The following is a 72,089-nucleotide window of genomic DNA, read 5'->3' on the forward strand; positions in this document are numbered from 1 at the left end:
GGTTACCCCTCGCACCCAGGTCGGGCATGGCCTTATGTAGGAAAATGTTGAATTCATTGCCGGAGTTGAGGTATCCGAAGGGAGTCCGGGTCCATGTGTACTGCTGGCCCCCAAAGGTGAAAGCCAGTTTGTATTGGTCCTCCCTACTGACAGGCACGGTCCAGTACCCATTGGTCAGGTCTACTGCAGTGAATACCTGTGACCCCTGGATCTGGGCCAGCCCTTGGTCAATGTAGGGCAGTGGCCATCGGGAAGTATGGACCCGTTTGTTGAGCTCCCTAAGGTCAGCACAGAGTCTCCACTGGCCGTTTGGCTTCAATATTCCCAGCACCGGATTATTGAAGGTGCTGTGGACTGGACGGATTATTCCCCGGGACTCAAGGTTCTTAATTATTTCAGTAAGGGACTCCATTGATGCGAGAGGCAAACGATATTGCTTCACAAATACAGGAGTCATGCCAGGGTCCGTGGGGATTGTTGTTGTGTGGATGTCAGTGCGACCACAGTCATATGAGTCTACCGCAAAGAGATCTTGGAAATCCAAGAAAACTTGTTTCAACTTTTGCTTCTGTTCCAGAGTCACACAGGCATCAGCTAGGTTGACTCTCTCTTCCACCATCTGCCTGAAGCCTGGAAAGACTTCTGGTTTGGCTATCTCAGCGGCCTCCTCCAGCTGGGTGGAGAAGTCCCTGGTCAGAGTGCTGATTTGGACTGGAGGCTTCAGGTGGGAAAGGCAGCCCTCATGGACCTGGAAAATCACCTCATCCCTCCTGAAGTCACAAGTCACATCTTCCTTACCATAGGGGCAGGAAGTGTACACCAGGAAGTTCCCCCCATGCCGGGTAAAAATCCTGTCTGGTGTTGTATTGTCATCACTGTCACTGTCAAAACAGTCCTTGGGGATTGGTCCTAACAGTTCATTTACTAAGTCGATGGAAAAATGTCGGTCATCAACCGCCATTCCAATAATGGTGCCTGCGGCTAGGGTAATACTCTTTAAGTCGCTGTTATCCACCTCTATTAGAATGGTGTCATGTTCTATGTTGACTAATGGAGTTGGGTTTACCCCCAACCCTTGCTGTTGGAGAGAAGCGTTTAGATGTATGTAAGCATCAGGGTTTTTCAAATGTTGTCATCTTTTAACTTTCACTTCCAGGGAGAATTGTCGGGTCCTTTCTGGGATGGTGACCTCCTCTTTAATCTGGATTTTAACTGCATAAGGTAGCAATTGAGCTGACCTAAATGCTTTTTCTGGATCATCAAAGCCCATGGGATTATCCGCTAATTGGGACCAAGCTTTGAAGTTTATTCGGTCCAAACTAATGGCAAAGCGATTGAGAATGTCACTGCCTAAGTAAAAGGCGGCAGGGACGTCTCGCACGACCCAACAATTGTGGACTATGCTCTTGTTGCCAATGGAGATTTTGAGCATACACCTGCTTGGCAGGAGATGTTTGGAATTAGGTGCTTCCAGGTCCATTTCCCATTTGTCTATCAGTTTGAATGTGGGAATGGCTGGATCTTTTGGGAGTTGGCGGAACATGGCTTCGCTGATGAAGCTCTTATCGTTGTTCACACACACTCGAGCGAGAACAGAGTCTTTCCCATCATTTAACTGAACAGGGATGAACAACTGCTCTCCAATTTGCTGAATATCAGCCAGGCTCTGAGCTGATTTCAGATCTTTCTGGACTATTGGAGTGGGAGTTTCTGATTGTGGATTAGTATAGAATCTCAGAGTGTTTCCTTCCAGCGTGGAATACCACTTTAGACTGGAAGGCAGGTTGATTTTCAGAAAAAGAGAGGACCCCCCATCACCAGTCTGTTGTCCTACTGCTATTACTGTCACGTCTGGAATTTGGCTATTCTGGAAGTGAAATTCTACTTGGTCAGATTTTTGTTCAACCATGTGGCAGGTGCCGTTTAAACTAACATGGTTGACACTCCGTTTTAATTTTATTGGTCGGCTAGTCTGGGTCTAGAGGACCTTGTTTACGCAATCTATTAGGGGTGACAACCTTCTCAGGAGGTCATTCCCTAGTAAACAAGGGGTGCCCTCTGGAGTCACAACTATGACTGGGTGTTTCAACTTGTGTCGCCCAATTTTAATGTCCAAATCTGCAGTCCCCTCAACGGGAATTTCCTTCCCGTCAAAGTTCTGGAGTTGTCCAGGAAGTGAGGTGAGAGGAATTTGGTAATTCTCTCCCCTTCCTGCATTCAGTTCGTCAAAGGCCCTTCTGGACAGAAGGGTAGCTTGAGATCCAGTGTCCACCAGTGCCAAAATTGTACCCTGCCCCTGTACTTGTACCGGGGCATAGTATCTTCCCTCCTTCTCCTCAAGGGGGCACAGATAATGTACATTTTTGGACAACTGGTGGGCTAACTTTCTGGTTTTGGACATCGCTAGCGAAGAGATTTGGGCAGAATTCTGTGGAGAGCCTTGGGAATCTGAAAGAAAAATTTGGCAACTGGAGATCAGAGCCATTGTGGGTTCCCCTGGCTCCGGTTCTGGGCCGCCCCCCCCTTTTTGGAGGCAGTCACCAGGATGGGTTTGAACCAGGGGATTTTCTTGCGGTTGGTTCTGGGATGAGATGGTGGGCGGCGGTAGCTCAGTCTCCACATCTCCCCAGTATGGATTTGCATCCCTAGGGACCCATTTTTCTTTGGGAGGAGTTCCCCCCTCTCTGAAGGAGAAGATCCTTTTCCCAGGATCCTCTGAGGATCCCTCTCCCTCAAATTGGAAGATCTGTACCTCCTCCTCAAACTGAGTCTGTTTGGGTCTTTTGTTTCTCCTACCACCCCTCTGCTCCTTAGGAGGCAGACTTTCAGGGGCAAGAGATTTTGTTTCCGGTTCCTGGGTTTCCAGGGGCTGTTTACAAGTGAGGAAGGAAGCTTCCTCCAAGGCTTTACACCCCCCTTCCCTTTGTGCCTCCTCCCTGGGAACTGGTGAGTTATCGGGGTGCTGCCCCCGTCATTGTTCTGGGGCACCAGGTCCAGAGTTGGGTGCGTTCTGCGCCGGCATGCCGATCTGAGGGTTCTGCTGAGCCCTCAGTATGTGACCCAGATCCCGCGCCATGTTTTGAACCTGGCGCTCTAACTGGGAAACCCGCTCAGGCTGATACGAGGCCCTGTTTTCTCCCATGGGCTGATCCCGGGAAGGGTAGCTATCCCTTCTTTGGTAGTACCCCTGGTTGGGAAGATTTGGGTACCCCTCCACCCTTGGCCTCCCCTCTCCCGGATTAGGTTGTCTGGGCTCAGGGAATTGGGGAAAGAAGGATGGATGATTTTGGGGTTGGAAGTTGGGTGGATACCTGGGGAAAAAGTTCTGCCCAGGATTCGGAGAATTTCTGCCCTCCGGTGGGAAGTTAGGAGGAAAGTTCCCTGGGTTAGGTTCTTGGCTGGATCTCCCCCCTTGGGCTGGAGGAGTCCACACATAACCCAGGATGGGTCTGTTTCCCTTGTAACGGGGGCTTACATAATCAGGAGAGCGAGGGACCACATTTGTGGGGCTGCCTCCCTGGCTCCCTGTCTGTGACTGGCCCGAGGACCTTCTGGGCCTAGCATTATTAGGTGCAGGTAGGTTTTTAGGCCCCCCCATCTCCAACTCTAAAACGGGGGTGACCTTTACCTCTGCCACCTTGGCAGCAGCAGGGGTGCTGTTGGCTTTGGGGTTTTTCTGAGCATTATTTTTGCTATCTACCGGTTGCTGCACCTCATAGATCCGGGTAGCCTGTTCAAGGACCCAGTCTAAAGATCTTTTCTCGTGAAAATCCCTCACGAGCTGGGTCATTATGTATTTGGGCAAGGCATGAAAAAATGTATTAATGAATTCTCTACTGTCTGTGCGCACCCTTCTGGTGGTCTGCGCAAAAGCACGTTTCAGTTCTTGCACAAATTCTTGTGGGGCCTGATCCTCCCCACATTGCAAATTGTAGGCTGCCTTGCGAGCCTCTTGAGGATTTCTATGAATGGAAAAATGTTTCAAGATGGCCGCCTTATAGGTGGACCATCTTAAATGATTTTGGTCCTCCAGCCCCGCAAAGAAACTGGAGTATTCCGGGGAGAATGTCCACTTTACATATTGGATACAGCTTTGGCTGTCCTTCAAATGGAAAGTCTCCATCATTTGCTCAAACAACTCTAAGTGCTCCCAAACAGAATACTTAGCGTTCTTATGGTAAGGCGTGATGACGCTCCTGATCGCCTTAATCTGCTTTAAGGGGTCCTTAAGCAAGGCCCTTTTTGCCTTAATGGCCTTTTTGGTTCGGGTAACCCTTGTCCATTCATCCTCTGAATCAGAGGCACTGCTCCCAGAGGTTCCTGTCTGTTCTTCCAGGTTTTCCCGGATTCTGCGAGCCTGGGAATGGCTGGCAGAATGTGGGGACCTGGTCTCCTGTTTCCTGTGGTGCTCAGAGGATTCCTCAGATCCCTCCTTGCTGCCAGGATTTGCTGGGTACCCCCCCACTGACCTAACTGGGCAGAGGTTTTCAGGATGCCCTTAAGGGGCCTACTCTCCTGGGGTTCCCCAGTAAATTGCACTGCGCTTGGGTGCCCATACCCGGATGCCCGCCCCTCCATACCTGGGTGGTACTGGCCTATGAGCCCCATACTTCTGGCTGGATAGTAATCTGCCATCCCTGTGGCCCTGTGCTCATGTGCGCCAGGGGACATGGGGTGGCAGAGTCCAGGGACCGAGAGAGATAAAGGCCTCTGGTACTAGGGCTCCTGGGGTTATGCTCAGGAGTTTCTCTTTCCCAGCGAACCTCATCTCTATCCGCCCCTGCTCCCTGTTGCAATGCAAGAGCCTGCGCCTTCAGTTCCTCAGTTAAGGCCTTACTAGACTCTATCAGTCTCTCCTGCATCGCTACCTGTTGTTGGAGTCTATCATTGCGCTGGCAGAGAGCCTCATTCTCTCTCTGTGTTTCCTGATTGGTCCTGGAGCACTGGGCCAGTCTTTGCTGCAGGAGGGTTACCTCCTGAGCTGTGTCCCTATTGGCCTGCTCCTTTCTTGCTAGAGCATCCTCCACCCTCCTGGTGTGCTCTAACAAGTTCTGGTGTTCTTTTTGGAGGTCACCCAGTCCCTGGTGGGCCAGGTGATTTTCTTCCATTTTTCTTTTTAAATGGCAGACTTCCTGGCCTAAGGCGTCTCTTTCCTGACTAAGAGCCTGCATTTGTGCCGCCAGGTCGTCCCTCTGCCTTTGAAAGGCACCAGCTTTCTGGCGTTCTTCATCAAACTCTGCCTGGGTATCCAGGTCTTTCGAAATCAGCTTGTTGCTCTCTACCTTCACTCTATCTAGATGACTTTGCAGGGTGGCTACCTGCTCCGTGCATGCCCTGTTAAAGTCTAATTGTTGCTCCAGCTTTTTCTGGCTCTGCAGTAAGGAGTCCAAACTGTCTCGGTGCTCCTTCTGCAGGGCCAGAAATCTAGTATCCTGGTCAGCCTTTTCCTGTTGCAGTATATCCATGTCCTCTTTTATTTTAATGATATACTGCCTACTGTCATTTTCTGACTCCTGGCTCCTGAGCAGCCTCTGCTCAGAAGAGTCCAGCTCAGATTGGGCCTTCTGTAATGCCAGCAGTTGCCTACTCGCCAGATCTTGGCCTTCAGCACATTTGTCCTGCATGGCTCCCATATGTAAATATAAATATGCCGCTACCCTGGCAATCTTGTTGTGCTCATCCTTGGCCTTAGAGGACATATATAGTTCACTCAGGGCCACATGTAAGGGACCCTGGTCTCTCCATGTATCTGACCCTGTTTCCGTGATTTGGGGTGTGATGGCCTGCAACCAGACTGTTTGGTCCTGGTGAGTCCACTCACCTCTCAGTTCATGCGTTCTGGATGACTACCCCTATATAACACCCCTCTCTTTGAATAACCCTGACCCCACTGAGCCAAGAAGTAGTTCTGTTTTGCAAGTTAAAAGGTTTAATTGATAATTTAAACAATATATATATATCACGCTTTATAATAAATTAATAATTGAATAGCACACTTAATCTGATATGATAAAGATTAACAATGGAGAATCTGGCACTAGCACACTTCTTTATAATCACTAAGGAGTTGACATGAAATGGATAAGATAGCAACAATACTTTTATGGTTTCAAATGAATGCAATGTGGAATGAAATGCAGTACAGAAAATAACTTGATAGGATTTCAGCAAAAGACAATGTAATCACTTTCTTGGACAATTCACCCCCCCTTTTTATGCAATGCAAGGAAATGGAGGGAAGCACACAGTTCTCAGAAATGCAATCAAATGTGATTCAGTTCACCCCAGCAACTTAGACTACGGAAGTTGAAAACACAGGCAAAATGCTTTGATATGTGCTGGCAATGGAGTGAAAATATGTTAAAATGCTTTTAATTCCCTCTAGAGGTTCAGGGTGAGTGGTATCAAGTTAATATTAACTCAGGCTCACACTAGCAATGATGCAGGGATGGTTTTTATGAGGCAAACGAATTTCTTTCAGAGGAAAGCAAAAGCAGCTATCTTTTTGCAAGTGGAGAAATTTGCAAATCGCGGCAAAATGTCAAATCGCGGCTAAATTTGCGAATGCGCCGAGCGCGATTACAGAGGAACTACAAGGACTATCACTATCGTTTTGGGGTCCTAAGACAGCCTAGGATCTCAGCTCTTCCAGGTGAAAGTTACTGCAAGTCTCTAGCACAAACGGTCACGGAGATATGAGCAATTAAATAAAGGTCGTTTTTCAGATTTTAAATTTTAAAGTTCAAAAAGACAAGTGCAGCTTGCAACTAGAAAATGACAAGTGACAGCTTTACAAATGACAGGTGACAGTTAAGAGACAGTTCTACTTAGATTAAAATAGGATTGAATTATATTATTTTAACTAAGAGATTGGTTCTGCACAGTTTTCTAGGTACTCACACTATATTCTTGAATGAAATGGGCCACGCCACGGATCTGGTCAGGTTTTAGACTCGCCTCTGGTCTCTGCACTTCACAGTGATCTGGGTCAGCTCTCTCTGGTTCTGCTAACAGGTCAGCTCTACTCTGCTGGTCTGGTCTGGGTCTCTGGTTCTGGATAGATTGAAGTCTCTAGTTTGGCTCTCTGGAGGTTTGATGGAGGCAAGGTATGGATTTTCCCGGCAGAGCTTCCAGCTGCAAATGGATTTGAAGGTCCCTATCTGTCCTGTCTCTCTGCTTTTATGTGTTTTGAAAATGGGTGTGTGTGAGCAGCATCACTAGCCAGCCCCTCTCCACTTGTCATTGGCCACTTCATCCGCTTCCACTTGATTGGGGGAATGAAATGAAGTGTCATCATGATGAGGTCTGTTTATGATACAGAGAACCCACCCCTGTCAACTTTACACACAATCTATATTTGCTCAAAAAAACATATTTGCACAGGTACACATTTGTTTAAAATTACATGCACCCTTCACATATCACAGGAGGTATACCCTGTCCAAATCTGCTCTTCCTGGGGGCTTGCATTCAAAAATGGCACATATTTCACTTTTTAACTGGTTTCGCAATTTCGGACATTAACCCAAATGTACACACATGTGCGCAAGGAGTATGGACATTAGTTGATGAAGTGTCAGATTTTTCACATGCACACATTTTGAGTAATATCCTCTTTTCCGCTAAAACCCCCCTGAACATGCCACCGGTTCTAAAAACCTCTTAAAATGTGGGCAGAAAAATCACAAGAATTATGGTGTCATTTATACAATTTTCACATGTCCGCTCTATGAGTTATTCATCTTTTTAGAGTTATGTTCTGGCCCCAAAGGGGTGTGGTTTTCCTCCAGCACAAGGTTGAATTTCTGGTTTTTCCAGTTCTGCCAAGCCAGCTTGCTCTCACAGGCAATGCCCCTCCCCTGTGCTTCCAGGAGAAATCTCCATTTACGACTCCCGCCATAAAACATTTGCCTGAGTCAAGACAGGGCTTTGTTCAATTTCCTGCAGAGCCCAGGTAATTCAATCAGGGAAGTGTCATATCCCTTTTGGTGTGAGCAGCAAAAGGGCAGCTAGGCCTGGGAACACAGCTGTGACTCAAGTTTCACTCCTGATGGGGGTAGTTGCCAGGCAAATTGGAATCTCTTTAAGCCAGTTTTTAGCTACATGTCATTTCTGTTCCCCAGTTTCTGCATTCAAATAAAACTAAACATTTTCACATATGCAGCTAGAAGGCTGATTCTAAGTTTAAAACTATGACATTTAAACAATTGCAACCTATGTGACACTCAAAAGTAGGTCACTCAGTCAATTTAAACATTTAGATTTTTTTAGTGTCTTTCAGTCCAAATTTACTCAAACTGCTGAAATCCACAGCTCAGCCAGTCTTGTTATAAACCTTCAAGTCACTTCAGAATATAACCTTACATTGGATCCACCTCTTAAAATGTCTTTCTTTGGCATGTTTTGGGTTCATTTATTCAGTTTTGCAAAAAGTAAAACGCCGGCTTTTGGATAGTGGTGAGTACTGGTACTGCACCCCTTTTTGGGATTTAAGAAAATTAATTCCCAACAGTTATGGGTTTGCTTTTGGCAATCAGCATTGCCATTCCCAATGGTTTCAGACTACTGTGTGGGTAGTCCAATGGTGGTTTTAGGCAGTGTCCTTCTGTGCCCATAACATCGGCAAAAATGGGTGGCAGCCTATTCTTCATGCATTTCCCTGTGCATTTTCTGGGAAGCTCTGGCCATCATGATGTTTTCATGTCAGTACTGCACAGTTTTGAGGTAGGGCTCGGATGCATGGGTAAATACATCCCACACTCCGGACGGGCTGGGTCCAGTTGTGAATCCCATCTCAAATATTGTGGGCGAAGAGCCAGAAGACTTTCCTGTGAGAGAGGCTCTCAATCCGGAGGATCATCCCATCATCCTGACCTTCAATGCTTGTTATCTGAAGGGGGACCCTCCCGGGCAGACTTCTGTAAGGGACAGCGAGAGTGCCACTCTCTCGAGGGTCTGAGGAAACAGGCCCTGTCCCAGGCACAAGGAGAAGTGCCTAGGACATTTTGGATTTATTGGGAGGGTGAGCTCCTTGTTAGTGATCCCACTAAGCCTGAACCTGGTGCCCTCATGAGGTTGGTGGTACCCCAGGTTTACCGGCCCTTCCTACTGCAGTTGGCGCATGAGGTGCCCTTGGCTGCTCATCTTGGTACCAGGAAGGCTAAGCAGAGGCTCTCTGTCCATTTCTACTGGCCACGGATGGGAGTAGAAGTGGAGTCCCACTGCAGGACCTCCCCAACTTGTCAGTTGTCTGGTAAGACTGGAGGCAGTGTCATTGCCCCACTGCAACCATTGCCAGTGGTTGGCACACTGTTTGAGAGGGTGGGCATTTACATTGTCGGTCCCCTTGAACCTCCCACGTCAGGTGGACATCGGTTCATCCTGGTCTTGGTAGATCATGCCACCAGGTACCCTGAGGCTATACCCCTTCAGACGGTTACGGCCAAGGTGGTTGCCAGGGTTCTCCTGGGCATTTTCACACATGTTGGATTCCCTAAGGAGGTTGTCTCTGATAGAAGATCCAACTTCATGTTGAGTTACATGAATACCACGTGGAAAGAGTGTGGAGTAACTTACAAGTTCTCCACTTCTTGCCACCCCCAGACCAATGGTCTGGTTGAGAGATTTAGCAAAACTCTCAAAGGCATGCTAGGAGCTTTGGAAGAGCCCCTAAGGAAGAAGTGGGATCTTCTCCTGCCATGCCTGCTGTTTGCTTACAGAGAGGTACCTCAAGAGGGTGTAAGTTTCAGCCCCTTTGAGTTACTCTTTGGACATCCCGTGAGGGGGGCCCTTGCCTTGATCAGAGAAGGTTGGGGTGCCACCCATCCAGGTCCCGCCAAGCAAGTGGGGGACTATATGTTAGGCCTCAGACGAGGGTATGACACAGATGATGGGTCAGGAAACAGTGCATCTTAAGGCCAGATAGGAATTGAATAAGTACTGGCATGACCTGAAAGCATCGCAAGTGGATTGGACTCCAGGACAGGAGGTCCTCGTGATGGAGCCTACCAAGTCTAGGGCTTTGGCAGATAAATGGACTGGACACTTCATGATCATCTCCAAGATGGGCAAAGTCAATTATCTAGTTAACATGGGAATCCCCGGGGTAGCCCCTCAGGTATACCACGTTAACAGGCTCAAGCCTTTCCACAGGCGAGCCAAAGTCTCATGTCTCTTGCTAGCTTCAGAGCAAGAAGAGGATGAAAGTGAGCCACTTCCCGATTTGCTGCATAGCAACCCTCAGGATGGCTCAGTGGAGGGAGTACATCTCTCTCCAGATCTGACAGCAGAGCAGCAGAGGGCCTGCAGGGCTTTGCTCCGGCAGTATGCCTCTCTGTTTCCACTGGCGCCAGGCCTTACCCTGTGCTGTAGGCACGAGATTGACACTGGTGACAATGTGCCTGTCAAAAGCAGGTGCTACCGTATGTCAGATACCGTTAATAATTAATAATAATAATAATAATTAGGCTTTTATATAGCGCTACAAACCCTCAGGTATCTGAGCGCTGCTTATTATTACCCACGGTGTGTGGTGCTCATTTATCGACCTCGGAAGGATGAAAGGCTGAGTTTGGCCCCGCCGGGATTCGAACCTGCGTTAACAGGCTCTGCACGGCTGTCAAAGCGGGCGCTCTACTCGCTGTGCCACTTGACCGGCTAAGAACCACATCCAGGCTGAGGTCGCCAAGATGTTGGATCTGGGTGTTATTGAACCCTCATCCAGCTCCTGGTCCAGTCCCGTGGTCCTTGTCCCCAAGGTAAGTTCCCAGGCAGGTACCAAGGATTGGAGGTTCTGCGTGGACTACCGAGGAGTCAATGCCGTCACCAAAACTCACGCACACCCATTGCCCAGGGCTGATGAGCTTGTGGACACCATAGGTGCTGCCAAATTTGTGTGCACCTTCGACCTTAACTCAGGCTATTGGCGTTCTCAACACCAGAGGGAATCTACCAGTTTAGGGTCATGCCTTTTGGGTTGAATAATGCCCCTGCCACTTTCCAGAGATTGGTCAACCATGCACTCAGTGGGCTGGAAGCCTTTTGTGTGGCTTACCTAGACATTGCCGTCTACAGTTCCACCTGGGAAGAGCATTTGACACATCTGGATAAAGTGTTGCAGGCCTTGAAAAGGGCTAACCCCACTATCAAGGCCACCAAATGCCAGATAGCTCAAGGGAAAGTCACGTATCTTGGTCATGAGGTAGGAGGGGGTCAAATCCAACCTCTCCCCAGTAAGGTACAGGATGTACATGACTGGGAGACTCCCACTACTCAAACCTAGGTGAGAGCCTTTTTGGGCCTCACTGGGTACTATCGCAATTTCATGGCAGACTATGGAACCATAGCTGCACCACTAACAGCTCTGACTTCACCCAAACAACCTAGGAAGGTTAATTGGACTGAAGACTGTCAGAGGGCCTTTGATAGCTTGAAAGAAAGTCTGTGTAGGGCACCTGTGTTGTTAACCTGACTACAGCTGACCCTTTATTGTCCAGACGGATGCCTGTGACACCGGAATTGAAGCTGTCTTGTCCCAGTTAGATGACAAAGGGAGGGAACATCCTATCATATTCATGAGTAGACAACTCAAGGGTTAAGAACTTAGGTGGGCTACTGTTGAAAAGGAATGCTTTAGTATAGTTTGGAGCCTTTGGCGTTTTAGACCCTACCTTACCGGGTCTGCCATCAAGGTCGAAACAGATCATAAGTCCCTGAAGAGGCTTATGCAGATGAAGGGTGAAAACCGGAAACTGCTCAGGTGGTCCATTAGCCTGCAAGGGCTAGACTTCACCATAGAGCACAGACCAGGGAAGAGTCACGATAATGCAGATGGCCTTTTCCAGAAGGTATGTTGACCATCTCGATGAGGGTGTCTATCTTGTGGGAGATTAGGCACCCTAACCTCAGTCTGGGGGGGGTGACTGTGATGCTGGAAATGCATCGGAGGGACAGGGCCTCCATATCTTTGTCCTTTACTGCCTTTTATTGTGTGTTCTGTCGTGTTTTCTGCGCAGGAGTTCATGTGGGACTCCTGGCGGTGCAGCTCTCTCTTTTGGTTTGGTGAACAGACCCATGGGATACCCTTATGGCACCCATGGGTTGGGGTACAATCCTGTGCCCCTAGTATATGTTTTTGGGCACCTGTGTGTGGCCCACAGAGCAGGGTATGGGCTGGTGACAGCTCCATGCTGAATTTGCCAGGTGCTCTGAGTATCCTCCATTTTGGGATGCCCAGGCCCTGCCATTGGAATCAGTGGATTCCTGATAGGAAATAAGATGGCCCCCGTGGCCTTCTGCTTTCTTTTGCCTGTTACCTTGTTTTCCCAAAGTCCCGGGAAGCCCTGACTCTGTCCCTTCCCCCTGACCGGCTGTTGCGTCGAAGTTCCATATATGGTGTTGTTGTGAAGTTCTGACCAGACTGGCTGGAGCCTTTCCAATGACTCTATGTTGTGGTTACACCTGTGGGTGGGACCTGGGTGAATGGAGTGTGTGACAAATACTCATTCTATGTTGTGAGTGTCTAGTATCTGGTGTTTGACACAATGACTGAGACAGACCTGCCCTAAACCAGTATGAATGCAGTATGGAGTGTTGAATGGCTCGGGACTTGTCCCAATACACATAACTTGTTGTAAGTGTCTGGAGAGAAGTGAATGGCGTGAATGCACCGTGTGCCTGATTGACTGCCTGCCTCCATGAATGCCCTTAGTTGTGATTGGATTCTTGAGTATGACCCAGCGGAATGAATGGGAGATGAACAGTGTATCTGGGGACCTCTCACTGCTAGGAATCGTTTTCAGAAGCTGAAGTCCACAACGACGAGTAACTGGAGTAACTGAAGCTTGACCTTGAAGCCCTGCTCGACGAGAAAAATTGCTGTTGCTCTCCTTCACAATCTGAAAGCTGCTGTGCCTCCAAGGACTGACTCAGAGAGGACCTGGTAAGAGGCCCTCTTTGCGAGCTACGATGGACCATTGTGCACCAGCTGATCTTTGCCTAAACTCCCTGGTAGACAGACCTGTGACAGGCTGCCGACCCGATACAGGGACTGCTGCGGAACTTCAAGGAGAAGCGCCCGGACTGTTGTCCACCACTTTCGACGACCGCCGTCGCTGACCGGAACTGCCGTGCTCCCGTTTTGCCAAAGAACTTTCGAATCGAAGGACGCTCTCGTCCGCATCGTCACTGCTGTATCCTACTGGAGAAGGCCTGACGCGCCGAGGAGCATCCACCGGTGGGTTTCCCACCACCCAAAGACCACTGAGACGCCGAAGACTGGGTGCCCCCTTGCTTGGCCACAGTTCGTCAAACTCTTTGTGGTCCAGAACCATCGACGCCGAGGTGCCCCACACGCCTCTTTCTTGCAGGACGTTTATGCTTCCCCGTCAACGAGCACTGCTAGGAACGACATGGCCACTTCACCGTCGTAGCTCGACCTGTTCTCCGTCAGATGTTTGATGACCCGTGACTCCTACCTTAAAGGGAGGGCACTCAAGAAGGGCCGTCGATTCCCCGACGAGGAACGCTACAACGCCAGGTACGTTGGGGTTGGAGAACTATTGGGAAGGCTAGTGTGAACAATATATGGACTGGGCTTGTATCTTTATTCTACAGGTTGCCCAAGTGGGGGGATCTCCACACAGAACTGTGTTTAACGGTAGTGACCAGTATTCTGCCAGTTGTTCAACCATCTTGCTTTCCTTCCTCTCTCTACTGCTGGTTTCCTCTTTATTTGATCTTTGTGTCATTCTGACCATATGCACGTTAATGAGATCTGATAACGTTTGTGGTACCACTTTAGAACTCTACATATTTACCTTTGTTGATAGTATACATAACCTGGAAAATTAATTATATAGAGACTGTGTTTTAACCAATACAGTGTGTGGACATTCCTTTGTGGGGGCTTGGGGACTACACTGTACTTAAGAACCAGCCTACATCACCTCCTGAGAAGCTAGACCTTGATTGCTCCTCCATTGATACCACAATAGAGAATCTTGGCTGGGGTCCTCTGTGCATCTCCTCTACGATATAGAGAGCAGAGTATAGACACCCCCCTCCAGCGTCTTTAGATGCCCTCACTCTAGATGTGTATGAAGTCCTTTCCCTATCTCTCTTGCTCTGGAGCGAGTAATCCTAGCTTGACCTCTGCTGATGTGTGATTCTTTGAGGCAGTTGTTTTCTTCTTCTGCTTGTGGATCATTGGATTTTTGTTGTTGGTGCTAGAAGAGGCCACCATTATGCAGGGCTTGATGTCCCCAAGGTAGTACCAAGTCTTTTTCCCTTCTAATTTTGCTGCTCGATCAGTTACCAGTTCCCCTGTGTAAGGTCCTGTAAAACGTGGCTTCAACCCCTGTCTTGTAAAATCGCCTCAGCAAAACTGTATCCCCCAGATACAAATGTGGTGATATCAAAAGGTCCTTATCTGCTTCAGGATCATTGGTATCTCTTCTTGCTTCAGGCCTCTCCTCTTGTCTCTGAAGTTGACGAGAAATAAAAGAGGCACTAGCCATCAAGGAAGCAGTCTACTTGTACATTTCCTGACCCAATATATCAGACATTTTTTCTGCATCTTTCATTGCCCTAGAAGGAGGAGCCAGGGGAAGTCTTATGCTCCATCCTGTCATCACCTCACGTGGGCCTGGTTTATTCTGCAATGTGAAAAATGCTAATGAAAGACAGTGCCGCCAACTCTTATTGAGGGTCTCTTTAATTTTGGCGATACCTTCTTTGAACAGCCCATTGAGGAGCTCACACACACTCCGTTTGCTTGTGGGTGATAGGCACAAGAGAATTTGTGTTGTATTCTCAACAAGGTTTGTAATGTGTTGGAATATCTCATTGGCGAAGTGAGTACAATTGTCAGACCATAGGACCTCACAAACGCCCCATTTTGGGAAGATTTCTTGAACCAGGAATTTTGCCGCTCTAAGGGCATTAGGATGGAAACAAGAACCGGCTTCGATGCATCAAGAAAACAGGCTCACAAACACTACCATGTAGCGGTAGCCCTAGCTTACTTAGAGCATGTCAACATAGTCGACGTGCAGGTGCCATAATGGACCCATTGGGCAAGGTATGGGTCCTCTCACAACCCTTAATGTATGACCTGCTGTAAATTGTTTACAAACTAGACAATTAGCAATGAATTCTGTGAAGTGTTCCACCAAATTGGGACAGAACCAATCCTCTCCAATATGAGCAACAAGCACCTCCTTCCCTATATAGGTAGGATGGTATAGTTGTGTCAGTGCAGTGTGCAATAATGAAAAAGGCATTACCAGGTTTCTTGTGTTATTTTGCCGCTATAAGGCATCTTTCGGAGACACGTACATCCCCTCTTTATCCACAACTCCTTTTCTTCCCTGTGTGTAGCTCCCTGCAATTACATAATCTGTGTCACTGGTAATGTGTTATGTCCTTCCTTTAGTATGATTGTTCATGCATAATTACATATGGGATCAAGCATCCACTTCTAAAATGTCTCCTAATTAGGTGTCACGTTTTGCTTCCACGTCTGCTGCCTTGTTGCACCTAGAGATGGGGTCCTCCCCTCTCATGTTTGCTTGGCCCTTTGCCACTGCCATGTGCAGTGGGTATTGGAGTGCCTCTATCAGTCTGCCCAGTAGGAGGGTGTGCTGGATCGGTGACCCATCAGCACACTTGAAGCCCCTCCTCAGCCAACGTAACAGCCCACAATTCACTGTGGATGTCATGTAGGCTGAATCTTAATATACTGTTACTTCCTTAAAGCTACTAATTCTCTTGCTTGTGCTGATAATTGTGACGGTAGACGTGCACTTGTCATCACCTCGCTCGTCCGCCCTCTCTTAATCTAACTACTGCCGTCCCAGTATGTCTTTCCCAAGTTATTTGGTCAATTGTTGATGACCATCAATATAAAGCAAATCTCCCCCCTCAAATGCATTCTCCTGTACCTTTTGAGTGTCACTGAATTCTTCTATGTTGGCTGTAAAGTTGTGCACATAGTCGCCCTCCTTTATAGTTTCGGCAATGGAAGTCGCCGGATTGACAAGTCGGCATCTCAATTTCTTGACAGCTCAGTTTGTCAGTAACACCTTGTATGTACCCTGAAGTTCTTTGTGTTATCAATGTACTTTTGGGCCTTTGCAATATTGCGAAGAGAGCAATCTCCACATAAAGAGTGGTGTTGCATCCCATGGTAATACTCGCTGATTTGTCTAATAAGAATGAGGCAGCAGCCAATGCCTGTTCACATTCATATTTTCCTCTCATTACTCAGCCTAATTACCCACTGTACGATGCTAGAGGTTTGTGCCCCATGCTTGTCTTTTGTGTCAGTACTGCAGTCATTACCACTCCATTGGATAGTGAAAATAAGAAAAATTCACTTTGATAGTCTGGGATCCCTAACACTGGAGATGTGCATATTGCTTCTTTCAGCTAGTTAAATACCTGAGTCATTTATTCAGTCCATTGTAATGTACCCTGCCATCTTTGTGCTTCCTTTAGTGCACTCAATAAGGGCCTAGTGTAAGTGTTGTACTCAAATACACATGCTCTACAGTAATTTCATAGCCCTAGAAACTGCTGCATTTGTCTCATGGTTGTGGGCTGTCTTGAGAATTGCCTCTGCTCTTTCTGGTGTCACTTTTCGCTCGTCTTTGGATATCAGTTGTCATATTTGTGCTACACAAATTTGTCACTGGATTCGAAACAAAAGGAAATTCTGCTTCTACAATATGGTTCAGAGGATGCACGTCCTGTATAAAATGCCATGACCCCCTTTGCCTTTTTTGACAGGGTACACCACCATGTTGCATTTTGATTCTGATGATATTAGGATGCCCTGCTTAATTAGTGCTGTGATTGTTTCATAGATACCCTTGTCTGCCTCCCTGGACAGGGAATATTCCTTAGCTCATGGTAAAAGAGCTCAGGGCTTCAGTTTCTTTTTCACTGCTCCTATCCCTTTCAGAAGCCTCACATTATAGTGACTTTTAGTTCAAAGATGCTGGGGACCTTTGCCAAGACTTTCTCAAGAAATGATGGCGGTGCTTGTAGCATCATCGCTATTTTCTGTGGTAAAACTCTGTAATGTATTTTTACCCAGTATGATACACTAATTTCAAACACTACCTGGTGATCTCATTGATTGTCTTTGAATAATTCTTCAACTGTAACTCTAGTCAATCTGTACCCTTCTGCCATGGCAATTACTGATCGCCATGGTCACCCAGTGTCTTCTGTCCCATGTACCGTTATCGAGTTGTCCCCCACTGTACTGCCTCTAATTGTGGTGCCACCATCATCCCTCCCTTCTTGTGTAATGGTAATTCTGGCCTGAACATGTAGTCATTTGGGATCCCTGGGAGCCATGCTTTTATTTTTTCAGTCCTATACCAAACAGTTCTTCATCTGCTGGCATTCCCCTCTGTACCTTATGTCCAGAATAAGCTTGAATAATTTCCCTCACATTTAGCAAGTGTTTCCCAGGTTTAGAGCAAACTATCCCCGTGTCAGTGAATGAGATGGTCATGTTAAGTTTGCTCATGATGTCTCTCCCCATTATGTTTCCTGGTGTCTGTCTAGAATACAGTAAGGGTAGAGCTAGGTTGTGCTCTCCTATAGAAGGTGCAATATCATCTGCAAATTGAACCAATTCCGTTGCCCCCAAGAATCCTTGAGCATTCATGGCATCTCCTGACTTTCCATACTTCCCTTCCCGCATACAGGATCTAGTCGCCTCTGTGTCTACAAGAAAGGAGAACGTTTTGTCACCTATCGTCAACCCTATGCATGGTTCCTCTGCTGGGTTTGGTGTAATGGATAGGATGGAACACATCAGGTACGTCTGTGGGCTGTCCTATTGAGGGTATAATGACATTCCTTTTACTGAGAATGGGTTCCCCAACTACAGTACTCTGCCCTAGTTTTCTAATGGGAGTTGTTGCCATGGAGTGTGTGTATGCCAGTGTCCCGCTGTTTGGCTCTGCTGTGTATGATGGCTGCACGATATTCTGCATGTGTGGTATCTGCGGTGCCTGTGAATACTGTTATAATCGTGCCTGCATTTGTGGTGTCTGTGTCATGGGCTGTTGAGTATGCAGGTATGTGTTTGGTGCCTGTCCTTGTTGATGTGTCTAGTCCTGGGCATAATACTTTTGCTGTTCCCCTGGATATGCTGGCTTCTATTGCATTGCAACATTCTGTGGAATTCCTCTCTGCTTCAACATATGCTAGAGAAGTGCCCTATCTGTTCACACACCTAGCACTGGTGTGGTTCTCTTATTAAACTCTGATACCCTCCAGAGAAACCTTCTGGACCCCGCTGCATTGGTTGCCCGTACCCATGATACCTTCCCAAACAATCCCCCTTGGCTTTGTTGCATTTGATGCCCATACCCCGGTACCCTTGATGGCTCTCCTCTTCCTTGGAACCCATGCTGCGCATCCCCCAACCCCATGAACCCTTCTCCTGTGGGCAGCGGTGCGTACTGTGTCTGTTGTGTGCTCTGTCCTGCCACACTTGTTAACAATGTCCCTTCCATGGCATATTTAGACAGTTTCTTCTGCACTTACTTTGCCTCCTCCTGCTTTCTTTCCTCACACTTTTTCCTCACACTTTCTTGCATTAACCTGCAGTAGTGTACTATTGTAAGCTGTATTTCTGACCACTGTTTTGCATCCATCCCCACCAACTTCTTTAGTTGCCTTTGCACCTGCTCTGGTAACCCATGACATGGTATATGATAGAATAATGCCACTGCTTTGTTTCACCGTTCTCGCGTTTCAAGGTGCCATAAGTCTTGAAAAGCCTGAATATATTGTAGGGGGTCTTCATCTTCCCCCATTCTCTATGCCATAATCACACTAATTTTGGACATGTCTGGGTGCTGCATCCGTAGAGCTTGCCATATTGTCACCTTGCAGTTAGCAAACGGCGAACCATTGTCTGCTGTATTCTGGGTTGTTACTCCTGGGTAACCCCGCCCTTCACCATACGTCATTGGCAGCTTTTCCCAAGGTCGCCACTAGTTAACCTCTATGGCCCCCACAGCTAACTTTTGCCCTGCTGTCATTCTATCCATTTGGTATATCCATTTCTACGCACCCGCAGTCAACAAAGGTAGCCTACACCTCAAATTTTCCTTGTCAATGTTTCCAGGGTATGTATTTAGGTCCCCTGCCCCCTCCCTTTTCCATTAAGGGGAACTGTTTCAGCCCAGCTTCCCCATCCTGTCTCCCGGTGTCTCTGGTGGCGGTGCATCAGCCTTCTAGCTGCATATGTGAAAATGTTTAGTTTTATTTGAATGCAGAAACTGGGGAACAGAAATGACATGTAGCTAAAAACTGGCTTAAAGAGATTCCAATTTGCCTGGCAACTACCCCCATCAGGAGTGAAACTTGAGTCACAGCTGTGTTCCCAGGCCTAGCTGCCCTTTTGCTGCTCACACCAAAAGGGATATGACACTTCCCTGATTGAATTACCTGGGCCCTTTCTTGCAGGACGTTTATGCTTCCCCGTCAACGAGCACTGCTAGGAACGACATGGCCACTTCACCGTCGTAGCTCGACCTGTTCTCCGTCAGATGTTTGATGACCCGTGACTCCTACCTTAAAGGGAGGGCACTCAAGAAGGGCCGTCGATTCCCCGACGAGGAACGCTACAACGCCAGGTACGTTGGGGTTGGAGAACTATTGGGAAGGCTAGTGTGAACAATATATGGACTGGGCTTGTATCTTTATTCTACAGGTTGCCCAAGTGGGGGGATCTCCACACAGAACTGTGTTTAACGGTAGTGACCAGTATTCTGCCAGTTGTTCAACCATCTTGCTTTCCTTCCTCTCTCTACTGCTGGTTTCCTCTTTATTTGATCTGTGTGTCATTCTGACCATATGCACGTTAATGAGATCTGATAACGTTTGTGGTACCACTTTAGAACTCTACATATTTACCTTTGTTGATAGTATACATAACCTGGAAAATTAATTATATAGAGACTGTGTTTTAACCAATACAGTGTGTGGACATTCCTTTGTGGGGGCTTGGGGACTACACTGTACTTAAGAACCAGCCTACATCACCTCCTGAGAAGCTAGACCTTGATTGCTCGTCCATTGATACCACAATAGAGAATCTTGGCTGGGGTCCTCTGTGCATCTCCTCTACGATATAGAGAGCAGAGTATAGACACCCCCCTCCAGCGTCTTTAGATGCCCTCACTCTAGATGTGTATGAAGTCCTTTCCCTATCTCTCTTGCTCTGGAGCGAGTAATCCTAGCTTGACCTCTGCTGATGTGTGATTCTTTGAGGCAGTTGTTTTCTTCTTCTGCTTGTGGATCATTGGATTTTTGTTGTTGGTGCTAGAAGAGGCCACCATTATGCAGGGCTTGATGTCCCCAAGGTAGTACCAAGTCTTTTTCCCTTCTAATTTTGCTGCTCGATCAGTTACCAGTTCCCCTGTGTAAGGTCCTGTAAAACGTGGCTTCAACCCCTGTCTTGTAAAATCGCCTCAGCAAAACTGTATCCCCCAGATACAAATGTGGTGATGTCAAAAGGTCCTTATCTGCTTCAGGATCATTGGTATCTCTTCTTGCTTCAGGCCTCTCCTCTTGTCTCTGAAGTTGACGAGAAATAAAAGAGGCACTAGCCATCAAGGAAGCAGTCTACTTGTACATTTCCTGACCCAATATATCAGACATTTTTTCTGCATCTTTCATTGCCCTAGAAGGAGGAGCCAGGGGAAGTCTTATGCTCCATCCTGTCATCACCTCACGTGGGCCTGGTTTATTCTGCAATGTGAAAAATGCTAATGAAAGACAGTGCCGCCAACTCTTATTGAGGGTCTCTTTAATTTTGGCGATACCTTCTTTGAACAGCCCATTGAGGAGCTCACACACACTCCGTTTGCTTGTGGGTGATAGGCACAAGAGAATTTGTGTTGTATTCTCAACAAGGTTTGTAATGTGTTGGAATATCTCATTGGCGAAGTGAGTACAATTGTCAGACCATAGGACCTCACAAACGCCCCATTTTGGGAAGATTTCTTGAACCAGGAATTTTGCCGCTCTAAGGGCATTAGGATGGAAACAAGAACCGGCTTCGATGCATCAAGAAAACAGGCTCACAAACACTACCATGTAGCGGTAGCCCTAGCTTACTTAGAGCATGTCAACATAGTCGACGTGCAGGTGCCATAATGGACCCATTGGGCAAGGTATGGGTCCTCTCACAACCCTTAATGTATGACCTGCTGTAAATTGTTTACAAACTAGACAATTAGCAATGAATTCTGTGAAGTGTTCCACCAAATTGGGACAGAACCAATCCTCTCCAATATGAGCAACAAGCACCTCCTTCCCTATATAGGTAGGATGGTATAGTTGTGTCAGTGCAGTGTGCAATAATGAAAAAGGCATTACCAGGTTTCTTGTGTTATTTTGCCGCTATAAGGCATCTTTCGGAGACACGTACATCCCCTCTTTATCCACAACTCCTTTTCTTCCCTGTGTGTAGCTCCCTGCAATTACATAATCTGTGTCACTGGTAATGTGTTATGTCCTTCCTTTAGTATGATTGTTCATGCATAATTACATATGGGATCAAGCATCCACTTCTAAAATGTCTCCTAATTAGGTGTCACGTTTTGCTTCCACGTCTGCTGCCTTGTTGCACCTAGAGATGGGGTCCTCCCCTCTCATGTTTGCTTGGCCCTTTGCCACTGCCATGTGCAGTGGGTATTGGAGTGCCTCTATCAGTCTGCCCAGTAGGAGGGTGTGCTGGATCGGTGACCCATCAGCACACTTGAAGCCCCTCCTCAGCCAACGTAACAGCCCACAATTCACTGTGGATGTCATGTAGGCTGAATCTTAATATACTGTTACTTCCTTAAAGCTACTAATTCTCTTGCTTGTGCTGATAATTGTGACGGTAGACGTGCACTTGTCATCACCTCGCTCGTCCGCCCTCTCTTAATCTAACTACTGCCGTCCCAGTATGTCTTTCCCAAGTTATTTGGTCAATTGTTGATGACCATCAATATAAAGCAAATCTCCCCCCTCAAATGCATTCTCCTGTACCTTTTGAGTGTCACTGAATTCTTCTATGTTGGCTGTAAAGTTGTGCACATAGTCGCCCTCCTTTATAGTTTCGGCAATGGAAGTCGCCGGATTGACAAGTCGGCATCTCAATTTCTTGACAGCTCAGTTTGTCAGTAACACCTTGTATGTACCCTGAAGTTCTTTGTGTTATCAATGTACTTTTGGGCCTTTGCAATATTGCGAAGAGAGCAATCTCCACATAAAGAGTGGTGTTGCATCCCATGGTAATACTCGCTGATTTGTCTAATAAGAATGAGGCAGCAGCCAATGCCTGTTCACATTCATATTTTCCTCTCATTACTCAGCCTAATTACCCACTGTACGATGCTAGAGGTTTGTGCCCCATGCTTGTCTTTTGTGTCAGTACTGCAGTCATTACCACTCCATTGGATAGTGAAAATAAGAAAAATTCACTTTGATAGTCTGGGATCCCTAACACTGGAGATGTGCATATTGCTTCTTTCAGCTAGTCAAATACCTGAGTCATTTATTCAGTCCATTGTAATGTACCCTGCCATCTTTGTGCTTCCTTTAGTGCACTCAATAAGGGCCTAGTGTAAGTGTTGTACTCAAATACACATGCTCTACAGTAATTTCATAGCCCTAGAAACTGCTGCATTTGTCTCATGGTTGTGGGCTGTCTTGAGAATTGCCTCTGCTCTTTCTGGTGTCACTTTTCGCTCGTCTTTGGATATCAGTTGTCATATTTGTGCTACACAAATTTGTCACTGGATTCGAAACAAAAGGAAATTCTGCTTCTACAATATGGTTCAGAGGATGCACGTCCTGTATAAAATGCCATGACCCCCTTTGCCTTTTTTGACAGGGTACACCACCATGTTGCATTTTGATTCTGATGATATTAGGATGCCCTGCTTAATTAGTGCTGTGATTGTTTCATAGATACCCTTGTCTGCCTCCCTGGACAGGGAATATTCCTTAGCTCATGGTAAAAGAGCTCAGGGCTTCAGTTTCTTTTTCACTGCTCCTATCCCTTTCAGAAGCCTCACATTATAGTGACTTTTAGTTCAAAGATGCTGGGGACCTTTGCCAAGACTTTCTCAAGAAATGATGGCGGTGCTTGTAGCATCATCGCTATTTTCTGTGGTAAAACTCTGTAATGTATTTTTACCCAGTATGATACACTAATTTCAAACACTACCTGGTGATCTCATTGATTGTCTTTGAATAATTCTTCAACTGTAACTCTAGTCAATCTGTACCCTTCTGCCATGGCAATTACTGATTGCCATGGTCACCCAGTGTCTTCTGTCCCATGTACCGCTATCGAGTTGTCCCCCACTGTACTGCCTCTAATTGTGGTGCCACCATCATCCCTCCCTTCTTGTGTAATGGTAATTCTGGCCTGAACATGTAGTCATTTGGGATCCCTGGGAGCCATGCTTTTATTTTTTCAGTCCTATACCAAACAGTTCTTCATCTGCTGGCATTCCCCTCTGTACCTTATGTCCAGAATAAGCTTGAATAATTTCCCTCACATTTAGCAAGTGTTTCCCAGGTTTAGAGCAAACTATCCCCGTGTCAGTGAATGAGATGGTCATGTTAAGTTTGCTCATGATGTCTCTCCCCATTATGTTTCCTGGTGTCTGTCTAGAATACAGTAAGGGTAGAGCTAGGTTGTGCTCTCCTATAGAAGGTGCAATATCATCTGCAAATTGAACCAATTCCGTTGCCCCCAAGAATCCTTGAGCATTCATGGCATCTCCTGACTTTCCATACTTCCCTTCCCGCATACAGGATCTAGTCGCCTCTGTGTCTACAAGAAAGGAGAACGTTTTGTCACCTATCGTCAACCCTATGCATGGTTCCTCTGCTGGGTTTGGTGTAATGGATAGGATGGAACACATCAGGTACGTCTGTGGGCTGTCCTATTGAGGGTATAATGACATTCCTTTTACTGAGAATGGGTTCCCCAACTACAGTACTCTGCCCTAGTTTTCTAATGGGAGTTGTTGCCATGGAGTGTGTGTATGCCAGTGTCCCGCTGTTTGGCTCTGCTGTGTATGATGGCTGCACGATATTCTGCATGTGTGGTATCTGCGGTGCCTGTGAATACTGTTATAATCGTGCCTGCATTTGTGGTGTCTGTGTCATGGGCTGTTGAGTATGCAGGTATGTGTTTGGTGCCTGTCCTTGTTGATGTGTCTAGTCCTGGGCATAATACTTTTGCTGTTCCCCTGGATATGCTGGCTTCTATTGCATTGCAACATTCTGTGGAATTCCTCTCTGCTTCAACATATGCTAGAGAAGTGCCCTATCTGTTCACACACCTAGCACTGGTGTGGTTCTCTTATTAAACTCTGATACCCTCCAGAGAAACCTTCTGGACCCCGCTGCATTGGTTGCCCGTACCCATGATACCTTCCCAAACAATCCCCCTTGGCTTTGTTGCATTTGATGCCCATACCCCGGTACCCTTGATGGCTCTCCTCTTCCTTGGAACCCATGCTGCGCATCCCCCAACCCCATGAACCCTTCTCCTGTGGGCAGCGGTGCGTACTGTGTCTGTTGTGTGCTCTGTCCTGCCACACTTGTTAACAATGTCCCTTCCATGGCATATTTAGACAGTTTCTTCTGCACTTACTTTGCCTCCTCCTGCTTTCTTTCCTCACACTTTTTCCTCACACTTTCTTGCATTAACCTGCAGTAGTGTACTATTGTAAGCTGTATTTCTGACCACTGTTTTGCATCCATCCCCACCAACTTCTTTAGTTGCCTTTGCACCTGCTCTGGTAACCCATGACATGGTATATGATAGAATAATGCCACTGCTTTGTTTCACCGTTCTCGCGTTTCAAGGTGCCATAAGTCTTGAAAAGCCTGAATATATTGTAGGGGGTCTTCATCTTCCCCCATTCTCTATGCCATAATCACACTAATTTTGGACATGTCTGGGTGCTGCATCCGTAGAGCTTGCCATATTGTCACCTTGCAGTTAGCAAACGGCGAACCATTGTCTGCTGTATTCTGGGTTGTTACTCCTGGGTAACCCCGCCCTTCACCATACGTCATTGGCAGCTTTTCCCAAGGTCGCCACTAGTTAACCTCTATGGCCCCCACAGCTAACTTTTGCCCTGCTGTCATTCTATCCATTTGGTATATCCATTTCTACGCACCCGCAGTCAACAAAGGTAGCCTACACCTCAAATTTTCCTTGTCAATGTTTCCAGGGTATGTATTTAGGTCCCCTGCCCCCTCCCTTTTCCATTAAGGGGAACTGTTTCAGCCCAGCTTCCCCATCCTGTCTCCCGGTGTCTCTGGTGGCGGTGCATGCCCTTGCCACTTCTTTCCTCCTTCATGCTCAAAGGTCTCTAAGTGCATGTGGGGTTATGTCATCTATGCTGCACGATGTAGACCTGGACTGTCATGGTCTCTCGTCCTTGTCATCCCGCAATCCCGCTGTATCTTTGTCTCCTCCCCATGTGAAGATCCGTTTGGTGCGTTTCCCTTCCGATCAATGGCCATGTCATCCTACTCCCTCGTCCTCACTCTCTACTAAGTAATCTTCTGACTCGGAGTCCTCCAAGTCACTGCTGAAATCGTCATTGAAGCTCAGTCTCCTTAGTACCTTGGCTCCCTGTGGTTCCCCTTCTAGGTCAATCAAGTTCTCACAGTCCCCCCTCATGGAGGACCCTCTGTTGTTTTTTTCTGGCAGCATAGCTGCCCTATCGTATTACTTGCTGTGCTTTTGCTCCGCTTCCCTAGCCCTTCCTTTGTTGTTGTCAAAAGTGATCAATCCCAATCTTAGTCTTATGTCTCTCACTGCACACTACTCTTCCACCTTGTGTTTGCGCTCTCTTGTGAGCTGCTCTATTTCCCCCTTCCTCCTTTCCCTCTTTAATAAAACTTGCCTTTACTTCTCGTCTTCCTCTCTTCTCCTCCCTATCTCTTTGAGCTCTGTCTTTCTCCTCATCTCCCGATGCTCCAGCTCTTTCCCTTCTGCCTTTTGCCTTTCTCTTTGCACTTTCTTGCGTTCCTCCTCTTCCTCTTTTTCTAGCCTCTCCACCTCTTCCATGATCTCTGCCCACTGTCATGTTTCACTATTCTCCTTACATCCAGCTACTTCCTTACTCACCCTGCCTGTTTCTACTACTGTCTTCCCTTATGATTTCAAGAGTAGTTGTCCTCCCACCAACTGTGCACCCCTGTTCCACCTCCAGCTGGTGCAACCCCTCTCTGCCCCTTCTCTTTGGTATACGGTGGAGGTGCAAACGTTAGATTTGCGTACCACTCTGCTGTTTTCAATTCTCGTATAGGTACAATCCCAGTGCCCCTGCTGAAGCCCCTTTGCTCTCATGGTCAGGAGGAGGTGGGAAAGCGGGGATGAGGGCTTTTGGCTCGGGGTCTCCTTTTGGCTCAGCATCTATTGATGCCTCACCACACCCCCCGTCATCCTGAAACATTTTACTGAACTCAAATATCGCCATACAATTGTTCAATTTTTCCCATGAATAACGTATTGTAAATGTGTGTTTAACGGTTGCTGCACATATTTGGAGAAGCTTCCGCCCTTTGGCCATGGCTTAGACAATTTACTTTCTGTGCTCTTCATACATTCCGTGCTATATTTACAAATTGTTTCCTTACATCATGGAAGGGCCTTGCATAGGTGCTATAGAGGCAGGTCCATGCACCTTTAACACAATACATTGCTTTTTAATACTTACTTGTACTCAAGTTCAGCTATTCGTCACTTCTGTTGTTATTCAGACAAACATACATAGGGCCTCATTACGAGTTTGGAGGCAGCCATGACCTTAACAAGGGCATGACTGGCTCCAAACTCGGGTCCAGGTTCCTTGAATGAGGAATTACCGGGCCATTCCAACCTTGGAGAACCCAGTAATTCCTCATTCAATATACCCAACCCCATTCCCATTTGAGCCCCATAGGGCTCAATGGGAATGGGGAGGGAGCTAATAACGGGCCCGTTAATAATGGGCCGGATGTTAGCACCCTGGTCCCCTCGCGGGACCCGCAAAGGACGTCTGGTCTGACCAGACATCCATAGCGGGTCCCACAAGAGGACCACATAATAGGGCAGAATGGGTTTACCGGCACCTTTAAACACATTCCGCCTGGGTCGTAATGAAGCCCATAATCTTGTTTTTCATGCACTTTACAGATACCAGTTCCTAACAAATATCACAAGCCCCTCTGGCTCCCACCCAACTTTTCAGGCATGTTCCATGCACCACCCTTCTTCAACCTCTCTGCCTCCTCAGGCACACCCATCAATCTTGCACATGAGCCTTCCGCACACCGCCACAGAATAGCTTACTCCATCAATTTTTTTATTGCCAAACCTAAATTCTGCACCTCATCGTGCTCTCTTAGTCCTAGACACAGACCTCACTAACAGATCTCACAACGATATTGTCCCATTACACAGATATTTTCAAAAACACAACATATACCCATGGCTGTCGTCCTGCCTCCTAAAAGGAGATACCAATATTTCACATGCTGAATCTTTACCTACAGTGTCGTCTTGCAGATAAAACACCTCTGCAAGACTTGACCAGAAGAACACCTTCTGCAATTTAAGCTAGCTGCATTTGCTAAACCCTATACACGGGAATACCATCATCCATGACCCAAGCTAAAATGCCCAATCCACAGGTAATCCAATATTTACATAATGTCTGTCATCCGTACCCTTAAGTCAATAGTCTAAACTAACAGCCTGAACCTTTTACCTCAAGTCCAAATGTTCCCCAACCACAAATAAATGACATCTACCTCTGCTCCTTTCTCCACTATACTTCACAATGCTCAACAATACTTCACCAATATTCAACAATACTCATCACCACCCACTCCCAACATTTCTTCACAACCCCCCTCAATTACTATGCTGAGTCAATACTTACAATCCTTGATCCACTGACGCTGCTCGCTTGCCGGGTCTCCCCAAAACTGCCCCACCTCCCTTCTGGTCTGCTGGGCTCCTCACAGACCATGGGCAGGATATTTCCCAAGACAACTCCTCACAGCCACTGCATGGGGTGCACTCCTGTGTGGTCTCACATTCCATGGGGTCCGTCACAGCCCTCCAGGCACTGCGACGGAAGAGGAGGCTCTATGCTGAACGGTGTAGTGACCTATTTCTCTGTTACCAATTGTTTAGGTATACCAGAGAGGCCGGGGTTCACACTACACATTCACCATTCAGAGCACCCAGGACCCAGCAAACCCTCCCCCTGTATACAGATAGAGGACTCAGGCAAGGGCAAGTTATAACTGTCCTTTATTTTTCATAACAGACAGGGATCATACAGGAAATGGTATGATCTCCAGCAATCACAGCTCCTTTGTCAGTGTCTGGGACTTTTGTTGCAATCTGACCTCACAAGTCAGGGCTCTTCCCCACAAACCTAAGAGCATGCATGATTGGTGGTTCGGATGGTATTGCCTATAGCCGGTACCCATAGATGTTAGCTAACTGGCCCTCTCATGTCAGGTGGCTTTGCCTGAGCCTTCCCCAGAAACGATCTATTACATGCTGCATGGTCGCAGGATTGCAAATGGCCCTTGCCCTTTGCCATCCATCCCTTGAATTGCGATCCCTGATTGGCTGGAGCAGACCTCCTCAGGCCTGGGACCCAGCTCTGTTCTCAGCCTTCTGTGAACCGATTCAATTTGATGAGAATGACTATAGGCCTCATAACGAGTCCGGCGGTAAACCTGTAGGTGGACCGGGAAGCTAGGTGCCGGTAACATGTTAGTCTCTATTCCTGGACTCCATGGGAATGGGTTCACGAAAGCACCGGCATCATCACTAACGGTGCCGGCAGTTCTGTGATGAGTCTGCCTACCAGTCCCGCTGTGCCAGGCAGGGTCAGACCTGTCGGGTTCAGCGGCCCCAGCAGGCAGACTCTTAGTGTGGCAGTCCAGAAACAAGGTTTCCAGTAAGCTTACCGCCACACTTGTATTAAGGCCCTATGTGTCCCCATTGTTGCTACTGGTATAACCACTTTGACTTAGAGAGAGCCTGCAGGTTGCAACGTTGTAAAACAACACATGTATAATTTTGTGTCTACTTCGCTGGGAACAGCTCCTCTTCCCACCGTGTGTGAATGGCCATTGGTTGTGGATGAAGACTGCAAAATTGAGCTTTCTGGTCTGCTATTAGTGAGGATTTTTTCTGCTATTTTTCTCTCGGCTCCTTGTCTCTGGGGCTTCGGAATATTCTGCTTGTCTCTGACCTTGGCCGCAAGCATCAGCCCTGGACAGTGCGCTGCAAGATCTGTTTTTCTTCATCCCTTTTCTGAGGCCTGTGGCTTCATGTAATACTGCTATTAAGCCAGCATAGCTAGATATTTGTCATTAGTCGATCAGGTCCTTTGAGGCACCAGCATCCATAACCATTGTTGAGGCACCTGTATTCAGGAAGACATCAGCTGGATATGGTTTGAATTGTTGTCTGAGAGAATATCTGTTAGCATATTTAGATATCACTGGCCCTCCAGGGGGCTGGCCAAACAGTGACTGGCATCATGCATTTCTGGCTATTTGGGATTACAGAAGGGCATTCCAGGGGCCCTCTCTCCAGTGTGTGTGTGTGTGTGTGTAACTGTTTGAGTGCAATGGGTGCGGGTTGTATGCATATTTATTGAGAACCGATTTGTCATGCATATGCCTATTCAGAGTGTATGATCTTGACTCACATACATTCCAAGCATAGTGTATGTGCATACTGTGCATTTATGTTTCCAAACTGTGAGCATAGCATCTATGCTTAAATAAATTCTGTGAGTATGATACTTTATGTCTGTCTTGTGCTTTCTTTTAATCCAAGAATATTGTCTGTGCCTGATTTTTTCGAAGTATAATGTATGTAATTGTCATATGTGTGTTGAAAGCATATTTAGCTGTGTATATAAGTGTGTGTGTGGGGGGAGATTTATGTAGGGTGTCTGTGGAGGCATACTCATACATTGCATACTGTATGTGTGTATTGATATTCTGAGTGCAGTGTGTGTCCATACTTACATTCAACGTGTGCATAATGAACTTACTTGCATTCCAAGCATTCCGTACGTGTACATGCATATTCTAAGGGACTCTGTATTTGTTTGTGTGCGGGAGTAGGATGTAGTGTGTTTGTTTGTGTATCTATACACATGTCCATGTAGATGACAGGAGCTCTTACACAACATTCTACAACCCTAAACCCAGCGCACACAATAGCCAAGGCATTCACAAAATGGCTGATCGTATCCGCAGAGGGGCCATTTTTCTAAATTTCTGCTACCTTCAAGCCTCTTCATTATGTTGCACTTCCCCTGTTTAGGCTTCTTAGCTAGTTTAGCATGTGCCCAAGGTCAGAGCAATGTACCATTTATGTTTTGGTCACATAGGGCACACACAGCTGCTGCCTAGTTTAGGATCACATGTGGAGTACTACTGCTTCATTCTCTGACATTTTCGTCAGACATCGTAGGATTCATCTGTAGATATGGGGCCAATTTGCTGCACTATCAAAAAAAGCAATACTCAATAATTGAATACTCAAAGTGCATGTTAAAACCCAGCTTTATTCCGAACACAGAATAACGGGCAGGATAACTTACAAGTAGCTCTCATATTTTAATGAGTTTGAGCAGATTTTATACCAAAAATATGTAGATAATAGTGTCTTAATACAATATCAGTTACAAAAGTTATGAGTGGTTATGATTGGTTAATATCTTATCTTATGATATACATGGATTATACAGGTGTTAGTTTCATCATTGGCGAAAACATCTTTGATGGCCCCTCCTGGACTCAGCCCATTACAGACACTACTTTCGTTACATCATTACAACCACTCTTAATTCATTGGCTCTGTTTGTTATAGGTGGTGTGGCAAGAGGCATTTTCAATGGTTGGCCCTTTACTCACCAACCTTGGATACTCTGATGAGATGTCAAAATACAAGAGACATATAGGGTAGGGGGAGAGGGAAGTACATGGCCTGCATGAATTCCAGTTCAAAATACTCCCCATCATTCCCAGTTCAGCAGCTGCTTTATCTGTACTTGGCATATAATGAATAACAAGTATTCTTCATTTCTTGATCATGTGCTAGGGGATCGTGTTGGAGAATGAATTTCTTCAAATTTTTTGGATTTTAGCAAATTCTAACGTGCATGTTGTACTCTATGTGGCCACTAGAGACACACTTCATCTATCTGGGATGGATCCTTTTGGCATACTGATCTCATGCACCTGGTCATCCATGACTAGTTGTTTCCTTATATATCTTAATTAGTTTGGGCGTTTACTGCTTTTTATTCTAGAAACTATTATCTCTTCTCTGTGTTATGCATCTCCATTACTACCTTCTGTGCATCTGACTCTGGTGCTTGCTACGAACTACTGTTTGCCAGCTTCAAAGCTTTTAAAATAAATGTGTTTTTATGAATTAGTAACCAGCGGGTGGGAGCTGGCTCTCTGCCAATGAGAAGGCTTGGAACTGGGGAATTCCCCCGCTCCAAGCTGCCTCACGGCTGGACACCGCCATCTTCCCCTGCCTGTGAATGAGGTAAATGTTATCCCTCTCCCCACCTCCCTCCTCCCCCATCCACAGAATTCCCTCCCCAACCCCAACCTGCACTTACCTTCTTTAAAGACTGTTTCGGGAGTTGACGTGCTGGTAACACTTCTGTCCCCCAATGTGCCCGCTCCCGATCTGCAATAGGCCGTCATGGTAAGGAAGAGGGCACTTCACGTAGTCCCTTCTCTCCGTTTCGTGTTGGCCATTGTTTTGTTTACTTTTTTTAATGGGCACCATGGAAAGAGAGAGGGACTATATGTAGTCCCTTCACCCGTTTCCATGGCAACCATTTTTTGTTTCTTTTTTCCAACGGCTGCCATAGAAAGGGAAAACAGACTTTGTTTTCCCTTCCCCAGTGACCATTTTATTTATGTTTGTTATTTTTTTCTGTTCTGAAATGCCAGAGCATTTCGGAACAGAAATAAAAATGCTTTTAGTACCCCGGTTTTACGGGCCGGGTCAATAATAGCAATACGCTCCTCGCAGGGAGGGCATTACCACTTCAGGTAATGCCTCTGGGCCTTAGTTAAGGTCCTCACTTCCCTCAGGCCTGTCACTATGGGCCCCAGGCCATTACCTGAAGTGGTAATGCCCCCCTGGCTCTAGGCGTACTGCTTAATTCAGCATCTTTGTCTGAGGCCTTGCTAACTCCTAGGCCTGCTGCGGCCTCTGTGCTAGACAAGTTGTTGAACGTTTACGCTTCTCTTCTCCACATTATAGACCTATATTTGTGTCATGTTCATGTTACATTCATCTTGAGCATCTGCCATATGTTGGTTTCCCTGCCCATATATGCTGCATCTTCCCTGCCTATAACTCCATCAGTCCTTTCAGTGTATTGAATCCCTCTCTTGGTATTCAGGTATCCTCCTCCCTTCTATGCTATGTACAGCACAGTACTTGTGATTTCTACAATCTATCTGTTATCCCTTCTACTGTCACATAATGTAACTAATTCTTTATGGCAGAGGCATATACATTGGCTATTTAAACCATTGTTTATTAAAGGCTGTCTTCGTTTGTCGCGTCTATCACCCATTGGATTATGGGTTGTTAGGGCTACCTCATCTTGTATCTTTTCTCACCTGTACAGTAAAAGTGAGGAGCCGAGGCAGTAATTGGTATTTGCATATTTATCTGTGTAGTTGTAGTAGGTGATGCCTGCATACTCATCTGCCCCATTACACATCTCTCTGCCTTTTGACCATTCCATTAACTGTATGTACTCTATAGATGGATATGTGTTGCCACCAGTAGTAAGGTTGTTTTTTCACTCCATTTGACTCTGCAACATTGTTTGCATGCAATAAAAAAACATTTGTATTGCATTAACCCGACAGACATGAGGACATGCAATGAATGTATCTTTGACATAGCTGACTATTTTGCTTGTATCTGACATGTGACTGCATGTTATTCAGTGTGAATGTGTTCTGCTTTAAAGTAAAACGGAGCCCTCAATTGTTGATAGTTGCCCTAGTTGCCCTGGGGGTTGATAGACTATTTTATAATACCCCTTCCTCCGTTTACAATGCAACCCATAGACTAAAGCAGAGTCCTATGAAAAATGTGGTCCAACTATCACATAGTCACTGAGATAGTAGCCATTTCTTTGCCTGAACAAGCTGTGTGGCTTTTATTCTGCTATAAAGCAGTTGTCTTTGCAAGTAATTGAATAGTCAGCACATTTCTCATTGCTATTTGCATGCAATGTAAAGTTCTTGTATTTTCATGCTTGTACAGACAGTGGTCTTCCGGTTTGCCTTCCTCCCCACATCGCATCATGGTCATAGCAATAACAGTAGGTGCTAGAAAAAAAACATACAACATAACTTGGGTGTAGAATAGGTGTTGGGTAGGTTGGTTAAACATTGAGACTGTTATGAGATAATGGGCCTGATTAATCGCATTTTTGGCACAGTGCAAAGTGACCTTTCACTGGTGCAAAGTGACTTTGCACTGCTCCATGAATCAGGGTGGAGAGGTGCAAAGTGTATTTGTGCAGTGAATGAATCAGGGTGGAACAGTGCAAAGTGTATTTTTGCAGTGCAAAGTCACTTGGCACTGCAAAAATACACTTAACAATGAGTGTTTGTTGGCAGTGCATAGTCACTTTGCACAGTACAAAAGAATCCATGAATGAAGCGCAATATATTTTCGGAAAGCACGAGTGCTTGTTTCGTGAATTTAATTCTAAAGGTAAGGACTTTGATGAGGGAGAGTTGGACTTGTTCCCATGAAGATGAGCAGTTAGTAATCAGAGAACCAAAGTATTCTTACTGGAAGAAAAACATTACATTTTGGCTTTGTCGATTCTTGCATGCCCCCAAGGTTGTGGATTTGATAGAATGAGCTGAAGTATTTGGGGTGCTATTCCTTTAGATGATTCTGCTTAACGCAGACAGGTTCATCTCATCTAAGTAAGTCTCCTATAGATTTCTTTATGTAGTCCAGCTTCACAGTATTGCTGATACCCTGCTTGCGTGTTTTATTAATTTAATCGGAATGGCTGTTGTTCGATAGAATCTTCAGCAGATAGCAAGATCATTATTCAAAAAGGACCTGAATTAAAGATTGACGTTTGAGCTCTACTGGGACTTCAAATCTGCATGGGCAAATTAGGATAAGATATTTTAATGTGTTGTGTGCCGTCGTCCTCGCAATGATGTTTGTAAAAGGCCAGATGCTACGCTTCCTTGGGCTGCGCCATCTTTGAGCAGCTCTTGATAGAGATGCCATCTGTTGACCACAATGCTGCTCACTAATGCCATCAAGACTCTGATTGGAAAATCGTGTTTAGTGCAATGTTATGGCTTTACTTTGAGCGCGTGTTTGATGAGTTTATTCAATTAGGGCGTAAGTCATGCTGTCCCCTGCTGTGGGACCATTAGACGACTGATCAGCAAAATGAGTCCAGGGAGATGAAAGGTAAGTGCTTTATAATGAGGTACTGGAAGCGTAAGAGTACCGTAGACTGTTTACTTATTAAATCTGAAATGAGAACGTGAAAACTCTGGATAATTAAGATTATTAATATCCAAAACATATGCAAACAAAGTTCAGTAAGGCAACTTTATTTTATTAAGCTATAATTCAATGTTATATAGTTCAAAACCCTACAAAACCTATTTTTACTTTTTTATGAAGCACTGTTTGCTGCAGAAAAAGTAGAAAGGTATAGGGCCACTTACCAAACAGACCATGTTTTGTAATCGGCTACCTTAGTTGTGTTCTCCAGGTTATATCTATTATTTCTATTGCAAGGGTTCCAACAAGTTTTACTAAATGAGGAAATGATAAGCAAAAACAAGTAATCATTGAGACATAGGTTTCACGACCAAATGATATGACACGCAATTGGGAGCAGATCAAGTGCTTAAAAGGAATGTTAAACTCCGGCTTTACCCTTGTTTTGCATGCCACTGTAGTGTGGTCTCTGTCACCCTTTGACTCTCACCTTCTCTCTTTGCTCTCTTTCTACTGTGTCTGCCTGTCTGGCAGTCTCTCTCTGTCTCTCACTATACCAGTATCTCGTTCTATGTGCATAGAGTCTTGTTTTTCGGTGCTTGTTTTCCAGGGCCACCTGAGTCTTCGCTTACATTTGAGAGACCGCAGAAAAACAGTAACCAAAAAGAACATTATTTAATTTTGTTGTCATTCTACAGTTCCATTGCAAAACTGTAGTCAGAATAAAAAAGTTACACTTGGCTTACTGAGCAAAGCACAACGTCATATAATAGACATGTCAAGCATTTTCTGATAGAAGGCCAGAAAACCCAAATAATGTGCAACTCCAAATGTTCTGTATCCATTCTGACGACATTTCATAGCGATCATGCATATTTTTTTTAATACGTAAAAGTAAATAAAAGCTTAAAAATGAGGGGAAGGGTGTAAATAATTGAGAAGTAGTAAGAGGGGGCACGGTTAGGAGCATGGGCAAATGGGGGTATGTGAGGTCTGCTCCACATTAAGAATGTGTTTTATAAAAGTCACATAGAAAAGACAAACATGTTGCTTTTTTTTCAGCGGGTCCCATACAACTGCAATGTGTGCTTCTGATAGACAACCAAGTAATCATTAAAAGATGGACAGACATCTCCACTTGATTTGTATTTTTTAGAAATCCCTCTATGAGAAAGAGAAAAAGGAAAAATGATCACATATCTTTATATTTGACAAATATGTCTGTGTCAAATCTGTCTGGCCCTGGGCAGAGTTTTATCGAGATATCAGGGTAAGGCTCGCAATGTGTTCATATACCATGGGAAAGCGATCGAATCAGGGAGAGCGATGTTAACATGTTTTCTGGTCACAGAGTCTGATCAGTGGCTCTTATCAAAGACCGCTACACACTGTTTATCTGAGAATGCTAAGAACAATCCTACAGGAAAGTGATGTACCAGGCACATTTACTTTATAAAAATGGCCAGTACACCCAAAAGAAGGGATGCCTCGACAAAAAATAGGAAACAGTAGTCAAAAAGGAAGCCTTCCCCATGCTTCCCATCCATAGAGATCCACAGATGTGTGGATATATGGTACAAGCCGAGCAGTGCTAGACAAACTGAATAGGAACTTTAAGTAACAAATCATCTTTTAATTTAATCCCACTTCAAATCATATCTGCAACCGGTGGTAAGAAGCCCTGATGTGTATTATGCAACTGAGTAAGGTCTTTGCTGAGTTCAGAGTTAGGTATGCTGTTCTAATTTCCACTTTAGTAGCAATGATTTTGTTTCTTAAAAACTAGATTGGACTTCACATGATGTAGCTCAAAAGGTGTACATCACCACTGGTTGCCAGTAAAGAAAATAATAGATTTAAAAAAACACTGCACACATCACATGGAACTGTATGGGCAGGGAGAATTCCTCCAGTCACCATCACCCATTACCAACAGAGAAGAATGGTGAGGTCAAGCAGCAACAGCCTGTAGAATCAAGGTACTATGAGAAAAGTGTGGGGGTCGACATTCTCCATCCTCTGAGCAAACATATGTAACTCAGTCCCAAAAGAAATCAGGACATCAGAAGAACATCTGACATACAGAAGCTCTGAAAAACATGGATATTCAACACAGCAAGAGAGGTGTATACCCATAACCCAAGATAGGACAAGAAGGAACATACCACCATAAGCAAGGACACTACTGCACATATAAACATTTTCATAACATACAAATCATCAAAACAAGCACTAAGACGCAGATACCTCCCTTTGGAAACAGCACAACAAACCTTCAGAACTAAGTAACAATGATAACCGAGCTAACCATGCAATATTATCACACCATTCATCCATAACCACACACACACCCATCAGAAAACACAAGGATTTGCACAAAGAGGCAATGTTTTAATAGAAAGACACTTGGAATTCACCACATAGCACATAAAAGGCAACCAGATCTGCTCAAAGAATCTACCTGACTAGCGACTTCACTCTTCAAACACTATAATCAACATACGCTCACTAACTCGCTGTCATGAAAATGCAGCAAATCACCAATCACAACTTAGACAAAATACTGCACATCTCAAACCAACTGCTAAAACTGACACACAACGCTCAGATTCCACCACAACCCTCATGTCTCCCATAGGGAAACACATACCTATAGGGAAAACACCAAAAATCACCTAAAGAACACACCTGCACTGATACCAGCTGCTTCTGGCTCTACTTGCACCTCTACTTGAGCTCAATGCCTTAGCTTTACCCGCTAACCCCCTAACCACCCCACCCACCTCTTCTTTCTACAGATACATGCAGACTACTGGAAACTATGCAATTAACAGCTGTATATGGTACAAATCCAAACAATATAACACATTCTCATTTCACAATGCAAAGACATCCTAAGAGAATTATAAAAATGGGACTGCCAGGATAATTTCATGTTATTAATGCCATCTGTGGTATTACCAAAATTAAATGTAAACGGTGTCCGGTCAAAGGATTGAAAAAAAAGGATCGAATGCCCTTTTTTACGAAACCAAAAGGACCGAAAAAAAAAGTTTCAAATGCTTTTATATTTATTTATTTATATATTCTTTTAGATTAGTGTGCATAGATGAATTCCCATGAGTAAGTGGTCGATCCTACCGGAGATGGCATGAAGCACCAAACCACCCTAAAAAGCATTTTTTGGGGAAAAAAAAAGATTTAGAAACCTATGACAGCACACATTTAAACACGTTGAGCTCAAAAGAAAAGGCAAGGGAACATTGAGTTCCTGTTTCTTACACACAATACCAGCATAAATCAATATATTTACAGACCATTTATGAAGTAAAACTGAGGTAACAATGTATATATAGAGAATAAAAACAATAGTTGATTGATCCTTGCAGTAAGTGCTGTTTGATGGAGCTTATTCTAGAGATTCAACATTGAATTCCATAAATTCCATAGTAAGAACAATATGTTGAGATGGTATCAGAGTTTGGAAGATAATCTTTACTGTTTTTTTATAATTAGGAGAAAGAGCTGTTTTTATTAGATTGCAAGGTCCGGTCAGTGACAAGGATTCCCACCTCACCCACTCTGACACTTCACTCATTAACAACACAAGTAGGAATAGATGAGTATCTAAGTGTCTAAGGGCCTCATTACGACCCTGGCGCTAAGTGACAAACGATGGCGGTAAATGCTTACCGCCATCGTTTTCCGCCAGGTCCGATCATGACTCCTGACCGTAAACTACGATGCCAATAGCGGCATCGTAGTTAACGCTGCCGCTAACTGCGCTAAGGGTGCGCGCACGCGACCGCCCACACCGTACTTAGCGCCATGGCGGAAAGGCACGCAAATGCTGACCCAAGCGGACATGCACCTAACGCCATCACCGAGGCCGCAAAGTACCTTACCGCCATGGTGCAAATAACGCCATCGCGAACCAACCGTAAAGGGCCAATTCAAGTGAATGCAGCTGCCACAGGTGCACAGAAACAGCACAGGTGAAGGCAATACAGACTCAGGGGAGTACAAAAAGAGCACACCCCACCCCTACCCACACCCAGTCACACTCCACAATGATGCCAATACGACTAGCAATGTTGGGGCTGGAGGGCCTGATAGCAATGCATGTGCTACTACAACAGCAACAACAACAACAACAACAGGCAGCACAGAGGAGACGCAGGAGGAGAAGGAGGGCAAGGCAGGCCCAGCAAGCCCCACCAGCACAGCCAGTGCCACCACGCAGGCAGCCCCCAATCCCACGCATCAGAGCCAATCCAAACAACCTCACTGCTGAGCAGATCCACACCCTGTACCGTTTGGACCGGGACACCATCACCGCCATCGTAGACATGATACACGATGACATCGTCAGCATGATAGAAAGTCCAACCGCCATCCCCCCCCTACTGAAGGTAGTGGCTGTACTCCACTTCCTGGCCACAGGCACCTACCAGCACACAGTGGGGCACCTGCATGGCATTTCACAACCATTATTCTCACGAACACTCATCCAAGTGCTCGATGCCCTCCTCAAGCACACAGACGACCACATCTCATTACCACGGACTGCCCAGGAGATTGCAAACACCAAAGTGGGTTTCCATGCACTAGCCAGCATACCCGGTTGCATTGGTGCCATCGACTGCACCCATGTGGAATTGGTGGTTCCACGTGAAATGGAGGTACCGTACCGCAACCGGAAACAGTTCCACTCTATCAACGTGCAAATGGTCTGTGACTCCAACAAGATCATCACACATTGTTGTGCCCGATTCCCCGGATCAACCCATGATTCCATGATCCTGAGGAACTCCACAATACCACGCTACATGGAGCGACATGCAGGCCCAAGATCCTGGCTACTCGGTGAGTGCTATGTCATGGAAGTGGGCATGGGAATGACATACCAGTGCATACTCCACCTGGCAGAAAGGGGGGGGGGATGCATACTCCACCTGGCAGAAAGGGGGGGGGGTGATGCATACTCCACCTGGCAGAAAGGGGGGGGGATGATGCATACTCCACCTGGCAGAAAGGGGGGGGGGATGATGCATACTCCACCTGGCAGAAAGGGGGGGGGGGATGATGCATACTCCACTGGCCTGTGAGTAACACAGAGAACGGATACAGAGGAAGGGCACTCACAATGCACAAAACCCCTCTGCATACATAGGGTGATGGCATGCAAAACAGGCCATGGCAGCAATGAGCATATACTGGTTGCATAGTGTGAATCAATTAGTGCATGTAGAAGTGAGCCAAGGTAACAGTTCCATGCCAGCCATGGTGGAACATCATGTTCCTGATCAGACAACATGACTGACACATACATTCTCGCCTACATACAGGTGATGCAGCCTACCCCCTGAAGAGGTGGCTCCTCACGCCAGTCCGGAACCCGCAGAACCAGCACGAGGAGGACTTCAACCGTGCACATACACGTACTCGTGTGGTCATAGAGCAGACATTCGGCCTCCTGAAGGCACGGTTCCGAAGCCTCAGCAGGTCTGGTGGGGCACTCCTGTATGGCCATGAGAAGGTGGCAAAGATCGTCATGGCATGTGTCATGCTGCACAATATGTGCGTCAGGCGGAATGTGCCCCTGCCCCCTGACGCAGAACTGCAACCACCTGACGATGAGGATGAGGATGAGGAGGGTGCAGATGGGGCGCCACCACATGGAGGAGGCGATGTACAGGAGGGGCGTGCCATGCGCCAAAGTATCATCAACCACTGCTTCTAGCACACACGGCTGGTGTTCATCGCATGGAGACTGCACTTGGGGCACTGTGTGTCTCTGGGGCATGCACACTGTGGACTGTACACCAATAAAGCACACATACGCAATGAAAATGTCCACACATTTCCTTTTTGTGAAAGAAAAAAGTGTATTGGAACCATGAACTGTCGTGTCACACCCCCTCCCACCTCCCCCCTGCACACCCCAACACACCCCCTCCCCCCTCCCCCCTGCACACCCCAACACACCCCCTCCCACCTCCCCCCTGCACACCCCAACACACCCCCTCCCACCTCCCCCCTGCACACCCCAACACACCCCCTCCCACCTCCCCCCTGCACACCCCAACACACCCCAAGTAGCTGTCAACAGATGCCTGTGACAGTGTCCACAGGCCGTCACAAGCCCCCTCTCCCGGCACCCGGGGCACCCCTGGCTGTGGAGCGCAGGTTGCGTCCGGAACGGCGCACGGGGCTGCTCTGCGCAGAACTGGCAGTGGAGGATGTCCCTGGCTGCTCCTGTGCATGCACGTCCTGTCGTGTGTGGGTGAGGCCAATGACCGCACGACGCAAGGCCGCAAGTTCTGCACAGATGTCCCTGGACATGGCCTGCATGGCATCCCTCAGGGTGGCAGTGCTCTGCGCCACTTCCGCCCTTAGTGTCTCCGTGGCCTGTTCAATGCTAATCCTAGCCCCCACACATTCCGCTGCATGCTCATCCAGCATTGCGGACAGTTGATGCTGCCGTTGAGTGATGTCCTCGAGGGACGGCTGGCCGTGCTGGCCCATGGCCAGTGCAGGTGGAGTGATGGAGGGGCTGGTCCCCTCCTGTGGAGTGTGGACAGGGCATGGGGTGGAAGGCCACTCCTCTGCCTCAGTGTGCCCCTGTGTGTCGCCCACATGGGGGCTGGCGTCTGAGAAACAGGGGGAATGTAGTTGGTCAGTGGGGCTTCTGACCTCCTGCTCCATGTCCGAGTCAGAACATGCAGCTGTTGCAGCTGTCTCCCCGATGTTGCTGCTGGCCGCTGACCCCCTGCCTTCTGTGGCAGGCAATGTCGGTGGAGGTGGAGCAGCAGCTGCTGGCCTGCTGCCAACAGGGGTGCTTGCCGGTGGGACCTCCGGTATGCCTGCAGTGGGACCTGCTTGTCGTGGGGTCTGCCTCACTGCAGCTGAGGTTGAGGGTGCAGGGAGGTTGTTGGTGGACTTCGCCCTCTTCGGCGCAGGGCTCTCCTGGTCCTCTGGGTGTGATTCTGTGCCTGTGGTGGAGCAAAGGTGGGAGGGCGTTATTGATGGGTATACGGACTTTTGGATGACAATGGTTGACATTATTTTGGCCAGTGGATGAGGCAGATTTCAGGCAGTGCCATGCAGGTTGTCTCCTTTTGGTGTGGCATGTGGATGCAGGTATGCGGGTGCCAGCAGTGTATGCAGGGTGGTGCTCGCATGTGGCTATGGGCAGTATTGATTTGTGTTGCATTTACACTCTAGGGCAACCTTGTGCTACACATGATTGGACTGCTGTGACTATGGCATGTCTTGTATGAGGCACCTACCTTCATCGCCTGATGTCGGGGCTCCCCTTTCCATCCCTCCAACGCCTTCGATGGATTCCATGCCGATGGTGGCAGCACAGATCTCCTCCCACGGTTGGAGTTTCAGGGGGGATTCTGACCCTCCACCGGTTCCCTGGGCAAGGTTGCGGTTTGCCGAGATGACGGCTCTGACCCGTATGCGCAGGTCATCCCAGCGTTTGCGGCACTGCTGTGGGGTGCGGGGTACGGTCCCCACCGCGCTGACGCGCTCAGCCACCAGGGCCCAGATGGCCTTCTTCTTCCCGATTGCTGTCCGGCTCATTTCAGGGGAGAAAACAACACCTGCGTTGTCCTGCAGGGTCTCCGCTAGCATGCAGAGTTCCTCCCGGCTGAATCGCTCCTGGCGCAGGCGGTCACAGGCCTTTTTCACGCATTTCGGCATTTTCGGGAACTTGGGTGGGTGGGTGTTTTGTCGGGACAGGTGTCAGGGTTGGGTCTGGTGTTGTTTGGTAGGATGGCGATGGATTGTGTTTTTGAAGATGGCCGACGGGCTGCTTCCCGTTCCGGCGCGATGACGCTATTTCCGGTTTGGCCTTTTACGGCCACCGTAAATTACGGTGGCCGTAAATTACGCTGGCCGTAAATTACGGTGGCCGCTACTTACGCTGGCGGATGGGCACCTTGCTCGCTTAGCGATGGCGGTAGGGGCCTTTTCCGCCATGGCGTTATTTGCATTACCGCCATGGCGTAATGCTCGTGCGCGATGGGTCGTGATGTGGCGCTCTTTACGCCATCGTCCCACGGCGTAAACGCTCATTACGCCATGGCGTTAATGACGGGCGCTTACCGCCAGGGTCGTAATGAGGCCCTAAGTAATGAAGGAAGTTGGTCACTCTGAAAAGGATTTTCACTTGCTGGGTATACATGTACAGGAACTGGCTATTTTGGTTAATTGCACTGACATTCTTGACCCAACAATTAAGCCATTATTCCAGAACACAATTAGACCTATAATACAGATATCCTTATGATAGCAAATGGGTACTTCTGCCTATCTAAATTCTACCATTTAGGGCATTTAAAGACATTCAAGCGGTTGCAATCTAGTCTCCCAGTTTACAATGTGCATTGCTAGGCTGGGAGTCACTGATTTGGCAATGGCACCCGCAAAGCCAGAATAAACAATTTATTTCTTCTCAATACCTTTCCACGTGAACATATATGACACTGCCCCTAAACATCATGTTACAACATGATAGAAACAGTTAGGGAACAAGTCATAGACACTTTCCAAGTACATCCATTTGGATCTGGCCGTAACATGGCAAACAGCTGGAAAGGGTACATTTGCCCAATGATATATCAGTGCCTCACAAATCTGTGTGTCTGTGTGAGTGTGTGCGTGCATGCCTAAACACAGTTCAGGGTAGGTGAAAGGAACTCTTATAGAAGCATTCTACAACCTGAGACGCAGCTTACGCAGTGGCTGAGGCACTTACAAAATATCTGAACCCACCACACAAAGGCTGTTTTTTTCTCACTTTTCAGCTTTGTCTCTGTGTTTCTCACCCCTGGTTTACAATTCTTAGCTGTTTTACAATGAGATTGAGGGGAAGGGGGGAGCAATGCCCCATTGCATTTGCAGTCACAGAAGGCCCACACAGCAGCTGTCCAGTTTAAGAGGAGTATGGGGGTCTTCTTCTGCCTTTTCTCACATTTCCCCACGACCTCTTGCCAACGTGTACAAAGGATGTAAATGTATGAGCACAATTCAGTCAACATCCCAAGTACTTCAGAGAGATAGCTCAGCTGCCACGCTCCTCCTTCTCTCTCTTCTGTAGTGTAAATAGCTGTTAATGGGTGAGGTGGAAGCTTTACTGGCTCCAGGGGCCCTGTGTAGGGAACCGCTCACATGCTACTTCCTGACAGCCCCTCCCTACACCCCTTAAAATCTGGGTAAATTAATCATAGCTGTCTTTTTTAAAAAATGTTATTTTTATAGTGACATTTTTGTTTTATATTAGTAAACCTTTTTCACATTTTCCAATTTCAGATTTTCAAATCATTATCAGCTGTTCCCTCCATGTTCATCTCCTTAACTTGGAGGATCTTCTCTAGGAGGTTTATGCTCTGGCATGTGAACTTGTGGTTGTGTCCTTGTATGAAGTAGTCCCACCATTCTTCAATGGTTTTTCCTCCAGACGGTGTCATGTGTGCGCTCAACAGTCATTGTTTCATTTGTACTTCTGCAGTACATTCTAGTAGAAGGTGAAAAGCTGTTTCCATTTGTTTCTTTTAATGGCAAAATCTGCACTTTCCATTAATAACCCCTCTTTTGCCCGTCCGGTTCTTATATTCATTAGTTATATATACATCCAACCTGATTTTCATTAGTCTTTTTCTGCAGAATCTAAATGGAAATTTAAGTAGGTAGTCTGGCATCTTGTTTCTCTTCCGATGTTCGTTTGCCAAATTCTCACCATTTTTAAGTCCCATCTTTGCCTCTCTTGTCGCAATCCAATTAGCTCTCATAAGTTTCTCTTTTATTCGATTTGAATTAGATATTAATTTGTTCAAAGATGACTCCAGGTCTGCAATCATTTTTACCCATTCCTTTTTCCAGGTGTTTAGGATTTCAGCGTTTTTACCTTTTCCGTTTTCCACCAATATTCTATAGCCTTCAGCTGGTTTTTCTTCACTAATTTTCCTCAATAGACATAGAGATTTTCATTTCATCTTTGCTTCCATGGACTCCAAACATAGTCCTGCTCTTATTGCGACTATTGGCACATTTGTTGGCAGTTTCAGTATGGGTTTCCAGAAAATACTTTCTAGTTTTGGCCAGATGTTATAGTTTAGATTCACCCCTGCCTCACTACCATACGTTAATGATAGAACACATTTCTGAGAGTAGAACATTCTCACAGGATTAAGTGAACATTTCCCAAATCTTCCATTTATGATGCTGCCCTGCGAACTCAGCATCTTTGCTTTTATAAATAGCCCATCTTCCCATTTACTTTCGATACTCGAGGTATTAAACCTTATCCCTGGCTATCGAATCTCAGAGACTGTGTACAATTGCTCGCCCCCGATTTGCCATTTGAATTTTGTTATTAATGGTTTTTTGCTTCCTCCAATTGTGACAATCTTTGATTTGTCACTATTTATCACCAGGTTGTTAGATGTCATATAAGACTGTAAGTTGTTTAACAAACACTGCAATCCAATTCCTGTTTCGTCTATTAGTACTATGTCATCGGCATAGCAAATTATTGATACTTCCTGTTCGTTCAACTTTGGAGGAAAATGCCTTATGTTTGTTGTTATTTTGGGAAGATCCGTGATGTATAGTTTAAAAAGAGTGGCAGCCAGCAGGCATTCTTGTTTCACTCCTTTTTTTATTGCGATTTCCGAAGTCAGAGTTCCATTGTTGTGAAGTCGAATTTGGGTTGTTGTATTTTGGTGTAGTGCTTTTATTGGATTCAAGATATCTTCAGGGCACTTCCAATTTTTGAATGTATCCCATAGTTTCCTTCTATGTACCATGTCAAAGGCTTGACTCAGGTCTATGAATGCCAGGTGGATTTCTCTATTAGATGTTAGTACCTTTGTTTTAAGCATAGTTAATATGAAGAGATTCAAATCTGTACTAGTTCACTTAGTAAATCCCATTTGTCGGGGATCTATGATGTTATTTTTGTCTGCCAACTTGTCAGGTTTCATTGAAGTTCTGCAGCAAAGATCTTCCCAATTGTTGATAGGAGGGATATGGGATGATAATTCTTCAGATCGTCCCGATTCACTTTTCTGTAAATCGGGGCTGCTTTTGTTCCATACTCCTGGGATTTTCTTTTGCACTGCAATCTGCTTGAATATGTTGTTAATCAGTATGGCCCAATTTTTTGGATCTTTTTTGAGCTGAATATTGGAAAAACAATCAGGTCCAGCAGCAGAAGAATTTTTCAGTTTTTTTATTGTTTCTACTAAATCTTCTATCTCCATCGTTCCCTTCCAAGGGGTCTTATTATTATCTTCGTACTCTGTTGGATCGTCCTCATATGCTTTAAACACTTGAGTATAATGTATAATCCACTCTTGTTCTGAAACCCCGCTAATCAGCCTCTGTTGTTGGTTCAGAGTATATTTGTTAATGATCTTCCATGTCTCTCTAGTTGTTGCATGACCTCAGCATAAGCTCCCATTGTTCTTGGGGTCTTCTGGATTTGAATTCTCTAAGCCAGTTTTTGTAGCGTTGTTGCGCTTGGGCTATAGCCTTCTCTTTATGGAGTTTTTGATTCAATTCTTTTAGCTGCTTTATTTCACACCTTAGTTGTTTTCTTCTAGCCACCAGGTCGACCCTATATTGGTGCTTGGAAATCATTGCGTCGTGTGTTAGGCCAGTTTTTTGTTCAGGTGTACTGCAAGCAGAATTTTGTAATCCAATTAGTTGTTTGATTCTGTGAGTTTGTCGTTTAAATTTGTGATGTCTTTTTTTGTAAATCGCAGCCTGTTACCTGCTGGATTTAGCTCATGATTTTGTGATCTTAGTTCTACCATTTTTTTATTCTTTTCTTTGGATCGAAAGTAGAGTTGCTTCCAATGTTTTGTGATCACTGTCATCTTGGTGAATGATTTTAAGGCTTTTTATTTTGTGCAGCATTGAGGGTGAGATCCACATGTAGTCGATTGTGGACTTAACAGTTCCGTTGGACCATGTAGCTGCACTAAGCAAATCTCCCTTTGTCTGACCATTAAGCATTAATAAGTTGTTCTCGTAAGCCATTTGCATCCATCTTGCTACGTTAGAGGAGCCCATACTTATTTTGTCTAACTGTGGTTGCCCATCACAATTCAAACACCTTATATTTAGGTTGCCACAAGTTAGCATGTCCAAGTTTGTATTTTCAGCTGTTTTAGATCTTAGCAAAACTGTGTTGATAATAGTAAATCTGCAGTTATTTCCACATGGTTCCAGTAGACATTTATCACCAGTGTTTTTGTCGATGTCTCATGTCTATCTCGCTTTTTTCAAGTAGAACCCATTGTATGTATTTGTTAGGGTTTCCCTTCATTGTTATTCGGTATCCATGCCCTTTTTTTTACCAAGAACAGGAAACCGGCAGGCGGCTGTCCCTGCGGTCCCTTTATGGCTTTATTCATATGGAGATCAAAAATTCTGCTCGTCGGTGTGTCACTTAACCAGGTTTCTCGCAGACATATTAGGGTGTCATTATTTAAGTGCTGATTTTCTTTGGTCATTAGGTGAGTGAACCCCCTTGTATTCCAGGAAATCACTGTGTCCTGGCTTAGTTGGACTTTCGCATTATGCTACTTCTGTTTATCGTGCAATACTAGAGAATTTGCTACCCACGACCAATCCACTTTGTCACTCATAGATCCTCCAGAAATATTTCTTGTGTTTTGGTTGTTGGTCGTCATGTGGTTGTTTTTCACCATTATTTTAAAAATATCTTTGTTTTGTTTTTGACCTTTCAGCATTTTGTATTGTGAACAATCCGTACCCTCCTTGGTTGATAGGTGTACAGTTTTTCCTTCTTTTGGCACCGGTAAGTTTCTGTTTGAAGAGCTCTCATTTTGTATCCTCTTTTCTTGAATTCCATTGCTTCCTTGAGCAAAAGAGTTTCTGTTGTTTTGTTCTTCAAATGGAGTATAACACAATCAATCCGCTCTTCGTCTACATATTCCACCACCACTTCTATGTTTTTGGATGTTATTGACCTGAGCCAGAGGACACACTGCAGTAGCTGCATGACTTTCTTCCGATTTAGATTCAACTCATTATTGTCAGGGAGGATGTTCTCAAATAAGATCTTTAATTCATCTGCACTCAATGGCTTGTTTTGTTTTTGCTCATGCCTTCTGTCAATGTTTTTCCCGTTACTCATAAGTGGCATTGTAGGATTTCAGATGATCTTTTTGGCTTTACTCGCTTCCATCTTTGTTTGGTAATTCTGTTTTTTTTCATCTTGTCTCCCAATTTGCAATTTTTTTTGGTCAAGTGTTAGGAATTCGTTCTCAGCCTCTTTGATTTCTTCCACACATGTGTCCAAGGAACTGTTATTTATCACCATCTCCACTTGTCGAGCACATTGAGATTTCTCTGTACCCGGATTTCCGTTACGTCTATCCACTGGAGTTGCTACAAAGGACTGTTCTGCTTCGTTGATATAAAAAGATGCATCATCAATCAAGTCTTGAGAGCAGTTTCCTGGCTCGGAATCGTTGTCTTCTTCCCTCTCTTTATTTGCACTACTCTCTTACTCAATGTTGAAGATGACTTACTGTCTTTGTTTTCCACCCTCGTGGAATCTATCTTTGTGTTTGTTTCGAAAAAAGGATCTTGCCCCTGTGTTTTGATTCCATTGTGTTCCTTTAATATTTTTTGATTTCCGAAATTCTTTTAGAGATGTTACTTTTGCAGATTTCTTTTCGGGCTCAACATTTTTGATTGTGATGGTCTGATTTGTTTTAGTCAAGTCAAATCAAACAGTAAGTGTTACACCAAATACTGGAAACAGATCGTCCTTGTCTGATGTTTTTGTCGGTTTACCCGAAACTCGCTTTTGTCGGTCCTTTCTCTCATCATCATTATTTCCCGTCGAAAATGTGGTTTTTCTGTTTTTATGATCTTCTCTAGATTTTATTTGATTTGCCTCCTTTAGATTGGTAATCTCTCTGTCCATATTTCCTTGCGTAGATATTGCTCCTTTCAGTCGACTAGTTGCCATGCTTCACTCCTTGAGTAGTAACCTCCTTTATGTTTTTTCACTGTGGTTGAAGGCTTTGTTGGTATCCTCTCTGCTTGTTTCACGTTCTCTACTTTCACGTGTTTTCCACATCCATTTGAAGGAGTCCACCAATGCTTGAGTTAATTGTTCCTTTTAATTTTTTACACCACTTTCTAAATCAAATAGCCTTTGTTGCCAGGCCGCAGAATTTTCCGCTTCTTGATTGTCTTTGGCGTCAAGATTTACTGACATTATTTCTTGTGCTGCTAGTTTTGTTAGCATTAATGCCAGTAAGGTATTGTTGGCTTTTAAACTGTCATTTAGTTTTCGTACAACTTCATGTAGTGCGCCAAGGAGATTGAAAGGGCTGCCATAACATTGTTATGTATCTGCATACCCGCTGCGATTTATAAGTGGTCACTGCCTCCTGAATTTGTTTCTTCATTTTCAATTTAATCATTCTTTACATTTTGAGGCTCTTTCCTCTGTTTACTTTTATCCACTTCACCGTTGGTTTTGCAGTCACTTCCGGTATTCATATAGTTGTCTCTTTGAGATCCTTTCGATACACGTGTAATGCTTTCCATTTGTGTAAAGGCCGCTCTGTTTTTACGCTTCTTCTGGGTATTGACCTCCTGCAGATTTGATTCAGCAACATGACTTCCTTTGGACACGAATGTTGATTGTAGACAATACTTGTCGTGAGGGGGTGCCCTTGTCAGGTCAGCGTCTTCAATACTGCCCAACACTTTTAAACCCCTGTTTGGTACTGTTCACTTGGGTAGTTGGTGTATTTGTGGTGATATCTGCTTAACAACCCCACCTTCCAAGTCATGAGGGGTGTTGTGAAGCAGCACCGCATTAATGTTTTCCGGATTATCTCTTTCTTTACTTTTTTTGTATTTTCCTTTCATCGTTTTAATAAATTGTTCTTTCCATTCTTGCTCAAAGATTTCGTCTGCAACTGATAGATCATAACGCTCATACTTTTAACTCTAACTCTTTTCCCTATTAAGGGAGAGGCAAACTTTCCTTTCACTTCTTGCAGTAGACGTCTCACTTGGGTGTGCAAATCTCTGCTTCTATGTGAGTTTTTGCCTTTTTGGGGATCTTAAGGACTCCCACTCCTTGGGTCCCATTTTCTTCGTCATCCGTGGTTAAACTCACTCCTTTAGGTCGTTTGTCAAGGCTGGCGGCATTCATGTAACTTGCTTACTTAACTCTATCCCATTAGCTGTTTGATGGGAGATCTTATTTGCCATCTGTTTGTTTACACATGAATTTTCTTTGTTCTCGTATGCAACTTTTAGTTATTCACTTTGGCTTTTCTTTTTCTGATTTATTTATTTTTCCTTGCTTGTTGGAGGAAATGTTGGCCCTTCACATCTCTTGTTGTTTCCCTTGCTGCTCTTATCATCCTCTGTACCACGGTCAATGGGAACCATTTCTGGACAGCACTCATGGACAGATTCTGACAATTTCATTGTCAGTACTAATAGACTATTTTTATGAGCCCACACCTTCATCTGATTCTTCGCGCACAAGGTGGCGCTGTCAGAAGGAAGATTACTTCAGTAATCATTATGTCCGATGCATCTGAATAAATGGAGTCGTCCTAGTTTATTGAAGTGCTTGGGATTATATAGACTTTTTCCTGCTCCAGCGGATTCTCCATTACAGCTGTTTCAGGTAAGGCATTTTTATTTTTTGGAGAAATTTCTGTTGTTTTCTCTGTGATTCCTTGGTTAGAGCTGATATTTGGATGTGGTGAGATTTCCCCTACGTTGTTTGTTTCAGCAAGTTCGTCAGTGCTTGTTCTTTCACCACTAATATTTCCTACCTGTGACTGAGTAAACTCACCATCAATGCATAGTCCCACTGTAAAGAAGCCACAAACTTGGTAAGTGAAAGCCAGTTTATTTGGAACAGCTTCAGTAACTCACTTAAGACCCCCAACACAGGCAGCATCCAGGGTATAACTGACTTCACTCCAGAGTAAACATCTCCAAGCACACATCATTCCAGAATGGCACAGTAGGCATAAATCCATTCTGGAATTACAGATGATGTGCTTGGCATAAACACAGCTGAAAACCATAGCAACAAGAAAGCATACAAAGGTTTAGCTTTATACAACAAAGCATACAGAGGTTTAGCTTTATACAACACATCCCCCTCCCTTATGAAATAAATGTCTTTATTGTGGGATATGTACCCACTGAACAGATATATACTTACATCATTTTACTTTCGCGATTCTGGACAAAGACCAGACTTGACCACTTTCTACACACACAGCGTTTTTGAAGACTCGTGTAACCCTAACAGTCTCTGTGTATAACGGTTCCCCTTTCTTGGTAACAACAGCCTTCCTTATCCATACCCAATCTCCAGCTTTGACCACGGTTATTCTCCTTGGGTGCTTCTTATTGACTCTTTCCACCCACTTGTTTTTTCGGGCTTCCATCCCTTTCTTTACATCATCCACAACCGCATCTGACGCTCTCGCCCTGCCCAACCAAGCTGGCGCAACACAGGTATTTGCCTTTCGCCCTCTCATAAGTTCAAATGAGCTAATCCCTGTTTCTACTCGCGGAGCCATCCTCAAAGCATACAGCCTGTCTCTTACTGCAACCTTTTTGTCAAAACCACATGCATTAGCTCCACGAATAGCATCCATAATACTTCGATTTACTCTCTCAACCATACCGTTTGCTTGGGGACAATACAAAGGAGTCTTTTTGTGTTTGATTCCACATTTGTACAGATACTCCAAAAATAGTTTTCCCATGAATTGTGGACCATTATCTGTGAGAATGCTCCTGGGCAAACCCTCCTTTTCAAACACATCCTCCGTGAATTCAATTATGCGCTGACACGTGACTTCCCTCAGGATCTTAAACTCTGTCCATCTCAAAAAGGTATCAACCATCACCAAAATGAACCTACCTCTACTTGCACCCATGTCTACGGGACCTAGAACATCCATGGACAAATCTTGCCACACACCATCAGGAATTGTAGTTTTACCCATTGGTTGTGACACAGCTATCACGTTCTTCCCTGATTTGGTACAGTCACTGCAAGCACCAACCACTTTCTCAATTTCGCAATCAATTAATGGCCACCAGTAATCGGCTTTTATTACTTCTTTCAATTTACAAATGCCAATATGTCCCTGATGGGCACAATCAATCAATTTTCATCCGCAGACTGCCTGGAACCACCAACTTGTCCCATCTGTACAACAGCTCTCCTTTTACGGATAGTTCATTCCTTACTTCCCACATAGCCCTCTCTTCACCTGATAGTAGCCTTTTCTTTGGCCACCCATCCGCCACAAATCCCATAATCCGCTTCCACATTTCATTGGCCCTTAAAACTTGAATCCACTCTTGTTTCTGAATTATACCCTCCACAGTTGCAAAAACCATTTAATGTTCACCATATACATTACTTCCTTTTTCACCAGCATCATTCTCCAACTTCACTCTCGAAGCGTGATCAGCTTGCACATTCTCTTTACCAGCAACTACTTCTATTTCAAATTTATGACACTGTAGCCTGGTTACCCAGCCTGCCACTCTCCTTGAAACCTTGTTGAGGCCTTTACTTTCGAAAATCGCCTTAAGGGGTTTGTGATCTGTTCTCAAGGTAAACTCTTGAACCCAGACAAAATTTTTCATCTTTTCAATGCCCCAATGGCACGCCAGGGCTTCCTTTTCCAACACGGAATAGTTCAATTCTGCACCTCTTAACATGTGGGATGCATGCATTACAATCATCTCCGTACCATCAACATCTGGCTGCAACATCACCACACCTATACCTGTCTCACTGGCATCCACGGCCAGACTGGTTTTCTTCCTAGTATCAAACATCGATAGGGGTTTTGCCATATCAATTTTTCTTTTCATTGCTTCAAATTCTTTTTCACATTCCTTGCTCCATTCAAACTCAGCACCCTTCCTTAATAATGCCCTCAATTTAGTTATGGAATTGGCATAGTTCTCAACAAACCTATGATAGAACTCAATAGTACCTAGAAATGATCTCATCTCAGCCTTATTCTTTGGTGGCTGTGTTTTCAAAATGCACTCCACTAAATTCCTTTTTGGTTTGAGTCCCTGCTCAGAAATTTCATGACCTAGATAATCAACCGCTTGAGTCAGAAATACACATTTTTCGTCACGCAAAGTTATTCCTCTTGCTTTAAAGATCTTGAGAACTAAATCCAGTCTTGTTTTTAACTCACTCTCTTCCTTCCCACATATCAGGACATCGTCCTGAAAGCACCATACACCGCCGACATCCTTCAACAATTTGTCCATAACCTTTTGGAATACGGAAGACGCTGACACCAGCCCAAATGGCATGCACTTGAATTGATATATTCCCTCATAAGTGATGAAAGCAGTCAATTTGCGTGACTCATCATCTAAACTTATCTGATGATACGCACTCGCCATGTCAAGCTTTGCAAAATATTTTGCACTCCCTATCCTACTCAATAACTCCCCCATATTGGGAAGAGGATGGTGATCTGCTACCACACACCGATTAAGCTCCCTCAAATCAATGCATACCCTCAAATCCCCATTGCTTTTCTTTACCACCACCACAGGAGATATCCACTCCACAGCCCTAGCTGGCTCAATAATTCCTTCTCTTTCCAATTTCATTAATTCCTCACGCACAGCATTCCGCATAGACAGGGGCAGCGGTCTGAGCTTGGACGCAACAGGATTGCTTCCTTCTTTCACCTCAATCTTGTGCACCATCCCTTTGAGACACCCCACTCTGTTACAAAATACCTCAGGATATCTAGTCACCATTTCACATTTTGTTTTGTCACTATTAACCTCAGAAGAATTAACCACATTGAGGACTTGCTCTTCACTATTAGGATCCAACTTGATTCCCAAACCCCTTTGTTCCTTCCAACCTAACAAGGTTTCACCTCTTTTGGTAACATATATTTTCCCACGTGTGAACCTCCCTTTGAATTCTGTCTCATAGCACCCCAGAATTTCTATTTTGTCTCCGTTATATCCGCCAGGCATTTTATCTGAAGGAATCAAACATCTGACATCACCTCCAATTACATTCTCAAAAACAGTTTTAGATATTAATGTGATTTTGGAGCAGGAGTCAGCAAGCATTTTAACCATATGACCATTTACCTCTATCCATGCTGATGGATGCTCGCACTCATCAGAACCTGAACACTTTACCATATGAACGGTAACTATTTCATTCTCAGAAACATCAGCTTCTTCAGAAGATACACCGTCATATTCTTCAATCAGGAGGGTTCCCCTTCCACCTCCAATTCGATAGTTTTTACAACAATTCTCGAAGTGCCCCCACTTCTTACATAAACCACAATTCACTCGCCTCCCAGGGCAAATGGGAGATGTAGACAAATGTCGTGAGCTCCCACAGCAAAAACATAACCTATCTTCCTTTTTCACATTAAATTGAGCGGCGTCCTTTTGAAACCGCCTATTATTCTGCTCACCACCCGCACCTTTGGCTTGGGTATTCTCATAATGTTTATTGGGCTTGGTTCTATGTTTTTTCTTTTCCTTTGGGCACCCTCCCTTCTTATCTCCAACTCTTAGTACCTCAACACTTGGTGCTGATTTATTTTCCTTGAGGGACAGCTTCGCTACACACTGTAATGTGTGCTCAATTCTCTTCGCTATACCAATGACCTCCTCTAAGTTTGGATCGTCCTTTAACCAAATTTCCTCCCGTATTTTATCATTAGAGCAGTGAATCATAAATTGATTTCTTATGTGTTCCTCTAGTCCACCACCAAACTTACAATTGAGGGATAAATGTCTCAAAGCAGTTATATAGTCTTCAACAGTTTCTCCTACATGTTGACATCTCATGCCAAAATGATATCACTCCAATACCGTGCTAGTTTTTGACTCAAAATGCCTATCAAGTTTGGTCAATGCCAGGTCAAAATCATTTGTTCCCTCTTCTGAATCTAATTCGGAAATATCAGGAAGTGTGTCATATATCCTCTGACCTTCATACCCCAGAAAATGCATTAACATCGCTACTTTACGTTCTACAGACATTCCATTCCCACACGTAGCTTTAACATAATGTAGGAATCCCTTCTTCCACGGGGCCCACTTAATTTTAGCGGACCTGGTGTGAGCATAAATACTTGCGGACCGGGAACTCCAGACAGGGCCATATTTATAACCTCTAAATGCTACGTAACACAATGCGTAAAATGACAGGTTAATATGTGTCCAAAGTATATGACACAACAAAAACAATTTTGCTTTCAAGATGTCAATTGGTGATTCTTAGAATATCGTCAAATGTTGCCATACATAGCCACTCTATTTTGGCTATGCTTGTCCAGTCACCACCACAAAAATATCTCCTCCTTTGGGGGGCCAGAGAAAGCACCTTCTCTAAGCTGTGGTGCCCTTTGTCATACACCCCTAATTCGCCTTCCCACAGGGGGCCCTGGTCGAGGTTTCAGTATCCTTTCTCAATTCAGCGCCACATCCGCATTCAGCTGGCCTTTATTCAGCGCCACATCCAATTTCAGGCAGCTTCCATCTTCCAGCTTCCTGCAGATAGCTCCTCCTAATTCCCCTTCCCAAAAGGGCCCTGGGCGAGGTTTCAGTATCCTTTCTCAGCTTCCTGCTGATAGCTCCTCCTAATTCGCCTTCCCACAGGGGGCCCTGGGTGAGGTTTCAGTATCCTTTCTCAATTCAGTGCCACATCCGTATTCAGCTGGGCTTGATTCAGCGCCACATCCACTTTCAGGCAGCTTCCAGCTTCCAGCTTCCTGCTGATAGCTCCTGCCAATTCCTCCTGGATTGTGGCTGCTCCTGCTGACAGCTCCTGGATGGTGGTTGCTCCTGCTGATAGCTCCTGCCAATTCCTCCTGGATGGTGGCTGCTCCTGCTGACAGCTCCTGCCAAACTCCACTTCCAGTCACTGTTGGGGGTCTTGGCTTCTGCAGGGATCACTACAGACATCCCATCCTCGTCGCCATTCTAAAGAAGCCACAAACTTGGTTAGTGAAAGCCAGTTTATTTGGAATAGCTTCAGTAACTCACTTAAGACCCCCAACACAGGCAGCATCCAGGGTATAACTGACTTCACTCCAGAGTAAACATCTCCAAGCACACATCAGTCCAGAATGGCACAGTAGGCATAAATCCATTCTGGAATTACAGATGATGTGCTTGGCATAAACGCAGCTGAAAACCATAGCAACAAGAATGCATACAAAGGTTTAGCTTTATACAACAAAGCATACAAAGGTTTAGCTTTATACAACACCCACCTCAGTCAATTTGGCGTCTGTTACATTTAATGTATGTGCCTCTGTTTTATCAAAGTTTACCGACTGCCCCTGTAGCTCGCACTGTGTAGTCAGGCGATTTAGCGCATTGTTTTACAGTTCTCTTCCGTTGTTCAGGAGGCCGACATGTACCCGCGGGGAGTGGGTACGCGTTTTCTGACACGTGCATTCCGTCATTTCAAGGTTGTCGTAGCTGACTTGAGGGTCTACCATATGATCATTGCAGCCATGTTTGTTAAACTGCCCATAGTTATGGCTATTTCCGAGTTTGTTATGAGATTTCTCGTGAGTGTTCACAGATTGTTCCCGCTCCCGCTCCTTACCTTTTCCTATACATGTAGGATGGGCGGGTAGCAGCGAATCATGGAGATGTGTCAGCAACCTTGATTTTGCTCTGGTGTATCGTCGGGCCACAACAGAATCTTTAGTGGCTAGGTCATCCATTTTATATCACTCTTCCTGGACAAGGACTGGAGAAGACTGGACTCGCCTCAGACTCACGCGCAGTCGCTACGCGCTTGGAGTCATGTTTTATGGGCTGTCCTCCTTTGTTAAAGTACCAGCAAAGCTTTTCAAAACTCCACACTCCGCACTCCTGGTAATGTTCCAAAAGAGGAGAAAAAAAAAAAGAAAAAACGCTTGTAGCTTTTTGCAGCAATGTTGGCTCCCACTAGCTCTCACTGGGCTTGATTCCAAAAACGATGTGAGGTCTGGCGAAGACTGGGCTCGCCTCAGACTCATGCGCCTTTACCCAACTCCTATTATTTTAGCTGTGGCACAAGTAAGGAAAACCCACTGAGACCCTAAACTAGAAAGGGGCCAGGGATTTTGCTAACTAAAAATGCTAAACTTATTGGAAAGCCCATCAAATGCCCCAAACCCGCATCCCCTGGCTGTCACTGCCAACACACTGCTCTTCACCATCCTGTGACCATCACGCCTCCCATCTCCTTTTTTACATAAAGGTGCAGAAAATCTTTGGGGAATCTACACCCCACCCTCCCTCTTTTCTGCTTTCATCATGTAGAATCCCCTGCAGCGTTGCAGCATCGCTGATACCAAAGGCCTAGTGTCATGTCAAAACATGGTGAGTTTGTGGCAGTGCAGGTGGGATTTTCTCTGCAGACTGTGTAAGAAGAATTTGGGGCCTGAGGAGACAGAAAGGTATACTTCTGGGTGAAATGACATGGAATTCTAGCCTGTGTCTTCAACAATGCCTGAAAAACACTTGTATTGCCATGCCCAAGACAGGCCCTGTTCACAATGGGAAGCATTCCTAGCAGGCCACAGAGCCCAGCACCTGAGCATGGTAGAGTGAACTTCTCTTAGCCTGCCAACCACCAGCATACCAAGCAAGCAGGTAAGAATGGGTGACTGTGGCCCAACATTTCAAGTAGCCTTTTCTCTGAACCAAAGGTTCTTCTCTCCCAAAACCCTTAAGTGTTGTTTATGGTAATTACATGGAATGTACAGACTGACTGTCCTTTCCCCATCACCTGTCCACTCACAAAGGCTTGTTTTGCTTCACTTGGGATACAATGTATCGACGAGAGGGAGCAGGGGCAGTGTGAGCTAGTGAAATGAGTCCTGTATGCAAGAAGCCAGTGGTGGGAGTATAGGGTTGCAGGTTGATTTGGCTTGACTACATGTAATTCAGTGTACATGTGTCCTGCATGTAAAGTATACTAGAGCCCTCACTGTAGACAGTTGCTCTACGGCTTGATAGACTGTTTATAATGCCCATTCCTCCTCTTGTAATGCAACCCATAGAACACAACTGAGTCCCATGACAAATTCGGTCCAGCTGTCACGTAGTCAATGACATAGTCATCTTTGTGTCTGACCACAATGTTCTGCACAATTTTTTATATCGTTTTAAACTTGCCATCCCTGCTAGTAATTTAATAGTCGCCTAATTCTAATTACTATTTACATGCAATGTAATTCTCTTTTATATCCATGTTTGCACAGACTACGGTCTTCCGAAGGGCCTTCTAGCACACTGCACTTTGAAGCCATAACAGTGTCAGTAGGCACTATAAAAATATCATCTAACATAACACAACATCTTAGGGATTGATCAGAAGCTTTTTTACAAAACCTAATATGCGTGTTGCACTCTCTTCTTGTCACTTCAATTTGCACAGAGCAATCCCGGGCCATGCTCCATCTCCATATAAAGCCTTGCAGACAAGTGTTAAGTATTCTAAAGTTTGATTTAGACCAGGTAACAGGTGGCATCCCAAGAGTGAGATGAACATTCCAATCAAATCCAGACTCCAACAAAAGACAGGTGAGGAAGAGAATATCTATCAGGACAACTTGATATGTTATGGATTGGGTGAATAATGTTTACTATTACCAAGTATTTACACCTATTCCCACACAATGCACAAGGCAACAAACTATGGATTCAAGTGCTAGCAAGAGGTGTAACCTAATGGTATGCATGTTGTGACTGTAGCCATACAATTCTTCCAGCTCCCTAATAAGACAGAAAAAAACGAGGGCGGGAATCTCTTGGTTGTGCCATATACAGTACATAATCGTCATTTTATGCGGAGACATTGGGGGTTGTAGAGAACCCTGCAATGCATATAATCATATAGTATTTCTGCATGTTTTATAGCAAAGGCTCAAGAGCCACGACATATAAAGAAGGGAGAGTGATATTCATGCTTGGTATTTCTCTGCAAGTGAAAAAGATCCACTAATAAATAAAGAGTATTAGTCTAGAGTTGCAGCCTGAAAGGCATAGTATTACACATCTAGTTTGGCTAGAATGGAAGAGCAATGGAGCACTTTCTGCGATCTGGAGGCCTGAATGATTGCCAGAATCATGGATTCACTATTAATACACAAGAGAGGGTATAATTCTTTGGATGGTTTGAGAGCTGATTATTATGCCCACTGAGAACCCAATGGACTGTGCAGCTTTATCTTTTTTAGGTCTCTGGTGTCATTATTAATTCCCTCCAACATTAGACTTGTTTCCAATGTTGTCATATATGGTGTTATGAATATCTAAGAAGCCTGGAAAATTAAAGGTCCAGAAAACTGCCAGAAAGCGTTTTTTCTTGTTTCTTTTAAATATTGTTTATACAACTTGGAGAAGACTCAGTTCTTTTACATACCAGAGTGAACTAATTTGACTTTGTGTGATGCAGAATTCCTAAAATCTGCTTCCCTTTCTTTATTAATTAAATGTGTAAGTAACATGTTTCCTAGACTCATTTTCACCACTCTGATGTTTGGACCTGATTATTAGGACAATATAGAAGCCCTTTGTATAGTGGCCCTTTTTATGTATCGAACAAAGGATATAGTTTAGGCATGGGGTAAATCATGATACTGGGGTTAAAATGTGAGAATGTCTAAGTCATTGTAAAGGATGGATAAAACACCCTGCAGTAGAAACCATATACAGTGGCCTAGGCCTCCTAAAAAAAGTGTGACTTTGCTCCAGAGTGAGCGGTTCCTGTGAAACTGTAATCTAGATGAGATCCAGACGACTCAGACGAAAAGGCGAGAGTAACTGAACGACTCCTGGTTCTCTCCCAGGCTGCAAAAGAACCATTAAGTTATCAATAAAAGGGTTCCTGAGAGATTAACACATGACAAGCACATCCTTCATGTCCCTATCCTACCTGTACTGTTCTTTAGAATGTTGAAGCATAGGTCAGGGAACCGCCCCCGAATGTTGCCCAGGGATGATGGATGGTAAAACTGCAAGGGGCCCAAACTGGCTGCACGAGGACATGAACGACTGGAGGAGACATGGTCAACACAACTGTTAGTTCCAGGAGGACTAGCAGGCATAAGTCCCCTTTGTTGATGATCTCAAGGGTTTTGTCAACCACATGGATGGTGGCTGTTTAAGTGTTGTATTTGGGGTGTAAACCAGATTGGGAATTTCGGAGGAGACCAAGTTGCTCAATTTTTCTATGTCCTTCATTATTAACACGTTTCTTGATGGATTTGTCAATAAACAGTAGTTTTCACAACTTCTGGAATGAGGTGGCATATTTGAGGAGTGAGTGAATAAAACCTATTTTAAGACATCTGGGAATGTACACTCTCTGAGGGAGGGGGTGACAATCTTAAGAAGTGCAGTAAGGGCAGGACTGGAAGACTATTCAAGGATGATGGACAGGAGGATGTCAATAGTGTAAGAGTCTGTTTTAATAATGTATACATGTCCTCAGGATAGAGGGGATAGATGGTGATACAGGGTTGAGTTGCCCATTGGGGGATATAGGGAGAGGGGTCAGAGGTTTTGGAGCCCTTAATGTCGAGCATGCTGGTATCAATGTTGTTGACAAACAAATTATTGATACGCCCATAAATCCTGGAGGATTCTTGTACTTCTGAGTCTGGTGTTGGGTTCGAGAAGTGTTTGACCACTGCAAAAAGGGATTTGGGATTGGCTATCAGGGTCTGCTGTATGCAATATAAGGCCTTGAGCAATAGACGTTTCTCTTTTGTTGGTGTTGCACTAGAATTTCTCAAGAGCTCTACAGGACAATATACTGATAGACAACTCTTGAGTATAATAGGGGGTCAATGATTTATTTCTGGTGCATTCCAATTTTTACAGAGCAAAAGTTTCTGCCAATTCCTTTGACATTGTCTAATGGTTTATAAGAGTAAGGTGACATTCAAAGAGATGTGGAGCTTGGAGAAACTGGTATACATCTCCAAAGATCTTCTCCTGCATCTGGTCGTATCACTTCACATGGTACACCTTGTAATCTTTACTCTTTTGCTGGTCTTCACATTAAGTGACTCCCCAATTGTGTTGGTTGGATCTTTTTGTACGTTTTATCTTTCTATGTATCCAACCTTACCAAACCTTTTTGGAACATTGACGTTGTATGCTCCAAAATACTGCACAATATCCAAGCACTATAATCTGAATAGTACAGCAAGTGCTATCTCATATTAACTTTCTCCTCACAAATCCTTACTTCTACCTTCAACTACAGCTTTACCCGGAGAATGACAGTGCCACAGCCTTCCCAACACTCAGTCTCAAATGAATGCAGAATCTGGCACATGCCATAAGACTGAGATACCAGGCATCGGGGCGCTTACAATTAGACATAAACATAGCTCAAGAAGGAGCCAGAAAGAGGCGACGGGACGGAAGCCATATATATACCAGATAACTGATTCAGAGTGGCCGAGGCGGGAGGTTACTTGAAAAGCTCTGTTTTCAATTTTTTGCGAAAGACCAGAAGATTGGACTCCAATCTGAGGTGTTTAGGCAATTTGTTCTAGTTGGAGGCTGCTTGGTTAGGGAAAGCTCTGCCCAAGCCGAGTTCTTTCTTGAATTTCAGGGGTGTTATGAGTTCATTTGCTTCTGATCTTAATGCCCTACGTGGATGGTAAAACGTAAGTTTGGACTTCAATTAGGCTGGTGCCTTGCCATATAAGCACTTATGAGTAAGGCACATAGACTTGAATTGAATACGTTCCTCTATTCTCATCCAATGAAGGTCTCGTCTAGCTTCACTTATATGTTCACTTCTTGCTTTCTTTTTGACCATTCTGATCGTGTTGTTCTGGACCAGTTGGAATGTTTGAATGTTTTATTTACTAGCTCCTACCAGGAGAGCATTACCATAGTCTAGACGTGACATGACGGTCGCTCTTGCTATTGTGGCACAGTTTTTCTCACTCAATAGTGGTTTGATGGCTTTAAGTAACCGGATGTAATAGTTACAATTTTTACTAACATACGTCGCCTGGGCATCAGAATTGAGGGATGCTTCCAGCGTCATGCCTAATGTTTTAACCTTATCTGTCATTGGAATAAGGGTTTCTTTGATTTGGAAAGCCTGATATTCCGCGGAAAGTTTGGCACCATATCTTATCTCACACAACCCCATTTATTGTCTCGCTGTTAAAGAAACATGGGTAGAGGACAATTCAGGTCCTACCTGCATGCTCCCTGAAGGTTATGCTATGATAGCAGCCCACACTAAACAGCAGAGGGGAGGAGGAAAAGATTTGTTATGAAGGGTAACGTCAAAGCTCAAACATCTTTGACCAAATATTTGGCATTGTAAAAGCCTGATTATGAGCATCAATAATTCATGGTTACAACCCAGCCAATAAAATTGTAATTATGTGTTGTTTCCTACTGTACTTAATATTTTTCTAAGCACAGTAAGTTCTATCTAACATTTGACTCTACCCCATTATTGCTAATAGGGGACTTTCATCTGAATTTCAATTACTATAGCAAGCATCAAGCTAAGTCTATTTATTCATCACTTAAGTAGTTAGGTTTTTTGCTTTAGGACTATATTGTCCACACATAAAACACGATGCACAATACATTGAGTTCTCAATCAAAACATCTTTTCTAGTGTACCCCACACATTAAGCATTGGAATGTGTGACCATGCCACATTATTCTTCCTCTTACCTTTACTTTCCATGGATGCAGCTGCATTGGCTGGCATCAGCTCTATCTCAAAATGACACAGAATAAAACTGCCAATTACCCATCTTGGCCAAGATATAATTAACATTGACACTGAGATTTATGACGACTCCTCAGTGGTGAGTATCATTATCATTTAGAATGCCCATCTTTCTAATCAACAGGCATGTCCCTTTTATAACTAAACACATACAAATCAACAACACTCTGTTGAACTTGCCTGCTTGAAATGTGCCTTTTATTAATCTAAGAGAGAATTTTGAAGAATTCCATAACACAATATTTGCTTTTTACTAGACAGAAGTATACATTTTCTATTATGAAAGCAAATTTAATTGTTTATGCCTAACACATAGATGCTTTGTTAATTCCACTAAAGAACAGTTTCAAATGTTAGCCTTCCTGAGAAGCCCTTGTCCCACCACTTGCTTGGTGTATCCCTCTACATTGTGGTGCAGTACATTATAAACTTTCGTTGTTGATAAAATATAATCACATTTCCCATTAGCTCCTCTCCACACCATGCATCTGCTTATATGATTAATTCCTGTGGCATAGAATACCTGGGGCAGTCCCTGGTCCTCAATATCGTACCCCCCACAGAACTGTTTGATTTGAAACCTATTTCTATTGAAGACACTGAAGCTATCGTTCTTGGCCTCAAACCTAGCGAGTCCCCACCTACCCTCACCCTCTCCATTGCTATTAAGGAATGTGTGGACATTCTCAGCTCTACAGCCAATAGGTTTGTTAAGGCTTCTTTTAGAGATTGCTGCATTTCTAAATTTCTCAGGCAATCTTGTCTCACTCTTCTGTTTTTGAAGCCCTCTTTGGACCCTGGGGATTCCACTAGTTATCAACCTATATTAAACGTCCCACACCTCTTAAAATATTATTGAAAAAGTAAACAGAAAGGGGAGTGCACATTTTAGGCCTGCTTTTCACCTATTTTATCTTAAACGTTGTCATAAAACCTTTACACAATATTTTATTGAACATAGGAGCAGATTTCCAAAATTATGTAGACAACAACCTAATTATTTATCGCCTCAATGGCGATGGTCAGACCAAGATTGCATTTATTTAATCTATTGTCCAACATGTTGGGCAATGGATATCATAACACTGGGTTGTGATGTATCAGAATAAAACTGAGATCAAGCTCATGGCATTGTCCCATTCCTTACAAAAAATTATTGCATTTTATCTAGCTTTTTCTCAATGCGGACCCATTATCAAAACACAAACAAATGTTATAACTTCACATATGATAGACAACTATTTACCTTATGTGACCACCCAACCCATAAGTGAACAACTTATCGAGATCTATCAGCAAACATCTGGTGCTTCTTCAACAGATTCAGACTTTATGATCAGGAGGTCAATGAGCTACCATAGCAAGAGCTAATATGGGTTCCACGTTGAATTTCTTTAATCCTCTTTAATCTGGAGTGCCCTTTTCTTCATTGCATTAACTATACCTGTTGCAAAATGCTGTACCATGCATTGTAACCAATACTCGGAAAATATCACATACTACTACTATTCTTGCAGTGGTTGACTAAGAAGGACAGACTATATTCCAAACGTCTCACCTTGTCCTACAAAGCTCTCTATGGCCAGCCCCCTTTACTTTAAACGTTTCTTGAAATTGCATATCTTAATCACCTCAAAGAACAGCCATTAGATGCACAATGTTATTGGCTGTTGTCAGACTTTTCAGAGTTCTCAAAGTATTATTAGTGCTTTTTTAGCTGCCAAATGTTGAAATACCCTCCCTGATGATTTTCATAGTTGAATGATCCACATGCCTTCAGGAAAAGATTCAGAACTCTCTTGTTTTAGCTTCTGCCTGTCTGCACTTTGAGGCTTTTCTGTTAAAGGCTACCTACAAAAACATGTGTACCTAACACCACTCTATTGTTACTGGTTTGGTGTATTTCCTGTCTTTCTTTGTCCTCCACATGTCGAGATTTCTTTGGAAAAAACGGATGAAACGGCACTCACACACCAGAGCACAACAATCCCCCCAGAAAGAATGAACTAATAAGGAGAGTTATACCCTAAGGTGGGATCAAGGAATCGCTCCTTCAGAACCGTGCACGGGACCCCAGGAACAGGTTCTGCAGTGGAGAGAGACAGGAGTAAACTTATTAGAGGAATAACGTTTTTATAATTCAACAACTGTGTCCTTAATTCTTTCTACATCAACTCTCAATAGGTCACATATCTGAGAGGTTTTGTAAACTGCAAGGTATCCAAGTGCTGGGATGTAAAGGAACAGCAGGTGTTGTGGAAACAGAAAATAACCTGAAAGTACTATCTTGTTGCCTTAGGGATTCATTATATATCAGGGATCACTCATCAGTTTTCGGCAAATTAATGGGATTAAGGTTAAAAACCTACAGGTCTTAATGGGAGATTATGTGTAAGTGGTATGGATGAATGTTCAGAGAAAGGAATTCCTTCTGGTTTGCTGGAACAGAGTATCCGAGAGTCTACTGATCTGCTTGATCAGTAGTGCAGTTTACGAAAGGCGCGAGAAGTACCTCTTTGTGTGTCACCAGTGCTTCCAGATAGTATTTTAAAGTCCACACATTACTGTGCTTCTGCATCAGATTCAGAAACAGCTCCTGTCTCACTGTGCGTTCTTGTGGGATTTACCCTTTCTGGGGTGTTGCCTTTTCCATAACAAACATATCTGAAAGTCCAATGTGGCAACCCTCTTCCTCTTGGAAGTTGATGGGATGGTCCAGATAGCTTCATGGCCCCCAAAGTCTAACCTAATGACATTACTCTACCTAATCCCAAATTATCCCTAACAAAAATTCCCCTTTCCAACTAGCCGGTGTCACTCATTCGTCTGCAACAGTCAAACACTGAGTTTTCAGAGTTTCTATTCACCTGTCTTCCTAATATGGATATGAGGTCGTACCCAGCACACCTGTGTATCTTGAGGCCACCACCATAGATGGCAGTTCACATATCTGCATGGATGGATGTTAACTGGTAAACTTAATTTGCATGGTAACCACACTTTTACGCTGGTTGAAACTATTTTGACAAACTGAAATGAAGTCAATACTTCTGAAAATGTTTTCCTCCAGCCGGGTAATGCTGCTTCCCTGGTTTTGTGGAAAGGAATGCAATTTGCTTTAAAATACTGGTCCTATTTTAACATTGATGTTTACTGTTATCAAATAACTGAAGTCCACTTATTTTCAATTAATTGTTTGAAATATTTTACTCAACATGGTTGTAATTGTTCTTGTATAACATGCTTAATACCTAAGGCCACTTTCTAATTGCCAGTCCGGGATTCAAACCTGTGTTGTTTTAAAATTTATGTTATTGTGCCTTTGTAAGGCAATTATACATCCAGTAAATTGTGGGGGAACAGGGAGGGAACATGGGAATGAAAATCAATATAACAATAAAAGATAGAAGCAGACCTGCTAGGCCGTGTGAGCATTCCGAACGTGCAAGTGCAGAAAGAGAGAGATGAATGAGGGACTGGGGCGTGGTGAGTGCTAAGTGTACAAGAAGGAAGTGCTAGTGGGTGATCACCTATAAGCGCCTAGGTGAGTGGTCAGCTGGCAATAAATAACTGCAGGCATGTGGTGGCATAGGCCAGTGGGTGCTGATGCAAGTGATGGGAGTGAGCAGAGGCTGAAGGCGTTTGGGGTGGGAGGCCAGGGCACAGGAAGAGACATAAGGGACCTGGTCACCAATCTCAGCAACTCTAAGGTTTAGTAGAGATGGGAGGAAGGAAAGCAGGTGGTGAAGAGGAAAGTCTTGAGGGGCTTCTGGAATTTGAGAAGATCCGGCTCAAGACAAAGAGGAAGGGGGAGGCTGTTCTATAAGCGGGAGCCTGCTGAGGAAAGAGATCGGCCACCAGCTCACTGTTACGAAATTACTTGACACACAGAGAGTTGGTGCCGGAAGAGCATGAAGATCTGGAGGGAGAGTATTTAGTGAGAGCAAGTTGTGTATAGCATGGTCCCCAGCACCAGACAGCCTTGTGGATGGTGCAGAGGGATTTTAATTTGATCCATGCAGCAACCAGGAGCCAGTGGAGAGCTTTTAGGGCTGGAGAGATGCGGTCCCTGGGCTTGAGGCCAAGGACAACATTTTGCAGCCCTATTCTGGCTGGATTAGCTGGAGGGGTCATAGAGAAGAAGAAGATAGATTAAGGAAAAGGCTAGTAGGGTAGTCTAGCCTAGAGAGATCCAGAGCTCTGGAGACATTGAACTTTCTAGGAAAGTGAGTTGAGGAATAATTCCACTGAATAGGTAGAGTTGAAAGTGGGCCTTCTTAGCAAGGTCCAGAATGTGAGGAAGGATAGAGAGGGGTCAAAGAAGACTCCCAGGTTCCTGGCTTTAGATGAAGGAGACGGCAGGAATCCCAGTAGGAAGAATCTCAGTCTTGCTGGCATTCAGGCAGAGATCATTGGAAGTATACAATGGTTTCTATTTTGACTCACCTTTAAGAAGCAAATTAACTCTTTAGCCTCTCCTACAGCTTATACGTGCAAAATGATCCGAGCCTGAAGACCATTCCTTTCTGCGACTATATGCAGGATCTAATAAGTACATTATTGATAAATTGCAAAGACTCCAAAATAATGCCCTCAGAGCAGCCTTAAACATCCCGAACAGAGAGCATATCTCTTCATTCAGAAGAAATGCCCATTGGCTTAAAATCAAGGACAGAATCTCCCTTAAAACCTTCTCTCTCACGTCCAAATGTCTTAATAATATAGTCCCTCCCTACCTTGTACAAAGTGTAAACAAGAGAACGTCTGACCGACCCACGAGAATGTCTAATGCCTACACCCTAGAGGTTTCTAGATACAAACGGGTCTCAGCCGGCGGCTCTAGCTTTCCGGTTCTAGCCGCTCAATCCTGGAATGGACTCCCTCTAGATCACAGAATTGACCAACCTTACTCCACATTCAGATTGAAACTCCTCACCTGGCTACGGACTAATGACGCCTAAACTGACTGCCCTTCTGACCTGCTAACCCCTGCTGACCCATTTTACCCCTCGCCCTGCCCACTCTTGAATGACCTCCCAAGGATTGCTATGATAACCACTGCCAACTGTATACTCTCTGGCATCCCTTGCCTGTATTTTGGTTTTTCTATTGGGACCACTTAGTCACTGCTAACTTATGGTTGCATTCTAGCTATCACAGTTTATAACTGCTTATTACACATTGTATGTACCTACCCACCTATGTAACTAAGTCTCCTATGTGTTTTGTATGCTCTGTAACTAAGTTTCTTAAGTATCCTTGTACTGCTTGCGCCCAGCTACCTGAGGGTTTTGGTCTGCGCTATATTAAATCAACAAACAAACTAACAATGACTGGTTTGCAGATAGGCAGTCAGGAATGATGGAGGAAGTAAGGAGAGGGTCAGAGGGAAGAGGTGTTTGTCATCTGCATAACACTGGAAGTTAGGGTAGAAAGTGGAAATGAGATGTCCAAGCGGAGCAACATAAGTGTTAAAAATCCAGGGAGAAAGGTTGAATCCCTGGGGGACACCACAGGTGGAGATAGAGGTGGGGTAGGAGAAAGATCCCAGAATAACCTGGGAACGACGGTCACTGAAGAAGGAGGTCAACCAGTCCAGTGCCTGCTTTGAGATACTTAAGGTATTGTGGAGCCATTTTGTGAGGATGGAGTGGTTGACTGTGTCAAATGCAGAGGAACGATAAAGTAGAATAAGAACAGCTGGGGAGTTGGAATCAAGAGAAGCAAGCAGTTCCTCACAGGTGTTCAGAAGAACAGTTTCCGTGCCTCTGGATGCTCAGGATCCAGATTGTTGGTTGTGGAGGCAACCAACAAGTTCAGTGTGCTGAGTCACTTAGGGGAAGACCAGCTCCTCCAAGTGTTTCCCAAGGAAGGAGGTGATAGGTATCGGGTGGTAGTTGTCAGGACAAGACAGGTCTGTAGAAGGTTTTTTCAGGAGGGGCACACAAGGGGGTCCTTTAGGGTGCAGGGGATAGATCCAGAAGCAAAAGAGTGATTGCAGAAATCAGCAAGTGCAGGGGCAACAAAGCCAATATTGTCCTTAATGGTTCTGGAGGAGCAGGGGGAAACCTGCTTGGAGACCTTAATGGAGCCGACAACTCTGGTGACCTCATCAGGTGTGATGGAAGAGAAGGTGGAGAGACAGGCAGAGGGAGGATGGGCAGCCACAGGAGGCAGGAGGTGAGGGAAGTGGTGGGGTAGAGGAAAATAAAGGAGTTCCGGATGTCCAGAGTTTTTGCAGTGAAGTCTGTGGCCAATGTGTTGCAGAGAGCCTGGGAGGGAAGAGGTGAGTAAGAGACTATGGAAGGGTTGGCTAGTTCCTAGTGGATTTTAAAGAGTTCAGCCGAATTGTTGGATGCATCAAAGACACGAGCCAGGATGTGGGCCCTTTTCTTGGTGCGGATGGAAAGTCTGTACAGCCTTTGGAGCAGGTGACAGGTCAGTTTGCCAGAGGGTGAGTCTGAGGTCTGCCACTTCCGTTCTGCAGCTCTGTACTTGCGTTTCAAGGCTGCAAGAGGCGCGAGGGGGGATGATGATAGATGCAGAGGCATCAGTTAACACACGCTTCATCAGACTGATGTTCGTGAACGAGGTTGGCAGGGCTGGGGAGGAGCAGTCAGAGGGCCGGGAGGGTCCAGGTGAGATGAGAGTGGTCTGACCAGGAGAGAGGGGTGATCAGTGGGGAAGAGAGTGAAAGATCAGTGTGGATGAAGGCATCAAGAGTGTGTCCAGCCAAGTGGATAGGACCAGAAGGAAGAATGTTGCTATGCATTGTCTTGCTTCCAAAACAAAAGCAGTGCCCCTGAGCTATCCTCCTGGTAAAATTATTTTAAGCCAACAGTTGAAAATCGACATACTATTTATTAAATACAGCCATTTTATTGGGTGTTCCTGTTGACTGATGCACGAATGTAGTTAGACATCGCATGTGTGTGTGCATTTGCTGCTGCTATATTTCGGATGATTTACCAAAGGGGCATTTCTTTTACATCAACGCAAAGAGGATTTGCAATTCGGTAATAAATAGTGATTAAATATGATGAACATTTGTCAGCTGGACATCCATAGAAAAAAGTATCCCGTTCTACTCATCAGAGAGTTTACAGCTGGAAGCGTATAGTGTGATGGGAGCACAGATATATTTTTCAAGCCAAAAAGAACTTCGGTTTAAAGTCTAAAGTCGTTTCATGTACTTTTCCAACACCTGCTGGGAAATAACAATACAGCACTTTTCTTTGAAAATGAACAGACCTAATGGACAGCGCTTTGTGCAACTTGTAGCATGAATAAAACTCCTCTATTCTAGAAATGGAATATTGAATGGACTTTGTCTATCACTTTAAAAAAAATGGCATCTTACATCCCCTGCCTTTTTACACATCAGTGCCTTAGAAATTGTCATGCCAAGCGATATTGTATTTCACAGGTCACTAAATGATAAATTGTATACTTCCCTCGTGTAGGTTTGCCACTGTGAGAGCCCAAATGCGGCTACACAGTTAAACAACAGGCAGCACAAAAACCCAGCTTGAGACTGTGCATCATCATTAACGTCACAAAAGGACGGCATCAAACTTGAAACAAGTTGCTAAATTTGGTGAACATATCAAACGGAAGGAGAAGAAAGGGAAGTTATGACCTTTTTTTAAACTTTTTTTTTTATTTCTCTGCTATTGTTTTTTTAAAATGTATTTATTTGTACAATTTACACAGAAACAATAATCAATCCATAAGATCAAAAGAACAAATAACTAAAACAATTAAACAAAATGCAGAATACAATATGCATATTTACCGATAAGATAAAGAGATAAATAACTAGTACAAATTCAGAAAGTCTTCCCAAATCTTTGCATGTAATGAGATTTTCCCTTGTCTCTTGTAAATCATCCTTTCCATGTTTGCAAGACTGGTCATCCCCTCAATCCAATCCGCAACAGTGGGTGCAATCCGAGATTTCCAGACCCTTAATACCATCTTCTTGCCCACACCTGCCCCTCGGAGCAATAATTTTTTCTGAGAAACAGAAAGGTCCTCTAGCAACTCACCACCTCCCAAGATCATTGTTTTGAAATCCAATGCAACATCCAAATTCAGAATACGTAAACAGATGCAACATATGTCCTGCCAAAATCCCCGTACTCGCACACAGTCCCATAGTAAATGTTCTAAACTACCAAATCCATTCCTACAACACCAGCATTCATCCGTCTCAGCCATACCTCTCTTAAACAATCGTTTTGGACTCAAACACTCTGTTGAGAATCTTTATTTGTCTCAAGCGTTCCTCCAAATTTATAGAACAAAGCTTAACATTAGCACACATCTCCAACCACATCTCAGGCGTAATCTCACACCCCTGTCTCCTGCCCCAATCAGCTCTCAATTCAGAATTCTCTTTATATGTAGACACAATTCGATTGTATATCCTGCTGGCAATTGAACCACAACCTGGCTCCCTCTCCTTAAGAAAGAGATTCAGCATTGCACCCCCTTGCTCTGCCACACCACTTATACATCTTTTCAATTTTCTGAAATCATCAACTCGGAAATTTTCAATGTTAAATTTCTCACATAACTCTCTTTCTCCAATCCACTTACCATCCTTAATGACATCACCAATCCAGTGTATACCACTCAGAAACCACTCCGGCCAGAATAAAGTCTTACCCCCAACAGTAATCACCAGATTCAGCCAAATGGAAGCATGAGTGGTTTTCAAAGCAACCAAGCCCAACAAATCATGTATATTGTTCCAAGTCTCCCTCAGAAAGACTGTCATTGGCATTTTCCTACACAACATGTTTGTAGCCGTGAGAATCGCCCTAGGAGGCAGCGGGCCCAACAAACTCGCCTCCGCAATAGCCCATTCATCTGGTGATTCCTTCAAAAAGGGTACAATAAAATGACTTGAGAAAGCCAAATGATAAGCTTTGAAATTCGGGACGCCCAGTCCCCCTTTTTCCACAGGCAACTGAAGTTTCCACAACTTTAGCCGTGGTGGTTTATTATCCCAGAGAAAGTACTGTAACAAACCATCAATTTTCTTCCAATTTAATTTACAAATCTTCACCGGGAGCAAACCCAGAATGTAATTAACTTTCGGAGCAGCATTCATTTTTAGAGCGATCACCTTGCCCCAGAGAGATAAATGAAGCAAAGACCACCTCTGAATGTTCATTTTTATATCACTACACACCTCGTTCATATTTACCCCTGCCATGTCATCCACCAATGGGGTCAGCCAAATACCCAGGTATTTTAGTTTACTGTCACACCACTGAAAACCTATTCCAGTAACCAAACTCTTATCACAGTATCCTGATACTGGCAATACCTCAGATTTAGACCAATTTACCTGGTATCCTGCTACATCATGACACCTGTCTATTACATTTAACAAGGCAGGTAGTGACACAGCCAAATTCCACAACAACAGAAGCAAATTGTCTGCATAAAACCATAACTTTTGTTCAAATCCATGAAAGTTTAGGCCTTGGACTCCCGCATCACACCTCAAGGTGATTGCCATTTCTCTGCTATTGTTGATAAGGTGGCATCTAGTTCAATCTAATTACATATGCATTTGCATATGATGCTACATCT

The sequence above is a fragment of the Ambystoma mexicanum genome, chromosome 6p, assembly GCF_040938575.1.
Source record: "Ambystoma mexicanum isolate Mex_15411 chromosome 6p, UKY_AmexF1_1, whole genome shotgun sequence".
Lineage (NCBI taxonomy): Eukaryota > Metazoa > Chordata > Amphibia > Caudata > Ambystomatidae > Ambystoma > Ambystoma mexicanum.